This window comes from Helianthus annuus, chromosome 4 (assembly GCF_002127325.2).
Source record: "Helianthus annuus cultivar XRQ/B chromosome 4, HanXRQr2.0-SUNRISE, whole genome shotgun sequence".
NCBI lineage: Eukaryota > Viridiplantae > Streptophyta > Magnoliopsida > Asterales > Asteraceae > Helianthus > Helianthus annuus.
Window position 1 is genome coordinate 165,982,789 of NC_035436.2, and position 72,089 is coordinate 166,054,877.

The following is a 72,089-nucleotide window of genomic DNA, read 5'->3' on the forward strand; positions in this document are numbered from 1 at the left end:
TCAGAAATGACAGGAAGATCCTCGATCTTCGGCTTTGGTTCTTCAATTATCACCTGAGCCATGTAAATTACACAGCCTCTGTTCAAACACCTTGAAGCTTTCAGCATAGATACGTCTTCGGGCAATCCGTAATGCGTATCCCCTCGAATGGTAAGAGATTCACCACTCGGAGTCTTTAAAACTATTTGCCGCTTGCCGCAAATGATTTGGGCCTGGTTATGGGATAACCAGTCCATGCCTAGCACGATGTCAAAACCCGCAAGTTTGAAAGGAAGTAGAGATAAAGGAAAAGAATGGTTCCTAATGGATATTTCACATCCTTCTAGAACGGTAGAGACGGTTTCTATCGTTCCGTCTGCTAACTCTACTTCGTATTTCACGTCAAGGGTTTTGATTGGCATATTTAGTAGTTGGCAAAATTTCTGGTCTACAAAGGACTTGTCAGCGCCAGAATCGAACAGTACTCTTGCAAATATATTATTTACGAGAAAAGTACCTGTAAGCACATTGTCGTCCTTAACCGCTTCCTTTGCATCCAAGCGAAAAACTCTCGCATTTGATTTCTTAGTCTCTTCCGCCTTCTTGGCATACTTCGGGCAATTACTCTTTATGTGCCCCTTTTCGTTACAATTAAAGCAGGTTGCATCCTTTATCTTTTTGCACTCCACTGTCTTATGATCCTTAGACTTGCACAGCCCACAGGATGGAGTCTTTTGTTGCGACTGTGAACCAGACGCAAACCTACACTTCCCGGAGTGAGGTTTCTTGCAGACCTTGCAGTAAGGTCTTCCATCAGCTTGCCCTTCCTTCTTTGCCTCCGACCCTCTTTTGCTCTCACCGTTTCCACGGTGCTTTTTCCCAGACTTTCGTGAGGTATCATCCTCACGTTTCCGCTTTTCAGCCTCCTTGCTCCTTTGTGCCCTCAGACGGACAGCATCAAGTGTAAGAGACAAGGAGAGGTCAGTAACTGACCTGAAGGTCGTCGGCCTAGAGGCCTTCACACTGGCCTTAATCGCCGGTTCTAAGCCCCCAATGAAACGGGCAATCCTTCTAGGTTCTGGTGTCACAAGATATGGCACCAGGCGTGACATAGTGTTAAAACTTGTCAGATATGCTTGACAATCCAGGTTTGTCATCACTAGTGAGACAAAATCAGCCTCAATCTTCTCAACCTCGTGCTGAGGGCAGTAGTTTTCTTTTATGAGGGTAATAAACTCCCCCCATGACATTTTGTACAAGGCAGACTTACCTGAAGCCTGCACAGAGCTCTCCACCACGCCAGGGCCTCGCCCTTGAATGACTGGGACACAAACTTAACCACGTCCCTCTCAGCGCACCCGCTGATGTCCACAATCGTGTCCATCTCGTCCAGCCAGGTGATACAATCAACCGCACCTTTCTCCCCTGTAAATTCACGGGGCTTACATGATACAAAGTATTTGTAGGTGCAACCCTTAGCACTGGACGCATCAGTATATTCTCTATCGCGATGAACGCTGTGCTCAGTAGACGAATGCTTGTCGTCATCTTTCTTGGGTTCAGAGGGTGGTTTGGAGTGTGTCTTTGGTTTAGAGGGTGGTTTTGACACAGTTCTGCCTTGAGACTCAGTATTTTGACGATCAATAGCTGCCTGGACAGCATTGTTGATCAGAGCCTTTAGTTGTGCGCCTGTCAAATGTACTGACGCATTGTCATAGTCATCTTCATTTGTGTGGCTGTTCTCTCCATTGGGATCCGCCATTTGTAACTTGAATCTGTTACAGAAGATAACAAAATTTTAATTTAGGAGATTATTATATGATTGTCTTTTATGACAATTTGTCAACCATGGTACAGAGACCATACTTGGTTAACTTTTTATTTCATTAAATATTAGGATTTGAATATATCCTATTTCAACTATATAAATAGTATTGGCGGCATAAAGCCTAATCATGATGATGTTTTATACTATTAGCCGAGATTTCAGAGAATCAAAGGCATAGAGAATTGAACCGTAGTTCTTTTATCTCCTTCTGACAGAGAGTCATAGACTACCACTGCCTTTTGTCTTTATAAGACAATTATTATGGCCCATAGGCACTACACCTCTAATGGATGTTTTAATATGGTTGGCCCGTAGGCACTACATCACTAATGGATGTTTTAATAATATTGGCCCGTAGGTACTACATCACTAATGGATGTTTTAATAATACTGGCCCGTAGGCACTACATCACTAATGGATGTTTTAATAATACTGGCCCGTAGGCACTACATCACTAATGGATGTTTTAATAATTCTGGCCCGTAGGCACTGCATCACTAATGGATGTTTTGATAATACTGGCCCGTAGGCATTGCATCACTAATGGATGTCTTTATAATTCTGGCCCGTAGGCACTGCATCACTAATGGATGTTTTAATAATTCTGGCCCGTAGGCACTGCATCACTAATGGATGTTTTAATAGTTCTGGCCCGTAGGCACTGCATCACTAATGGATGTTTTAATAATATTGATCACCTTCATTGGTGATTTAACCCATGATTTATAAATCATTAGTTGGGTTTTGAAATCCTTAAAGGATTATTGTATAAGAATGACGTGCGTGATTATAACGAATCACATCTGCCATGAATGTTAACATGCGTACAGAGGTTAACAGGGAATCAGAATCTTTTCAGTTAGGTCGTACCATCTTGACTAGATCTTAAAAGACCCCAAGCTAGGTTTCACCTTTTAAGATTCTTTATTTAGGCAGATCAATATAAAAGGAATGGTTTTGATTTATTCTTATATATATTAAAACAAAACTCATAACATACATTCCAAAATCTCAAATACAATTACATATTGCCCTAAACGGGTCTTTCAAATAATACATACCTCCATAGAGGTTTTAAATAAGTGACAAGTCCACGCAGGGACTAATACAAGATAGGTGTCCATGCAAGGACTAAAGATAAGTCCACGTAGGGACTAAAATACGATAAGTTGTCCACGCAGGGACTTATTACAAAGTAGAAATTACAGTAGTTCTACTATTAAGGGCTAGTGGTCACGTTTCTTCTTTTTGCCCTTTAGTAGGTTCGCCAAGCCTTTGAGAAATCCTCGGTGGCTTTTCTTTTCTTCCTCGAACTCTCTCTCCACTCGATCTAGTCGATGGAGTATTTCTTCCTGTTCAGGAGGAGAAAATCGTGGTTGTGGCGCTTGATGCGGAACTGGAGGTCTGGGAGGTATTGGATACCCATGAGCTGAGTAATCCGGTGGTCCCATGTTTCCATGTGCTCCGTCAGGGTAGCGCGCATTATATCTAGCCGACACCACATATGGGTCGCGCTCATAGCCGTAGTTGTATTGTGCTTGTGATGGTTCAAACGGGTTGTAAGCCGTTGGACCTGTGTAAGCTGGTATGGGTTGGTCATACCCAAATGGTGGCGAATTTCGTGCAGTAGGTGCGGAGTTCGCCTCCTGTATAGGACTTGAAGGTCCTTCTTCTTGTAGCGGCGGATAGTGGCTACTACTTGAATGTCGAGGAGTGCTGAAGTGGATACCCCCTCCTCCTCGTGTAGACATACGAGCATTTGTCCTCCTACGCCTCGGCGGATCAGGTATTACTGGTTGTGCCGGTGGCGGAGGTGGTGGCGTAACTGCCTCAAAGCGTGAATCCTCAGATGGATCCTGTGGATGTCTCGGTTGCGATGTCTGATGAGATGGTGTGTTATACCACTCATGTCGGTCAAACAAGGCCATAAAGCTGTCTGGGCCTTGATACTGCGGACCATGATATGAAGATCCATCAGATACTTCTATCGGATGCGTGGGCGTACCACGAGCTGGTTCAGTTGGATCCTCATCTTCCTCCATGGGATCTTCAGAAAAATGGTCTTGTGGCCCTAGTGGAACAAAACCTGAAGGTTCCTGTATGTAGTCAGCCGGATTAAACTGACTTATGTAGTATGGACTAGGGTCGTCGTAGTTCCGGTGTGAAACCGAACGTTGCAGAGGTATGAAGGAAGGTTGTGGGTTGTTGGGATTATTTTCTGAATCTGGCCCAAAGGAGTGCCGGTAGGATGGCGTCGAGCTGTGCGAAGTGGAATGCCTCGCGGGTTCGTAAAGATCTCTTCGTCGTTGTGGCTCTTCGCTCCGTGTCATCGAAGGATGTCTTGTACCAGATGGTCCAGCTTCTTGATCGTGATGTGTCACGATTTCTCCTCGGCCTCTACGTCCCCTTCCTCTTCCTCGGAATATAACAGGTGGCATCTTCCTGCTCCAAAACTTATTAAAAATCAATCGAAAAATAAAGACAAAAAGGAGTAAAAATCCGAATTTGTCCTAAGTTATTGTCTAGACTCAAGTATGTGCAATTATGTCACTGAGGTTAAACACATATAGGATAGTGTTTAATTCACTCAATGTTGGCTCTGATACCAACCTGTCACACCCCGGTTTCCACGTGTCTCACCGGTGGGCCCGGTGGGGATTACCGTGACGATGTTGGCAACAATATAGTCAAACCACATAATTATATAATGCACAGCGGAAGCATAAGATAAATGTATAAATTTCAACCTCTGGTGGTAATATCAATGTATTACAGAAGTTGAATATCCACAGTGGATCGTAAATAAAAGTAAAGTATTGTTCCATTAGATACTGCAATCAAGCTTGCGAGGCTTATCCCGACGCTAGGGAGCTAATACCAGCCAATTACGTTTAGGTACCTGCACTTAATCTTTTTGGGGAAAATACGTCAGTTTACACTGGTAAATACATTCAACTGACACATTTGAAAATGTTTATTAAAATTGATTTGAATGCACAAGGCACAAACTCTTTTATAACTTGGGAAAATTCATAATGATCTTGTGAACGTTTTACATGTTCTTTTATGCGTTCAGTAGCCCGGGTCGTGCCGGGTTAAAGATTTATAGACACACCACGTTTGCGTAAAACCGTAGTACAAAAACCAACGGCTACGTCTTTTAATTTTAATGTCGACACTTTATACCGGGTGTACGCCTACACCGGGATGTCGATGGTCGTGGCCATTTCGTAAAATGATGCCAAGGATATCCGGGACAACGGTCATTAAACCCCCCAAAGGCTTATAAGCAACAAAACTGTTTAAATGAGCCGATCATATTTAATCAATTAACCACCTAAGCGATGGAATTATATAATGCTCAATCAAGCGGTATTAATATACCGTAACCCAAGCCCATATAGGGGAAATAAGTCAAAAGTATTTACCTTTGCAAGTATAAATCCTTAATTTAGATCAAGTCACCGATAGCTTTTACTGGGGCTCCTAATCTGGAACGAAGGTTTTAATTAACCTCTTAGAATCCTAACGGTCCTTGTATTAGCCGTAGCTTAAACCGGTTGATTCCGATATATAGATATGGTTAATTCGCACGGAAAGGCGAAAACCGAGAATGGAGTATGATTTGGACCCAACAAGTTCAGAGACTTGTTTTTATATGGGTTTATAGTTCATACTCTGGATTTTGGGGTTCAAATAATATAATTTGACCCATATCGGCTATTGCACGAAAACTAGTTCCATGAGCCGTACCGTGTGCGCAAATAGGCGATACGGTTAACCATAAGAGTCGTACGCTTATTTCCTAAGTCAATATGCCTTAAAAGTATTTTGGTATCAGTAGGATACCTTCCGTAATGCCCGTAACGAGTTTAAGTTTATATTATGCCCCGTAGGGGCTTTTCGGTCATTTTAAAGACTTTAAAAAAGGCTTTTCGAGTTCTACAGGAAATCTGAGTTTCCCGCACAGCTTATAAAGCTTAAAATACTTTATTTATTATTTAAAACCAGTAGCAACTGGAATCGGGTCAAAAGACCTTGTAGAACTCCCGTTTTGGCCAAAAAGGGCATATTCGGTATTTACCGAACCGTAGCCATAACCGCAGGTTATGAGCAAGGTAAAAATTATTAAAAATCTTTAAAATTCCCAAAATATTATTTTACCACAGTGGGTAAGAGTTTTGGTGACGAAAACTTGGGTTAGATGGGCGTTATGCTAATTGCGCCGTTAATTACAAAACTTTCTTAAAAGTGCGCCTTTTAGCATAACTCTCATTCTAGGCCTCGGATTGACGTGAAACTTTAAGGACATGCTTATAATTTAACAAGCAAGATTTTGGTCCGTTCACGTGTCCGAAATACTCGTTTTAATTTTTAAAAGGCCGTTACGGTCAACTTTTAGGCGAATGACGGAATTGCGTAAAAGACTCGGATAACTCATGAACCGACCACAGAGGCTTTTACCAACATGTGACCTGGTCCTAAGAGAGTCCTAAGGTATATTTATACCTCACTAAAACGGGTCAGAACCGAAGTCAAAGCAAAAGTCAAACTTATGCGACTTTCGGCTCCGAACCGGTTCAATATAGTAAATGATCGATTCAAACGAGCGCAAACAAGTTTATATACTTAATATCATGTTTTATGATTATCAAAACAGGTTCCATAACATATACATTACAGATTATGCATAAATCGCTAAAATAGCTTTCTGTTGACTTTTTAACCGCACGTTTGACTTGACATTTGACATAGTTAGAGTGGTGATCAGGGGGAACCATTTTAGAGGTTTATTACCCACGTAAATACCAACTCATAACCACTTTTGATTCGTCATAAGACTGAACCATTACTGATTTATTGTAAAGTCAAACCGTAGTTACGACGGTTTGGTTCTTAGCCATTTACTAAGGAAATGTGACACCACAAAGGGTTAGATCACTTACAGAAGTTGTGTTCTTGCTTATGAGCAGAGAAAGATGCTTGAGAGCTCTTGAAATGATCAGAGGTGTGTGTTTTGTTGTTGTGAATGTTGTGAGCACAATGGTGCTATTTATAGCCAAGAACAAGACCTAAAATCATTACACAACATGCTACTACTGATCATGATGATGGGTAGGTGTCCCCTGAGTGATATGGGTCAATTGTAGGGTGCTCATGCCTCATTGATTGAGGTTTGGTCGTTCAAAAGCTCCAAAAGCCAAGTAGTTACCACAATTCTGCATCTGGGCACTTTACGCGGCCCGCATGGGAGTTCCCATGCATTTTAATGCGGGTCGCCTAAGTTTGATAAATCAGATGCGTAATTGAGGTGGCTTGCGGCCCGCCTCAACTTAAACATAACCTTCACGCGGGTCGCGAGAGGTTAAGATTTCAGGATTTTTAAATCTTTTGTTATGATTACAGAATCTGGCCATTAATAACGAAATCTTTCGTAATGATTTACCTGACCTTTCGGTTTCGAAGGGGTAACTTTGCGGTTTGGCCCTCGGTTATTTACCGATAGGGGCCTCGTGTTATTTACCCGCATTATTAAGTCCCCGGTTTATTTATTAATTATATTTGAAAGCCTTAACTTTCACTGTTGACGCTTTTAACCCTTCTTCTACGAATTCGATCGTAACTTTCTCGTTTCATATCGAAACTTCGCGAAATTTATATATATTATTTTAGTGAGGGTATAATACCGTTACAAAGTCTTTGGAACGTTAAAGGGTCACTCATAGGTATTATTAAACATGTTGACACAGTTAACCCCTGTAGTTTGTAATCTCTCACTTTCTTCCGCGTTTTGTTTTTGTACGATCTATAATTTATTCGTTTGAAGGTTTAAGCATTATTTAGGGATACTATACAGTATATTTACCCTTGTTGACATTTTATAACCCTCGAATTTATATACTTTCAAGGTTTGTCAAAATTAGTCCTTTATTTATTATAGATGCCACGTGTAAACAAATGACACGTGTTAACACATCATTGGACACAAAAATTCGAGGTGTTACATCCTCACCCCCTTAAAATAAATCTCGACCCGAGATTTACTCAAATAAATAGGGGTATTTTTCTTTCATTGTAGCTTCGACTTCCCACGTATATTCAGGACCTCTACGAGCATCCCATTTGACTTTTACAATCGGTACGTGCTTTCTGCGAAGCTTCTTCACCTGTCGATCTTCAATCGACAAAGGTTTTTCTATAAATTTTAAGCTCTCATCTATGTGCACATCTGTGTGTGGAATCACCAACGACTCGTCGGCGAAGCACTTTTTGAGATTGCAGATGTGGAACACATTGTGAATTCCATTGAGCTCTTCAGGCAAGTTCAGCTTATAGGCGACTGATCCGACCCGTTCAATGACCTCAAAAGGTCCTATGTATCTCGGACTCAGTTTGCCTTTCTTGCCGAAACGCATCACCCCCTCCCAGGGTGATACCTTAAGTAATACCTTTTCACCCACTTCGAAGTGAAAATCCTTACGCTTTGGATCAGCGTAGCTCTTCTGCCTATCGCGGGCAGCCTTGAGACGTTCCCGGATCTGGACAATCTTGTCCGTCGTCTGGAAAACAATCTCTGGTCCCGATAATTGGACCTCTCCTACTTCCGCCCAACAAACAGGCGATCTGCATTTCCTACCATATAATGCCTCAAAAGGCGCAGCCTTTATGCTGGTGTGGTAGCTATTATTGTAGGAGAATTCGATCAGGGGTAGGTTTTTATCCCAGTTACCACCTAAATCGATCGCACATGCACGAAGCATGTCTTCTAGCGTTTGGATAGTACGCTCACTTTGACCGTCCGTCTGTGGATGGTAAGCCGTACTAAAGTTTAAACGCGTGCCCAAAGATTGCTGGAAACTTTCCAGAAGTGAGATGTGTATCTAGTATCCCTGTCGGAGATAATAGACACAGGTATGCCGTGTAAGGCTACAATCTTATCAACATAAAGTTGGGCTAACATATCGGAGCTATACGTCTCCTTGATGGGTAGAAAATGAGCTGATTTAGTCAGCCTATCGACTATGACCCATATTGTATCGTTTCCTTTCCTGGTTTTGGGTAACTTGGTTATGAAATCCATAGTTACGCATTCCCACTTCCACTCGGGAAGTTCAGGCTGTTGTAGCAAGCCAGACGGCTTTTGGTGCTCGGCTTTGACTTGAGCACAAGTCAAGCACTTTGCTACATGGGCGGCTACAGACTTTTTCAAGCCTATCCACCAATAATTTGCCTTTAAGTCTTGGTACATTTTATCAGCACCAGGATGGACTGAGTATTTGGAACTATGGGCTTCCTGGAGAACAACATCACGTAGTCCTCGTAAACTGGAACCCATATACGTCCATTCAGTCTTAGGATTCCATCCTTGCTAAGAGTCAACTGCTCCTCAGTTACTCCCAGTTTTTCATTAGGATAATTAGCTTCCAACACAGCCTCTCGCTGTGCAGCCAAAATCCTTTCCATCAAATTATTCTTAACCTCAATGCTCTTGGCATTGATTCGAATGGGTTTTACCCTTTCTTTCCTGCTCAAGGCATCGGCGACTACATTCGCCTTGCCGGGATGGTACCTGATTTCACAGTCATAATCATTCAGGGTTTCCATCCAACGGCGTTGTCTCATGTTCAACTCCTTCTGGTTGAACAAGTGCTGAAGGCTTTTGTGATCTGAATAAATCGCAAATTTAATGCCATAAAGGTAGTGCCTCCACAACTTAAGTGCAAATACAACGGCACCCAACTCCAAATCATGGGTGGTGTAATTCTTTTCATGCACCTTTAATTGCCTTGAAGCATAGGCAATCACTTTGCCCTTTTGCATAAGCACACACCCCATGCCTGTGTGTGATGCATCGCAGTAAACTACGAATTCATCTGTACCCTCAGGTAAGGTTAACACAGGTGCGTTGCTCAGCTTCTGCTTCAGTATTTCAAAGGACTCTTGCTGCTTTGGGCCCCAAATGTACTTTTCTTTCTTCTTGGTCAAAGAAGTCAAGGGCGCAGCAATCCTCGAAAAATTTTCAATAAATCTTCGGTAGTATCCTGCTAACCCCAGGAAAATACGAATTTCGGTAGGCGTCTTTGGCTCTTGCCAGTTCATGACTGCCTCTACCTTAGCGGGATCCACTTGGATACCACGCTCACTCACAACGTGTCCTAAAAATTGAACTTCTCGTAGCCAGAATTCACATTTCGAGAATTTGGCGTAGAGTTTCTCACGCTGAAGTAATTCGAGAATGCAACGGAGGTGCTTCTCGTGGTCAGCTTGATTCTTGGAATATATAAGGATATCGTCGATGAAGACTATGACGAATTTGTCCAAGTACGGCTTGCAAACGCGATTCATGAGATCCATGAACGCAGCCGGTGCATTTGTGAGCCCAAAAGGCATCACTAGGAACTCGTAATGACCATAGCGAGTCCTAAATGCAGTCTTGTGTACATCTTCATCTCTGACCCTTAGTTGATGATAACCCGACCTTAAGTCGATCTTGGAGAAGTAGCTTGCTCCTTGCAGCTGGTCGAACAGATCATCAATCCTTGGTAAAGGATATCTATTCTTTATGGTAACTTTATTCAGCTCTCTATAGTCGATGTACAACCGCATTGATCCGTCCTTCTTCTTTACAAATAGGACAGGAGCTCCCCAGGGAGATGAACTAGGTCTGATAAAACCTTTCGCCAGCAGTTCATCCAACTGGGTCCTCAGTTCCTTCATTTCCGTCGGCGCTAATCTGTAAGGTGCTCTGGCTATCGGAGCTGCTCCAGGAATGATGTCTATTCTGAACTCCACTTGTCTATCTGGTGGCAAACCAGGTAGTTCTTCAGGAAAAACCTCGGGGTATTCAGAAATGACAGGAAGATCCTCGATCTTCGGCTTTGGTTCTTCAATTATCACCTGAGCCATGTAAATTACACAGCCTCTGTTCAAACACCTTGAAGCTTTCAGCATAGATACGTCTTCGGGCAATCCGTAATGCGTATCCCCTCGAATGGTAAGAGATTCACCACTCGGAGTCTTTAAAACTATTTGCCGCTTGCCGCAAATGATTTGGGCCTGGTTATGGGATAACCAGTCCATGCCTAGCACGATGTCAAAACCCGCAAGTTTGAAAGGAAGTAGAGATAAAGGAAAAGAATGGTTCCTAATGGATATTTCACATCCTTCTAGAACGGTAGAGACGGTTTCTATCGTTCCGTCTGCTAACTCTACTTCGTATTTCACGTCAAGGGTTTTGATTGGCATATTTAGTAGTTGGCAAAATTTCTGGTCTACAAAGGACTTGTCAGCGCCAGAATCGAACAGTACTCTTGCAAATATATTATTTACGAGAAAAGTACCTGTAAGCACATTGTCGTCCTTAACCGCTTCCTTTGCATCCAAGCGAAAAACTCTCGCATTTGATTTCTTAGTCTCTTCCGCCTTCTTGGCATACTTCGGGCAATTACTCTTTATGTGCCCCTTTTCGTTACAATTAAAGCAGGTTGCATCCTTTATCTTTTTGCACTCCACTGTCTTATGATCCTTAGACTTGCACAGCCCACAGGATGGAGTCTTTTGTTGCGACTGTGAACCAGACGCAAACCTACACTTCCCGGAGTGAGGTTTCTTGCAGACCTTGCAGTAAGGTCTTCCATCAGCTTGCCCTTCCTTCTTTGCCTCCGACCCTCTTTTGCTCTCACCGTTTCCACGGTGCTTTTTCCCAGACTTTCGTGAGGTATCATCCTCACGTTTCCGCTTTTCAGCCTCCTTGCTCCTTTGTGCCCTCAGACGGACAGCATCAAGTGTAAGAGACAAGGAGAGGTCAGTAACTGACCTGAAGGTCGTCGGCCTAGAGGCCTTCACACTGGCCTTAATCGCCGGTTCTAAGCCCCCAATGAAACGGGCAATCCTTCTAGGTTCTGGTGTCACAAGATATGGCACCAGGCGTGACATAGTGTTAAAACTTGTCAGATATGCTTGACAATCCAGGTTTGTCATCACTAGTGAGACAAAATCAGCCTCAATCTTCTCAACCTCGTGCTGAGGGCAGTAGTTTTCTTTTATGAGGGTAATAAACTCCCCCCATGACATTTTGTACAAGGCAGACTTACCTGAAGCCTGCACAGAGCTCTCCACCACGCCAGGGCCTCGCCCTTGAATGACTGGGACACAAACTTAACCACGTCCCTCTCAGCGCACCCGCTGATGTCCACAATCGTGTCCATCTCGTCCAGCCAGGTGATACAATCAACCGCACCTTTCTCCCCTGTAAATTCACGGGGCTTACATGATACAAAGTATTTGTAGGTGCAACCCTTAGCACTGGACGCATCAGTATATTCTCTATCGCGATGAACGCTGTGCTCAGTAGACGAATGCTTGTCGTCATCTTTCTTGGGTTCAGAGGGTGGTTTGGAGTGTGTCTTTGGTTTAGAGGGTGGTTTTGACACAGTTCTGCCTTGAGACTCAGTATTTTGACGATCAATAGCTGCCTGGACAGCATTGTTGATCAGAGCCTTTAGTTGTGCGCCTGTCAAATGTACTGACGCATTGTCATAGTCATCTTCATTTGTGTGGCTGTTCTCTCCATTGGGATCCGCCATTTGTAACTTGAATCTGTTACAGAAGATAACAAAATTTTAATTTAGGAGATTATTATATGATTGTCTTTTATGACAATTTGTCAACCATGGTACAGAGACCATACTTGGTTAACTTTTTATTTCATTAAATATTAGGATTTGAATATATCCTATTTCAACTATATAAATAGTATTGGCGGCATAAAGCCTAATCATGATGATGTTTTATACTATTAGCCGAGATTTCAGAGAATCAAAGGCATAGAGAATTGAACCGTAGTTCTTTTATCTCCTTCTGACAGAGAGTCATAGACTACCACTGCCTTTTGTCTTTATAAGACAATTATTATGGCCCATAGGCACTACACCTCTAATGGATGTTTTAATATGGTTGGCCCGTAGGCACTACATCACTAATGGATGTTTTAATAATATTGGCCCGTAGGTACTACATCACTAATGGATGTTTTAATAATACTGGCCCGTAGGCACTACATCACTAATGGATGTTTTAATAATACTGGCCCGTAGGCACTACATCACTAATGGATGTTTTAATAATTCTGGCCCGTAGGCACTGCATCACTAATGGATGTTTTGATAATACTGGCCCGTAGGCATTGCATCACTAATGGATGTCTTTATAATTCTGGCCCGTAGGCACTGCATCACTAATGGATGTTTTAATAATTCTGGCCCGTAGGCACTGCATCACTAATGGATGTTTTAATAGTTCTGGCCCGTAGGCACTGCATCACTAATGGATGTTTTAATAATATTGATCACCTTCATTGGTGATTTAACCCATGATTTATAAATCATTAGTTGGGTTTTGAAATCCTTAAAGGATTATTGTATAAGAATGACGTGCGTGATTATAACGAATCACATCTGCCATGAATGTTAACATGCGTACAGAGGTTAACAGGGAATCAGAATCTTTTCAGTTAGGTCGTACCATCTTGACTAGATCTTAAAAGACCCCAAGCTAGGTTTCACCTTTTAAGATTCTTTATTTAGGCAGATCAATATAAAAGGAATGGTTTTGATTTATTCTTATATATATTAAAACAAAACTCATAACATACATTCCAAAATCTCAAATACAATTACATATTGCCCTAAACGGGTCTTTCAAATAATACATACCTCCATAGAGGTTTTAAATAAGTGACAAGTCCACGCAGGGACTAATACAAGATAGGTGTCCATGCAAGGACTAAAGATAAGTCCACGTAGGGACTAAAATACGATAAGTTGTCCACGCAGGGACTTATTACAAAGTAGAAATTACAGTAGTTCTACTATTAAGGGCTAGTGGTCACGTTTCTTCTTTTTGCCCTTTAGTAGGTTCGCCAAGCCTTTGAGAAATCCTCGGTGGCTTTTCTTTTCTTCCTCGAACTCTCTCTCCACTCGATCTAGTCGATGGAGTATTTCTTCCTGTTCAGGAGGAGAAAATCGTGGTTGTGGCGCTTGATGCGGAACTGGAGGTCTGGGAGGTATTGGATACCCATGAGCTGAGTAATCCGGTGGTCCCATGTTTCCATGTGCTCCGTCAGGGTAGCGCGCATTATATCTAGCCGACACCACATATGGGTCGCGCTCATAGCCGTAGTTGTATTGTGCTTGTGATGGTTCAAACGGGTTGTAAGCCGTTGGACCTGTGTAAGCTGGTATGGGTTGGTCATACCCAAATGGTGGCGAATTTCGTGCAGTAGGTGCGGAGTTCGCCTCCTGTATAGGACTTGAAGGTCCTTCTTCTTGTAGCGGCGGATAGTGGCTACTACTTGAATGTCGAGGAGTGCTGAAGTGGATACCCCCTCCTCCTCGTGTAGACATACGAGCATTTGTCCTCCTACGCCTCGGCGGATCAGGTATTACTGGTTGTGCCGGTGGCGGAGGTGGTGGCGTAACTGCCTCAAAGCGTGAATCCTCAGATGGATCCTGTGGATGTCTCGGTTGCGATGTCTGATGAGATGGTGTGTTATACCACTCATGTCGGTCAAACAAGGCCATAAAGCTGTCTGGGCCTTGATACTGCGGACCATGATATGAAGATCCATCAGATACTTCTATCGGATGCGTGGGCGTACCACGAGCTGGTTCAGTTGGATCCTCATCTTCCTCCATGGGATCTTCAGAAAAATGGTCTTGTGGCCCTAGTGGAACAAAACCTGAAGGTTCCTGTATGTAGTCAGCCGGATTAAACTGACTTATGTAGTATGGACTAGGGTCGTCGTAGTTCCGGTGTGAAACCGAACGTTGCAGAGGTATGAAGGAAGGTTGTGGGTTGTTGGGATTATTTTCTGAATCTGGCCCAAAGGAGTGCCGGTAGGATGGCGTCGAGCTGTGCGAAGTGGAATGCCTCGCGGGTTCGTAAAGATCTCTTCGTCGTTGTGGCTCTTCGCTCCGTGTCATCGAAGGATGTCTTGTACCAGATGGTCCAGCTTCTTGATCGTGATGTGTCACGATTTCTCCTCGGCCTCTACGTCCCCTTCCTCTTCCTCGGAATATAACAGGTGGCATCTTCCTGCTCCAAAACTTATTAAAAATCAATCGAAAAATAAAGACAAAAAGGAGTAAAAATCCGAATTTGTCCTAAGTTATTGTCTAGACTCAAGTATGTGCAATTATGTCACTGAGGTTAAACACATATAGGATAGTGTTTAATTCACTCAATGTTGGCTCTGATACCAACCTGTCACACCCCGGTTTCCACGTGTCTCACCGGTGGGCCCGGTGGGGGATTACCGTGACGATGTTGGCAACAATATAGTCAAACCACATAATTATATAATGCACAGCGGAAGCATAAGATAAATGTATAAATTTCAACCTCTGGTGGTAATATCAATGTATTACAGAAGTTGAATATCCACAGTGGATCGTAAATAAAAGTAAAGTATTGTTCCATTAGATACTGCAATCAAGCTTGCGAGGCTTATCCCGACGCTAGGGAGCTAATACCAGCCAATTACGTTTAGGTACCTGCACTTAATCTTTTTGGGGAAAATACGTCAGTTTACACTGGTAAATACATTCAACTGACACATTTGAAAATGTTTATTAAAATTGATTTGAATGCACAAGGCACAAACTCTTTTATAACTTGGGAAAATTCATAATGATCTTGTGAACGTTTTACATGTTCTTTTATGCGTTCAGTAGCCCGGGTCGTGCCGGGTTAAAGATTTATAGACACACCACGTTTGCGTAAAACCGTAGTACAAAAACCAACGGCTACGTCTTTTAATTTTAATGTCGACACTTTATACCGGGTGTACGCCTACACCGGGATGTCGATGGTCGTGGCCATTTCGTAAAATGATGCCAAGGATATCCGGGACAACGGTCATTAAACCCCCCAAAGGCTTATAAGCAACAAAACTGTTTAAATGAGCCGATCATATTTAATCAATTAACCACCTAAGCGATGGAATTGTATAATGCTCAATCAAGCGGTATTAATATACCGTAACCCAAGCCCATATAGGGGAAATAAGTCAAAAGTATTTACCTTTGCAAGTATAAATCCTTAATTTAGATCAAGTCACCGATAGCTTTTACTGGGGCTCCTAATCTGGAACGAAGGTTTTAATTAACCTCTTAGAATCCTAACGGTCCTTGTATTAGCCGTAGCTTAAACCGGTTGATTCCGATATATAGATATGGTTAATTCGCACGGAAAGGCGAAAACCGAGAATGGAGTATGATTTGGACCCAACAAGTTCAGAGACTTGTTTTTATATGGGTTTATAGTTCATACTCTGGATTTTGGGGTTCAAATAATATAATTTGACCCATATCGGCTATTGCACGAAAACTAGTTCCATGAGCCGTACCGTGTGCGCAAATAGGCGATACGGTTAACCATAAGAGTCGTACGCTTATTTCCTAAGTCAATATGCCTTAAAAGTATTTTGGTATCAGTAGGATACCTTCCGTAATGCCCGTAACGAGTTTAAGTTTATATTATGCCCCGTAGGGGCTTTTCGGTCATTTTAAAGACTTTAAAAAAAGGCTTTTCGAGTTCTACAGGAAATCTGAGTTTCCCGCACAGCTTATAAAGCTTAAAATACTTTATTTATTATTTAAAACCAGTAGCAACTGGAATCGGGTCAAAAGACCTTGTAGAACTCCCGTTTTGGCCAAAAAGGGCATATTCGGTATTTACCGAACCGTAGCCATAACCGCAGGTTATGAGCAAGGTAAAAATTATTAAAAATCTTTAAAATTCCCAAAATATTATTTTACCACAGTGGGTAAGAGTTTTGGTGACGAAAACTTGGGTTAGATGGGCGTTATGCTAATTGCGCCGTTAATTACAAAACTTTCTTAAAAGTGCGCCTTTTAGCATAACTCTCATTCTAGGCCTCGGATTGACGTGAAACTTTAAGGACATGCTTATAATTTAACAAGCAAGATTTTGGTCCGTTCACGTGTCCGAAATACTCGTTTTAATTTTTAAAAGGCCGTTACGGTCAACTTTTAGGCGAATGACGGAATTGCGTAAAAGACTCGGATAACTCATGAACCGACCACAGAGGCTTTTACCAACATGTGACCTGGTCCTAAGAGAGTCCTAAGGTATATTTATACCTCACTAAAACGGGTCAGAACCGAAGTCAAAGCAAAAGTCAAACTTATGCGACTTTCGGCTCCGAACCGGTTCAATATAGTAAATGATCGATTCAAACGAGCGCAAACAAGTTTATATACTTAATATCATGTTTTATGATTATCAAAACAGGTTCCATAACATATACATTACAGATTATGCATAAATCGCTAAAATAGCTTTCTGTTGACTTTTTAACCGCACGTTTGACTCGACATTTGACATAGTTAGAGTGGTGATCAGGGGGAACCATTTTAGAGGTTTATTACCCACGTAAATACCAACTCATAACCACTTTTGATTCGTCATAAGACTGAACCATTACTGATTTATTGTAAAGTCAAACCGTAGTTACGACGGTTTGGTTCTTAGCAATTTACTAAGGAAATGTGACACCACAAAGGGTTAGATCACTTACAGAAGTTGTGTTCTTGCTTATGGAGCAGAGAAAGATGCTTGAGAGCTCTTGAAATGATCAGAGGTGTGTGTTTTGTTGTTGTGAATGTTGTGAGCACAATGGTGCTATTTATAGCCAAGAACAAGACCTAAAATCATTACACAACATGCTACTACTGATCATGATGATGGGTAGGTGTCCCCTGAGTGATATGGGTTAATTGTAGGGTGCCCATGCCTCATTGATTGAGGTTTGGTCGTTCAAAAGCTCCAAAAGCCAAGTAGTTACCACAATTCTGCATCTGGGCACTTTACGCGGCCCGCATGGGAGTTCCCATGCATTTTAATGCGGGTCGCCTAAGTTTGATAAATCAGATGCGTAATTGAGGTGGCTCGCGGCCCGCCTCAACTTAAACATAACCTTCACGCGGGTCGCGAGAGGTTAAGATTTCAGGATTTTTAAATCTTTTGTTATGATTACAGAATCTGGCCATTAATAACGAAATCTTTCGTAATGATTTACCTGACCTTTCGGTTTCGAAGGGGTAACTTTGCGGTTTGGCCCTCGGTTATTTACCGATAGGGGCCTCGTGTTATTTACCCGCATTATTAAGTCCCCGGTTTATTTATTAATTATATTGGAAAGCCTTAACTTTCACTGTTGACGCTTTTAACCCTTCTTCTACGAATTCGATCGTAACTTTCTCGTTTCATATCGAAACTTCGCGAAATTTATATATATTATTTTAGTGAGGGTATAATACCGTTACAAAGTCTTTGGAACGTTAAAGGGTCACTCAGAGGTATTATTAAACATGTTGACACAGTTAACCCCTGTAGTTTGTAATCTCTCACTTTCTTCCGCGTTTTGTTTTTGTACGATCTATAATTTATTCGTTTGAAGGTTTAAGCATTATTTAGGGATACTATACAGTATATTTACCCTTGTTGACATTTTATAACCCTCGAATTTATATACTTTCAAGGTTTGTCAAAATTAGTCCTTTATTTATTATAGATGCCACGTGTAAACAAATGACACGTGTTAACACATCATTGGACACAAAAATTCGAGGTGTTACAAATTGATAGATATAAACAAATGTAAAAACCCTTAATGCTGTAAATTATGACAATATGTTTTCTTACAACTGAATGAACTCACAAGTATTTTTCACTGACCAAATGTTTTTAAAACGCGTTTTAGGTGACTTACTGTGAAGAAAGGAAATAGTGTCATGAAGAACTTCAGCTTAAATAAGTGGCTATGTAAACCTGAAATAAACGTGTTTTCTGTATCAAGCATTTCCTAGTGAAATTCCTTTACATAAATACGGGGTTTATCCCACAGATTATTGAAATGAAAACTTGGTGTTTTGAAAACTCTGATAAAATTTTCCTGACACCCGGTCCTGATGATTTTTCCGCTACAAAATAATAAAATTTTTGTGATATGTGTGTGTGTGTGGTGGAAATCATAAATTGTAGAACAAAACTGTACCTCTAATAAATTCTTGACCCATGATTCATTTATAAGAAGCGACAACATGGGTCCCAAAGTCGCATTTATGTCCTAATTTGTATCTATAATAGCTTTGGTTTGTTGAATCGAGTCTCACATGTCATGACAACTGCCTGTTCAAAGTAAAGACTTACCCGTTTAAAGTTGGCACAGTGACACACGTGTCTTGCGTAAAATGACTCAAATCAATGAAGTCAGAAGGTTGATTATTAACAGGGAACCGATAGCCTGAAGCATCGTCATCTATTGCATCATATCATCAGATGTTAACAGAAGACCGAAAAAAAACAGCTTTTGCAATGATATAAATTGTGCACCTATGGAAATCTTTTCGTCCTCAATTACCCCATCTGGATAATTTATATAAAAAAGGATTATATAAAGAATAGACAAACAAATGTGACTTAAGAGATATATTAATAGATGAGATGATATTCAAGTTTCAACCCATACCGGTTAGCAAGCTGGATCTACACATAACCAATATGATCTGATATAAATATTGGATTACCAGTCTAGAAAGCACTGTTGTGGTATCCACGTAAGGAAAAGTTGTGGCTGGAGTAGGGTCTATCAAATCATCAGGATCTAGGAGGCATGTAAATAGCTTGAACAAATGTAATTGAACTTTTCTTAGTGTGTAATACGTTCTTATATTAATGATTAGTACCACCGCCAACAGGGTTAGAGGAACAAATGATTATACACACCAAAATCAAATGCTATGCCAAAATCAATGTTGTCCAAATAACTTGAAAAAAATCAATGTCATACCAAAATCAGTGATGTCAATACTTTAATGACTTGTAACAGATGGCTAAGAATAGTTATTAAGGTTGTCATGGTTGCATAATAGGTTATTAGTAGCAAACAACACACTGGCCATCCTTGTTATGCAACATCGAACCTAATTTTTTTACCAAAGTTATCATAGCCAGAAAACAAACTCGGGTCGCAACGACCGAATATAACTTTCAGTTCCACAAACCCTTAATTCCATTAGGTAGGGTGTCATTCAAATGGGTTGATAATGGTTGCAACAGAGGTTGTAAAAACAAAGGCTAAGTCAGAACAAAGATCCGTGAAGGGTTTCACAACAGCAGCACAAACAAAGTTCTAATTATATTATAATCTAATAATACGCAAAGCACCAACGTCAATACAAGGGAGACAACAAGATAAGTGGACAACCAAGACCATTCATTCAGTTCTCCTATTAATATATAGTACATAGATGGTACGATGAGTTCTAGTGTTTCTAGAACAATGGCTATATATTCAAAACCATACATATGACACCCAGCAGGCAGGCATTATTCCTAACCATGTAATACTAATAGATTTAGAATTTAGAATGGCTATAAATCCACAAATTTAAAGCTAAAGAAGGCAACCTCAATTAACAGTAAGTTTGCAATTTGACAATCGCAAAACCGACAACCAAATATATATCAGCCAAACAAAGCAAATTCTTAAAATTTCCCTTAGGCTTAGGCTCTAAAAGGCAACAATACCACCATCGCTACAATGAAGGTTGCAAATAAGGGACGACCATCCTTTAACCCTGCCACGCCAAGGCGAGTGCGTCATCAACTTTAGAACTAGATATACTGCCACATTATAGCCTCACACTAAACATCCATACAAGAAATACTAAACAACGAAAAATCAATAGGAGATAGTACAATTTTACAACAGATCACCGGAGTAGATGCAATTAAGAACTCCTCGGAGTAAGGTCCAACCCGACGGCCACAACCAGATTATCACAACTTAGCGTTCGTGATTTTGGAAAAGACTTAACCTTGCGACCAAACCGGTGGTAGCTTGACCGGTGAACAACCTAACCGAAGGCGACCATCAAAACATCGCCAAAAAATTAGGGTTTCTGATTTATAAAAACCCCAAAATCAAAACAATGATTCATCAAAGACATGAATAAAACCTAAATCTAAGCATAAAATATACAAATACTAGATCAATTAAATAATAATTGATTAAACTAAGAAAAATTACGGACAGAAGAACTCATCCACATAAGCAAAAAAACAGCAGGGGAGAGTGGCTGAGAATAATCGCAAAAAGATGAAGATTGAGGATTTATAATTTGAATATACAGCTTGCAGGGGAAGGATTTCATAATTATGGAAATATCGATTATCTAAGAACATGTGAGACTATTTCATGATAATAGAAACATTGAAACTGATTGAGAGAAATTTGTGATTTCCTAAAATATAAAGTCGCGGTTTCAAGGAGAATGAGGAGCAAAAGAATTGAAATTCCACCTATTTTTGAATTATCTTGATTAACAGCCATGTCACATCATCAAGTGAAGTGGCAAACTTATTTTGCTTTAATATAGGAGATAGATTAATTAGATATAATAGAATATGTTAATTATTAATATTATAAATATATTAAAGAATAGAATGTTATGTAATATTAATTAGAATTTTTTACTATAGGTTAGATTAAATTAGATTAATATTATCTAATTATCCAGTAATCTATGACTTCTGATTCTACCAAACCACACTTTATGTAGTATGCCATTTATTTCTTCTACTCGTATATTTTAACCAACAACTTCTGGTTTTTAAAGTTTTCCACTACGCAATCTTGACTCTACTATGCTACGTCATATCGGTTTTGAAAAATGAGAAAGAGACTAAATGGAAAGAAGGAAAGTATGTGAAAAAAATGTATATTCAGCATTAAAAAAATAACATATTTACTAAATATCTCGTTGCGGCATGCTTATTTTTATCTATATGTCAATATAAGTTTTGTTTAAAATTGAGTTCTATATAGTAATGTATAAGTAATCGAAATACAAACATACGTGTCATCAAAACTGTCAAATAGTTTTTTTTTTTTTTTTTTTTTTGGTATAAAGTGTCAAAGCTTACCTTTTACGTCATTCTATTATAATAATACAATATAAATGTTGTTCAAAATCGAGTTGTAAATAGCACTACTAGAATACTGCTACTATTCCTACCAAAATTTCCTACATATTTCCTACGAACGAAAATGCTGACACTTTTCCCACGAAATTCTGACGAACAAGAAAGGGTCTTAGTTTTGTGACAAAAAAAAAAGCGACAAAAAAAGCCAGAAGTTGTTATGCGTAGGAAAAGTGTCAGAAATTTCCCACGGATTTCATACGGAATTCGTTTTCATTTTAACAATTAGTCGGAAATTCGTAGGAATTCGTATGCGTAAGAAATGTGTCGGAAATTTTCGACGGAATTCTGACGGAATTTATTTTTCTTTTAACGATTAGTAGGAAATGCGTAGAAATCCAATTTATCGTAAAAAATATTCATAATAAACAAAATTAATGATATTAAAATATAAATTTTATTATTTAATAAAAACTAGTATTAAGGGCCCCCGCGTTGCGGGGGCGCCGGGGAGGTGGGGGATACATCGTGCCAAGTAGCACTGATGCTACACAACTACCAGCGATCAACAACACCAGAAAAACTCGTTAAAATAAAATAAATAAAAAGAAAAAATAACACCAAACGAAAAGCATACGTAAAATCGTTGAACCACGTATGTCAGTTGCGACATGTTAATGCGAAAAAATAAGACTGAAATGTAAAAATAGAAAAGAATAACTATGTCGATCTAATACCACGCGCGTTGCGACGAACCTGTCAAACAGGGAAAATAGACGCGTTGTGAGGGTCCTGTCAAACAGGAAAAAATAGTCGAAAAAACTTTGAAACCCACACGTACGTTATGGCGTGTTTACTCGCAAAAGTATAACAAAACGTAAAACGAAAAATTGGAAAAGATGAAAAATACATGGATCAAAGTTGAAAATAAAAATGTGTTTGAGTTAAATTGCAAAAGATGAAAACTTTTTGGTTAAAAGTAAAAAAAAAAACAAAAAGGTTAAAATGCAAAACATAAAACCTTTGGGTTAGAAATGAAAAATCAACAATTTTTTTTGAAACACTCCCCATGCTTAAGTTACAAACCATAATGCACAAACATTTTCTTAATTTATAATATGGTAATATATGTTATTTCTAAATTGCTTCCGTAGGATACGTGTTGGAAATTCCGACAGACTACTCATGGAATGGATAATATTTTTTTTGTAATACACATATATGTTATTTTTAAAACACATTTAAAAATACTGACGCGATTCCTACGAAATTCGTTTTCATTTTAATCATTAGTAGGAAATACGTAGGAATCCAATTTATCATAAAAATATTTATAGTAAAAAAATTAACGATATTAAAATATAAAGTTTTATTATTTAATAAAAATATATGTTATTTCTAAATTAATTCCGTAGGAAGTGTGTTGGAAATTCCGATAGATTACTCACGGAATGGATAATTTTTTTTTTTTTGTAATACACATATATGTTATTTTTAAAACAAAATTATATATATATCTGTAGAAAATGTGTAGGAAAATACTAACGCAATTCCTACGAAATACTTTTCATGTTAACAATTCGTCATAAATCCGGTGACCGAACCGGAACTCAGTGCTGTAACACAGTCTATTAGGGCATGGATGACTTGTAAATCTTCATTACGATATAATAGCACCCAATACAATGTGCTGTAACCCTTCAACATCGAATGTTTCATAATAAAGGCATGAACGATCCATTAATATATATCGAGGCTTAACATAGTCTATTAGGGCATGTATGTAACAACCGGTAATTAACGGCTTCTAATTACGTGATTAACAAAATTTTAAGGCAATAATAAATAGTGTATAAGGCACAAATTAACTTAATTAGGCTCTTGGTATGCCTAGGAACGCCTATCTGACTTTACAGTGCGCGTATGGTGATTTTCGGGAAATCTGTTGAGCGTTAAACGATAACGAACTGACACATGACAAAATACTGATAACGCCGACAAATACGAATTTTATACGTATAAGTTATACTTATGAATGTGGTTTTGCGAAAAAATCATGCTTTCGAACGTCACAAAACGCAAACGTGAACGAGAAACGTGATTGCTGGAATGCACCGACAATGAAAAAGAAACATCGGACATGCGTATTACCTTCAAAACTGAAATATTATGAAATATTTAGTTTCATAATCGAATTTTAACATCCGCAGATGAGATCGGATCGAAAAACGAATTAAAAATGACAAACGAAACGTTTTGCGCGATTTTAACGCAACCGGCGAACGAACGCGACAAACTTCAATTTCCGACGTAATTTTTAGTGTTTCGAATCTAAAAATTTATTTTTCAACAACCTACGAAACTCGGGAGTGAAAACGGGCCATAGAAATGTCATTGGACCACACAAAGTGGGCCTAGGCCCACTTGAAACCCTTGATATAAATACCTCACTTAAATTTTTCAAAAACCCTAGCCCCCACTTTTCTTTTTAGCCCACACCCCCACTGGTTCCTCTCTTTCTCTCCACATCACCTACCACTCTCTCTCTCTCTCTCAAAATTCCGGTGACCGGAGATCGGAACTTCGGCCGTTTTCTCTGACCGTCGCACACCCCAACACCCTCCTTTCTTCTTCTCCGGTCTTCTTCACCCGCACCCCCTCATTCTCACCCTCGTTCTCGGGTCCGGCCAGCCACCAGCGGCGTTCCGATGATGATGATGATACACGGATGATGATGATGTTGATAGACTGGTAATGGGGATGACGACGTGAAGTTGACGATGACGGCGATGGTGTGCCAATGACGGCGGACACGCGGCTCCGGTAAATGACTCGACCTGAAATTTTGTGTTATGCAAGTTTACTCAGACATGAAATTCATAAGGTCATGTCTTGATTTAGATGCCATATTAAGTGTAGGCCATGCACTTGTGGGTTTACTTTGGCCTTTAGTAAAAGAAAAGCACGTTGGTACTAAGAAATGTGTTGGAAATTTTTGTCACACCCCGACCCGCAACGGAGATAGGTGATCAGGGCATGATTGGGTTGATCCAAAGCTTATGACTTGCTATTACTTGTTTTAAATAATCATTAATTCATAACAAATGTTTCATAAAACAAATAATTCAAATACATAATTACAAATACAAGATCATAACAAATAAACTACACTAATTCGTTTCTTGTTAACTAAGGCCCATCCTATGTCCAATCTTCTCTTCGTACTTGTTCACCTGTATCATGTGTAAAAATGGTTTTTGGGTCAACAAAAGTTAGTGAGTGAACCTTATTGTTATTGGAAAAATAATATGTTTAAGTTTGATTATTGTGAAAACGTGCGTTAACCAATGTAAGTAAATATGTTGTATGTGATATATCATAACTCATAACACAATCTCAAACAATAAACAAACCAACTGAAATGATTCAATAAATGCGTGCATGTTGCACGGTATTATGGTGTGCCAATGAATGAATGTATGTTGCACGGTATTATGGTGTGCTGCAAGGTCTAAGCTCAATCAAACGGAGCTGACCTCGTATGGTTGGCAACGTCAAGTTCCGCTCATAGGTAATGGGGAATAGACGAGCCTATGATGATGTGATATCCAAAATGTATGAAATGCACCAAGTGATAAACAACCACACAACACATAACACAACCTCAAACAATAAACAAACCAAATATAACGATTCATATGAATGTATGCATGTTGCACGGTATTGCGGTGTGTTGCAAGGTCTAAGCTCAATCAAACGGAGCTGACCTGGTATGGGTGGCAACGTCAAGTTCCGACCATAGGTAATGGGGAACCGCCGAGCCTATGATGATGTGATGTCCATAATGAATGAAATGCGCCAACATGATAAACAATCAAACAACACATAAATAGATACTCCGGCCGTTTTCTCTGACCCCCTCCTTTCTTCTTCTCCAGTCTTCTTCACCCGCACCCCCTCATTCTCACCCTTGTTCTCGGGTCCGGCCAGCCACCAGTGGCGTTCCGATGATGATGATGATACACAGATGATGATGTTGATAGACTGGTGATGGGGATGACGACGTGAAGTTGACGATGACGGCGATGGTGTGCCGACGACGATGGACACGCGGCTCCGGTAAGTGACTCGGCCTGAAATTTTGTGTTATGCAAGTTTACTCAGACATGAAATTCATATGGTCATGTCTTGATTTAGATGCCATATTAAATGTAGGCCATGCACTTGTGGGTTTACTTTGGGCTTTAGTAAAAGAAAAGCATGTTGGTACTAACAACCTAGTAAAATGCAGGTTGGAAAATGTCACAGGTTTTAAGTAAATGTTATTTTTGAGTCAAAAAATATTAACTTGCATACTAGGGGTGTTTGGGTTAGCTTATTTTGGAGCAACTTATGACTTATTGACTTATAAAAGTTAATAAGTTGTTTTTGTAGAGTTTGGATTAACTTATTTAAGAAGATTTGGTGTGTTGAGAAGTTATTTTTGAGAAGTTAGAATTTCTAACTTCTCACTTATGACTTATATAAGTTAATAAGTCCTTACTGAGAAGAAATCCCAAACACCCTATGTTACAGAATTTGTTGGATTTGGAAAATATGATTATAATAGGTCAATGGTATTAGTAAACTACTAAACTCACTGGCACCTTTGTTTAAGTATACGATGGAACTTTGGTATGTTGTATATAATGATATGTGAATATGCGATTATATAGTTGTTATATAGTAAGTTGAGTGAAATAGACGTTCGATATAATTTTACCAATTCGATGTTGACCGAGGGTTAATGCAGCAATGCACCGGTCACACATCTAGTATAATACGATATGTGAATATATGATTGTATAGTTGTTATATATTAAAGATGTTGTTGCCTATATTTATTTGCAATTAGTTTTCGTTGATGATATTTGTAATAACTTCTACTATTTACATATGTTTAGATATGGAACAACATGAGAAAGGCTACGGACAATGCCATACATATGTTGCTGAAGGAGTTGATGCTGATTCTTTTAAAGAGTTAGGTATTCCATTAGTTTAGCTTTATATATAGATTTTGAAATTGTATGTAGTTTGTAATTTAATGTAGCTTGTTATACATTTAGCAAATAATTGTAATTTGACTGGTTTATTTCCGAATTTAATGTGATTGGGTTAATTTGAAAAGGTTCGAATTGGTGTACATATACTGGCTTGATTTGTTCGGGTTTTGAATGGGCTCGAAAATGTCAAATTATATATTTTTTCCAGCTTACATTTTAAGACGGGGTTCATCATATAATATTTAATAATTTTCTAAATATGTATTTTGGATCAAAAGACGGGGTTTATCATCTTTTAAGACGGGGTCTACTTTAAACCCCGTCTAAAAACACCGTATTTTAAGACGTGGTATTTTAAGACGGGGTTAGAAACCCCGTCTTAAAGCTCAAATCACCCAGTCTAATGCTCTATTTTGTAGTAGTGTGTATCCGTAGGAAACATGTAGGAAAAAGAATAAACAGGTTTCGTCACATTCCATTGGAATTGTGTAGGGAACAAAGATAAATTCGTAGGAAATGTGTGGGAAAAATAATACATTATGTTGGAATTATGTTGGAAAAAAACTAATTTTGTAGAAATTGTGTAGGAATTAAGAACATATTTTGTTGGAACTGTGTAGGAAAAAAAATATTTCCGCATGAACTATGTAGGAAAAACGAATACATTCCGTTGGAATTGTGTAGGAAGAAAAAAACTTTCCGTAGGAATTGGGTAAGAAAATTAAAATATATAAAATATGTATAATAAAAATAAATATAATTGATTTAACCACAAAATTTTAAAAAAGTAATGTTTCGTGGGAAATGCGTAGGAAAATTAAGAATTTTACTTCCGTGAGAAATGTGTAGGAGAATTCTAACCAAACATTTGTATGGGAAATGAGTAGGAGAATTTGTAGGAAGTACGTCAGAAAAAAATTACCCACGAGCAGAATTCCCACAGCTCATTTTCATGGGAAATCCGTGGGTAAAACCTACGGATTTCCCACAGAAATTGACGTGAGAATAGCAGCAGTTTTCTAGTAGTGTAGTAATTGAAAAGTGATCGGAAAATACAAACATGCGTGTCATCGGTTTATGGTTTTATTTAAAATGGTGTAGTCTACTTTTTTTGTCATTCTATTATAATAATATATTATAACATGTGACAAAATTTCTATAAATTGTTACGATATATATTTATTTTAATCTAAGTTTCGATTAAAATTTTGTTCACCAACGAAAGCGTCCATCGGTAAATGTTGGCATTCTTGAAGGAAGAGTTAACCGACGTAGAACTCCTTTAAAACCATGAATCATCCATCGGTAATACATCATCACTTTCAAATAAATAAAACATCATTTTCAAATTATGAATTTATCGTTAATAAAATTTACAATCGCATAACTAAGTTACGGGATTTAACCTAATTTTTGAAAAAATGTGCACGTAATTAATTTATAGGGTGGAGATATAATAGGAAGTTTATTTCGCTAGGAAGGATAGGAAGTAATCATAACCGTCCAATTGCACAATATACGGTCAAGATCAAAATCAAATTAAAAACTGTCATTTAAACACGCTCTCCGGAGTTTCAGGGGTATTATCGTCAAATTTCAAAATAACCACCGTTGATTATACACAGAAACGCTTCGAAACAAAGTGCATTACGTTTTACACTTCCATTGAACGATCAAACACATACAGAAATTTGAGAAAATCATACTCCATTGAAGTTCATGGCGTCGTCGAGAGATAATTTGAAGGTTTACATTCGAGTTACTCAAAACAAATCAGTCTCTGAAAACCCTAAATCATCAAAGAAGCTAAAAACATCAACAGCTGAAGAGAACATTGATGAACAAGAAAATATTAGCCGAAAATCAACAATCAAACAACAAAGAACTAGAAAACGCAAAGATATTTCAGACAATGGTATATTTATCTATTTTTTGCTCTTTAACTGAATTCATGTTACGTTTTATGAAGTACAATAGACCTAATATATCATATCCGTTCCGAAAAATAGTTAATGAGTAATATTATCCCCTATCTTTACATTTTTGATACCACAGACTATATTGCGTTTTATGTTAAAACTATGATCTAAGATACTAATGCTTCTTACGGGATTTATATATTGTGAATTAATGCGTTTTACCTAAATAAATTTGCAGAAACAATGAGATTATTATTATGATAATTGTAATCGAATTTTACTACATTGCGTTTTATCTTTGAATTTGCTGAGATACATGTGTTGTTAACTATTGCGTTTTATATTAATATAAATAAAAAAACAAAATGAGATTATGTAATGTTAATTTGGTGTGTTAAATAATATGATGTAAAGTATTGCGTTTTATCTTAAACCTGTGAATTACTGCTTTTTATCTTTATAGTGTTAGCTAATGCGTTTTATCATTAATTTCTTAATTGACATTGTTGACTAATGCGTTTTACATTAATAAATCATAAAAAACAAAAATGAGATTATTTAATGTTAATTTGGTGTGTTAAATAATATGATGTAAAGTATTGCGTTTTATCTTAAACCTGTGTGAATCACTGCTTTTTATCTTTATGGTGTTAGCTAGAGAGTTTTATCATAAATTTGTTAATTGACATTGTTGACTAATGCGTTTTACATTAATAAATCATAAAAAACAAATGAGATTATGTAATGTTAATTTGGTTTGTTAAATAATATGATGTAAAGTATTGCGTTTTATCTTAAACCTGTGAATCACTGCTTTTAACTTTATGGTGTTAGCTAATGCGTTTTATCATAAATTTGTTAATTGACATTGTTTCATTATTCTATTTAAAGTTAAAAAACAAGAGGAAAAACAACAACAGGAAAAACAAAAAAGGCGAAGAAAGAAAGTGGTGATAGAATCATCAGAAGAAACAGTTTCTGATTCAATGAATGAAAAATCTAGTCGAGCAATTGTTCTGCATACTTCCAATCAACAACAAGTAAATTCAGGTAACATAAAACGCATTTAACATATTTCATGAAAAAAATATATGTTTTTAACACAATTCATTGTATCAGATGATGATTTTGTTGATCCACAACCAAGAGTTAACCTGACAAAAAATCAAAAGAAGGAAAAGGCAGAATCAAAACCAAAGAGATCACAGAGGAAAGATAAAACAAAAGAACAACCAGAACAACAACCATATTATGATTACGACGGAAAAAAAATTAACATTAGATGTGCAGTCAATAATCTAAAAGATTATATTGAAGGTTTGTCAAAAGAGCAAAGGAATGTTGTTAGAGAAATAGGGTTTGAGAGCATACTAAAATTCAAGCTGCATTCAGTTCCACGGAAATTCGGTTATTGGCTGGTAAAAAACTTTGATGCTGAAAATGATGAGATAAATATTGGAGATGAAAAGATTAAGATCACAGCTGAATTCATCCAAAAGGTATTTCAAATACCAAATGGAAAAACAGAGATTGTGGAAAAACTGAGACCAAAAGACACTGATCTTATAATTAAATTCTGACGCGGTCAATTCCCCAAAGATATTTTGCAAAGAATGTATGCGCACAACTTGATTACTTATTTAAAATCAAGAAATGAGCTTGGAAGATTGTTCAAACTGAATTTCTTGGTTATTTTTTTTACGATCATGGCGGAGGCAATGCAGAGTAGTAATGTTAATCAAAGATTCCTGCCATCAATGAAAAGTGACAAAAAAACCCAGAATTTTAATTGGTGTGAATATATGCTGACCGTTTTAAAGCGTACAAGAAGACAATGGCCTGGAAATGAGAAGCTCTTCAATGGACCTATTGCATTGTTAGCGGTATGAAATCTGATCTTTCATTATTGCTACATATTTGCTGAATGTTTGTTTAGGCTGCTTGTTTATATTATTTGTTTGTTTAAAACTAGACTTTATAAAACGCAATGTATATTTTAAAACGCAATTATCTTTCATTTTTGTTTATTTAAGTTATTTGTTTCTTTAAAACTCTTCTTTGCTTGAGTAAAACGCAATGTTTTTGTAAAACGCAATATATTTAAAGTTACAAAACAATAGTTTTTTAATTTGTTTACAATGATTTATATTTTAAAACGCAACAAATTATGAATTTATTATTTATCTAAAACGCAATGAATCATACAGATACTATATGCATACAAAAAACAAGGATTTGATGATACTGAAAACACTGAAGAGTTCTCACTTTATAAAACGCAATGTATATTTTAAAACGCAATTATCTTTCATTTTTGTTTATTTAAGTTATTTGTTTCTTTAAAACTCTTCTTTGCTTGAGTAAAACGCAATGTTTTTGTAAAACGCAATATATTTAAAGTTACAAAACAATAGTTTTTTAATTTGTTTACAATGATTTATATTTTAAAACGCAACAAATTATGAATTTATTATTTATCTAAAACGCAATGAATCATACAGATACTATATGCATACAAAAAACAAGGATTTGATGATACTGAAAACACTGAAGAGTTCTCACTTGATAAAATTGATTCTACAACATTACAAGAATTTGAAGATGAATTGGAAATTGCTGCACAAAATGACGGCAGATGTCTTGTAAATGATAAAGTTAAAAAAGTCAGAAAGACTAAACAAAAAAAGAAAGATGAAAAGAATGAATTTTATGTTTATCCAAGTGAATCCGAGAATGAAAACGAAGAAATTTTTGAAGATGAATCTGAAGAAAAACATGAAGACGATGCTGAAGAACAACCAATCTCCTTACTTAAAGCTGCAACAGACTGGATTGATCAAGAGAATCAAGAGAATGTTCAAAACAGCCAAATTATAACAAATGAAACTGAGAAAACAAATACAGAAAGTGGAGGATCATGGGGGCAATTCTTCATTAAACCATCAGTAGGAAATAAAGATAAAATGTGGGTAGACAGTCAAAGCCGACTGCGTAATTTCATACCATCACAAAATCAAAGTGAAGGTCTTTCTGACATTCATTCAACAAAAAGTGGCGATGAAAATATGAAGAACATTAAAGATAAAAAATCACATGAAGAATATCTTGTGACTGCTTTGGATCAACATTTTAAAGGAATTGAAGAAGTTTTCGAAAGCATTCAATCACGCATAGATGAGATTGTGGAGGAAAATCCAACGAGTGAAGCTCTTCATAACAAAGTTAACGAATGGGTGTCATTGATTGAAAAATTCCACCATCAAGCAAAAAAGCACCAGAAAGTTAATATTGATTCAACTATGATTGAAACACCATCAAGATTTCTAAATTTGAGCCAAAATGAAGACACTGAAAATCAAATCATTTCAAAACCATTGATTGTAAAACGCAATGATGATGATACAAAACACAATGAGGATAGCTCACCTCTAGTTCAATCATCCAATCCAGAAACAATCAGTGAGAATGAACCTGCATCTGTTCTGCAAACACACATTGAAAAACCTTCAATGGTACAATCATCATTTAGCGAAGAAACTCCATCATTAATGTTGGAGATTATCAAAAAGACAGATGAAGAAGAAAAAAAATCAAATCTAAAGAAATTTAATGATGATGAGGTACCATCCTTTGATTTGAAAATTTCTCAGTTGCCTTCAAATGTTGATGAAAATGAAGTTGAAGTTGATGCTACTGGACACGGTGAACAAACCGAAATTCAAGCGGAATCTGAAAAAAAACAATCGAACAAGATGTTCAAATTACTGGAATACAAACAATGTTTGATAGAATTGAAGAACAGGATACTGAAAAGGAAATCAGTGATCTACTTCAAAACACATCATTCCTACACCCACAAGAAGATCAGTATAAAACACCTGCAAAATCAGTTCATCAAGAACAACCAACAACTGATATAAGCAAAACAGAAGAAATAATCACAAAGATGGTACGACCAGATCGAGAGAAAAATGTTCCTGAAGTATTTTGTTCACCATATTATCTAAGACAAGTAGCAATGAAGGAATCAAGAACAGCACACGAAAACAACATATCGGGATATGCGTTCCATGCAAAAGGAGAAATGATGTAAAAATTCATTTATATACACTAAAACAAAAAAACAAAAATCAAAATATTATAATTTAATTATTATTATTATATTTTTTTTTGCAGGGATATTCTCTTTGAAATTAAAGAACATGCATTTCTATATAGATATGCTGCTGAAACAATGAGGCCAGGATTGGAAATCACCGGAGAAGTAATCAATTGTTGGTCTTATATTTTGAATGAAGAAGAAAAAAGAAGATCAAAAGACAACAAATCTCCACGATTTTTCTGTACTATTCGAATGCTGGTATGATATTTAAAACGCAATTTTTCTTATTCGTATAATGAAGAATTTTGAAGTTTGATTGAATTATGTTTTATAAAACGCAATAGAATTTTTATTTCTTTAATAAAACGCAATGATTTCTTTGTTTGAATGATGTTTTATAAAACGCAGCTGTATGTTTTATTAACTTCATAAAACACAGCTCTATGTTTATTTACCTTCATAAAACGCAATAATATGTTAATTTGTTCTATTTTATACAGGCTTTACCAAATTGTGACAAGGAAGAATCTGAAAATAAAGGAAAGATGATAAAAGCATTCACAATGAACATAGAAAAAATTCTTCAAGGTGCAAAGCTAAAAAGCATAAAGGATTTTAAAATTATCCTTGTCCCGATTCTCCATATACAGCATTTCTTTGTTATATCTTTCAATCTTGAAGAGAAACAAATATTCATCATTGACAACAGTGCGAAAGAAGAAACAAATGAATCTAAATATGGAAATGTCCCTGAAAATACAGTAAGTATTCTTAATTATCCTTTTAAAACACAAATATAAACCACCTAATCTTTTTGTTTTGTTTTTTGTTTTTTTTTTTCTATAGAGGGATGCTTTGGCAGCTTACCTTAAATCTGTTGGACATGAAAAAGCAGATGATATAAAGGGAATAATCCCTGTTAGAATGCAGATGAAATGGAGGACACAACATAATGGCATTGATTGTGGTATATTCACAATGCGTCATATGGAATGTTATAAAGGAGAACCAGTCGAAAAATGGGATTGTGGGTTTAACGTGGAATATGAAGTACCTGCAAATATCAAGAAGGTTAAAAACAAAAAACCAGTCAACAAGCAGACCGCACAACTTGAAGATTTAAGAAGAAAGTTCATCGCAAAGATATTATTGCACGAAATCAACGAACAAAGAGATTATGTTATTGAAGACTCAAAGACGTTTCGAGACCTCAGTGCGAAACTTAAAAAACAATCTTATGAAACTAGTTTAGATAGGATTAAAGACAGGCTTGCTCTTGCTGGTTTACTTTGATTTTGAAATGATACTTATTATAAAACGCAATGTTTTTTCATTTATCTTGGTTTTTATATAAATCATTATTTTCTTGATCATGCTAGTTACTTTGAGTTAAAAATGCTACTTACTATAAAACGCAATGTTTTTTATTTTAAAATATCAGTTATTTTTTTGTTATCTTAAAACGCAATATGTATCATTTAAAAATATTAAATCATTATTTTGTAAACAATTTATACAATTATATAAAATTTATAAAACGCAACATTTTAATATATGCTATTGTCTTTTTAAATTATTACAATGTATTAAAATGCTAAAAACTATAAAACGCAATATTTTTTCTAATTATTCTTTTCCAAACATATAACGCAATATATTTATAACGCATTGATTTTTTTTTTTAAATTTATAAAATACAAAAAACAAATAAAATAAACTGATATCTTAATGACAAGAAATGATTAGACCAAAAGCCTTAAAAAGCCTTTTAGATTCCTGATATAAATACTGTATATATGATGGAAATATCAATTAAAAGAAAAAAATAAAAAATAATCATTATTATTATTAAGACAAATTGATTCAAATTCCTCTACCAGTAGATTATATAAGAACAGAAACCCTAAACTATTTTCACATTTCTCTCATCATACACCAAAAAACACCAAAATACCCAACACACACAAACCCTAAAATGGATAATCAACAACTATCAGTTTGGTGGGTTAAAAGAGGCAATTTCTTTCTTCAATTCCTTGATGGAAAAAAAATAAAATACCATTCCGTTGCTTCTGTCCTTCAAAACTGCAATGAAAATGTTTTGAAAAGGATGAACGAAATAGGTATACCACCTTCTTGTTACACAGATCAAACAGCCGCACTGTTCAGAATTCTACACAAAAGATATGGTAATCCGAATCAAACAGAAACTGAAGATGCCCAGGTTACATCTTGGGAGTTCATTGAAGAAACTTTCAAAGTTTCAGTGACTTGGGACGATGGTGAGGTGCAGATGTATGACCCAAAGGACATATCTACCAGTGAGGATATAAGTTTTTTGAAGCAGTTATCCGAAATACCAATCATCAACAACTCTGCTAGCAAATTTGCAGAGAAGCTTCAAAACGCAGTACTCTCACAGGTTGAACTTTGGGTTGAATCTGAAAGTGATGAAGAAATCCCTGATGGAAGCTTAGGGTTTTCATCCGATGAAGAAACAAACTTTGATCCATGAAGCTGATCATGCTAGTTATTTTTGTTATTTTTGTTGCTTGAAAAAATCATCTTTGTTTAGAACTATCATTATCTATATAACGCAATGTTTATTATATCTACTTGAATTTCTTGTTTAATTTTATGTTTAATATGTGTTACAATAAAACGCAATAATAAAAAAAAACATATTAAAGTATATTGTTCTATCTATAAAACGGAATAACAATATACTGTTATCATAAAACGCAACTTTCCAAAAAAAGCTGTCATGTGATTTTGAAATCCCTTTTGGAATCTTAGTGTTGTCATCATTTCGTGTTTAATTTGTTCTATGATCTATGTTACAATAAAACGCATTAATCAAAAAATACAATTTAAATTATATTGTTTATGTATAAAACGCAATTACAATATATTGTTGGTATGATAAAACGCAATTAACCAAAACATACTGATAAATATGATGGATATTATAAAACTCAGTAATAAAATGAGATGAAACATATACATCATAAAACGCAATGACAAATTTTTTTTTACTTATTGATATCTGATTTTGTCAGAATTTCTATACATAATTACATTGCATTGCTAGAACCTATAGCATTAGAAGAAACCTTATCTTTACATGTGCGACTGTTATGTCCTTTTTCACCACATACACGGCACGATTTCTGGATCTTTGATGATTTCTGAATTGCAATCTCACGATTTGACTTGATCCTTTTTTGTACACCGCATCCTTTGGTCCTTGTTTTGATCGGCACACGAATAATAGAATCTGATTTTTCTATGTTCCCTCCAATTTCAGCAAATCTTTCTTTGCGACTAGGAGGCGGCGCAGCAACCATAACCTCATCCGCTTTATCAATATAACTTTTAATATGATCCCTGTAACGACACAACTCATCTATATCGCCAACCAGCCTATTAACCACATACTCATTTGCAACAACGATTTCTCTATAAACTTTATCAATTTCACTATTCCTACCAATTTCATCAAACCGAATATTTGAATGATTTGATCCAACAGAAACAACATCTCTCATCCATCTTCTATGAACATATCTTCTAGGAAACTCATTTATATCATCATACCGTAAAACGTAAAATATATGCCGGCATAATATACCAAATTGTTCAAACCGTTTGCAAGAACAACTTATTGTTAATCCATCTTCTTGTTTGCTGTATTGCACCTGTAAATAAGATTAAAAAGCTATATAAAATTAGTGAAATTAAATATAAAACGCAATGAATCTTAATTATAATACAGATAAAACTATATTTTCATATAATGATAAAACGCAATGAATGATGGAATAATAAAACGCAATAGATATTTAAAAATATATAAATTTAAAAAATACCTTCAAAAAAGATGTGCATGGCTGTCTGAAATCCTTTATTTCAAAATATTGAACATCACCCACAATATCAAGAGACTTTGACATACACTTTGTAATGGCAGCATCAATTTCAATCTGAATATCCTTAAAAATTGTTTTGGTGTATATTTCTGATGCTTGTTTCTCCAATACAAAGTCACTCCAGGGCTTAGACTCAATATACCTTGTATCATGATCATTCCTCCTATGCTCATGCCTTTGAATATCCATTGCAGTCTCAAAATGAGTGAAAAATTCAACAAGTGTACATCTTGGATTGCAAATCTGACCAAAGAAGTAATTCTCGCTTTCACATCTCGAAGTAGTACGCATAAGACCAGCCAAATCCTCTCCATGGTAATAAGCAGGAATCCAGTCAAATCGAAGATCGTACATATCTTTTAACCACTCATGATTTTCCAATCCAAAAGTAGACATTATTGAATGCCACTCAGTTTCAAAATCTTCTGGACTAATAGTATCATTCCAAACAACATGAGTCATTCTTGTATTAAAATCAGTGTTTGCAGACAAAACAGGACCAACCTGAATAAAAAAGTAATAATATTATAAAACATAAAACGCAATAATTTAAAAACAATATATTGAAAATGATAAACATAATGAATTGATGGTAAAACGCAATTGTTTTGTAATTCTATTGATAAAAATATTTGGTGATCTTATTGTATAATACATAAAACGCAATAATAAAACAATTAAAATTTCAGTTTGTTATATCATAAAACGCAGTTAATACCTTTGTCTTCAATTTCTCCCATATGTGCCACATACATAACCTATGCCTACTTCTTGAAAGTACATCCTTAATAGCTCTCTTCATTGCAGCATCTTGATCAGTAACAACAACTTTAGGCTCACTTCCAAAAGCATTAACAAAACACCTTAAAAGCCATCTATAAGAATCTGCAGTCTCCGAACCAAGTAATGCACCACCAAATGTGACATTCCTATAATGATTATCAATACCAGTAAATGGAACAAAAACCAAATCATACCTGCATAAAAAACAAATTAAAAAAGCATTAGAAATTAGAACAGAATGTATAACGCAATAGAATATATAACGCAATAAATGAAAAAAAACTTACTTGTTTGATTTATAAGTAGCATCAAAACCAAATATGTCACCAAAAACTGTATAATTTTTTTTTTTGATTGCTCATCAGCCCAGAAAAGCCCTTTCAATCTTCTATCTTCACCAATAACATAATCACATGTGAAACCCGGACAGCATTCTTTCTTCCTAATAAGACGCCTAACTACCATTTCTGCATCATACTCTCCGATATAAAGATTCAAATCCCTTCTATAATTCTTACAATCAACTTTACTAGCACCAACTTCACCAAAACCACCATACATTGTTTTCATAATATTGAATGCTTTAACAGGTCCAATATTGATTGCTGACAATCCAGATATAAAACTTTCTTTCACATAATCGATACTTCGTGCAGCCGGCAAGAAATGAATATCTTCATCTTCCACAAAGATATGATTATGTTCTTCTTCAAAGTAGTAGATTTTATACATATTATTGTTCTCTAATATTAATTTCACATGAGCATTGCATCCAACTCTTTTTGAACCTCTATTACGTCTAACAATCTTTTTACTATTCTCAACTGAACCAGAATCTATTTCTTTGCTAACATGAAATCCTTCTTTTGAACAGACAATATATCTTATTTTCACTAAACCATCACCATTTGTCCAAGAGGTATTTTTTTCTTGCAGAAAAACCTGCAGCAAGTGCATATCTCTGATAAAACGCAAAAGCCTCATCAAATGACTTAAAAAACATTCCAACAGCAGGTGTAATGGATCCACTGACTTTAGGTTTGAAAAACTTTCTTCCACTGTTTATGCATACACGTTCCTCCCACTTGGAAATGTTATCTGAAACAATTAAAAAAAACTTTAAAACGCAATTCATCTTACATAATAATGTTTTTATTGATAAACCAAAAAATATATTAATAAAAATTTAAAATTCAAACATTTAAAGTTTATATATAGACTAATATGGATAAAAAGCATAAAAAGCAACAGCTTCAGTAAAACGCATCATATGATCTGAAACACTTAACAAATAATCATAAAACGCAATACATCCTATATAATAATGTGTTTAATATTAAATCATAAAAATAAGTTAAAAATAATATATGAAATACAAACCTTTAAGGTTTGTATATGAACTATTATCTAAAAAATCATAAAACGCAATACATTCAGTAAAACGCATAAAATGATGAATAAACAAAACATTGTACAACAATAACAGTTATAGACAGTTAAAGCTTTATATAACATAAAAATAAAAGTTTTATATTCATACAATTTAATTAATATCATAAAACGCAACTCTTCACTAAAACGCAATAAATGATGAAGAAAAAAAACAAACAAATTATGTTTAATTATACAACAATAACTATTAAACTTATGAAAAATCAAATATTACTTACAGAACCACGAATTATAAAACGTAAAACAAAGAAATTCAGAAAAAATAACAAAATTTTACTCCGAATTGAAGCTAAACATACCAGCAGAGTTTGAAGAAGACATTGAAGTTATCGAATTGACGAACGATACAAGATTAATGTTTGAAAAGAGATGAATTTGCAATCGACGGTGATTTAGGGTTACAGAACCTTCAATTATGTTATGAGAGTGATGAACTAAGAAAAGAAGTAACAGAATCTGTAATTGAATTAGAACGAAGATATGATAATGTAAAAAGACGAAAATGCCACCGCGTACAAAAATTTAAAAAAATATGATGAACGGCTAAGATTACTTCCTATACTTCCTAGCCAAAATAAACTTCCTATTTGATCTTTACCCTTAATTTATATTATACCTTTATTTTTATTAATAATTACAACTGTTTATAAAGTAGAGCCTTATCTTTAGTGAATTGAACTCCAAACAAATGTGATCAACGATTCTAACCGGCTGCAATAAACTTCGTTCAAGACCAATTCTCAAATCCCCGCCACTTAAGAAGCTTACTGCATATGCACGGAATAATTAATAAGTCATTCAAATAGGAGCATGTACGTTCCCGGTCAGATATCATGTGAGCTGCAATAATTTGTTAATTAACAGTTGCAAGAACTAATGCTACACCTTCTGTAACGGTGTCAACATGTCCAGGTCCGAATGCAACGGACATGAAGAGATTGTCCAACGGTGGCGTCTGGATTAATGAAAGTCTGGAAATGCAGACAAGCTTGCGGACCTTTGATGAGTGTTTGCGCAGCTTTCACTATAAGGCCATCCGTAGTCATAAGGCCCTTTTGGGGGCGTTATGCGACATGTGGCATGTCAAGTCACCAAGGGGCTTTATGAGGCGTTATGCAAGTTGAGGCCGTAGTCAAAAAGCCCTTTGTCATCATTACTCAATTAAATTAATTTTCATTTTTAATTAATTTATATGTTTTATAAAATTAAAAGTCATTGCATTAAATAAAAAACAATACATTAAAATAAAAAAAAACGTTAAAGAAAAAAAAAACGTTACACCTAAAAAATATATTTATTCTTCGGCATTTACTGATACGTTGGCATTTACTGACGACATGTCGTCGGCATATAGCCGTCCTGACAACATGTCGTCACAATCCCACACGTCCTCATAGCTCCTTCCCTAAAAGCGTTCCATGATGTCGCAAAAATATTGTCGCAAATGGTCCCCCTATTCGGACGACGTGTCACCGGGTAAGGGTACCGAAAACTAATTTCCAAGATTAAAGAAATTAAAAAAAAAATAAATATTACCCGATCCTGATTACATGTCGTCAAAAAGTGAAAAACAATGAGCTTTTTTTTATTAAAATTTAAGAAAAATCATCCTTTAGCGACGACATCTCAGCGCTAAAGGTGTTTAATAATTAAATAAATAAACTTTAAACATTTTCCGACAACATTCCCGTCGCTAAAAGGTTTTTGGTTTTTCTAATTTTTTTTATAATCTTACAAAATAATTATATAACAGAAGAGTAAATTAAGAACTAGTTATAATCACAAACCCGCAAATTACATAATTTAATTAATGGTAATACAAACTGTCAAATTATCATAACAAACTGATAATTATCTTTATCTTTGTTTTCACCTTCGTTTTGACCTTGCAACTTGTATTTGTTGGATTTTATTTGATTCTTGCATCAGTTTCTGTTTTCATTCATCAAGTGGCTCGTTTCTTGCATTTGTTCATTTGTGCTTGTGAGAGTGTGTTAGACACTTCCAGCACGGCTTAGACACTTTTGACACTTCCTCATCAATTAGGGTGATGCAAATATTGCCATCCTTTTTGATGTGGCGCCCATATTTTCATCGGGATAGATCGGGGCAATCTCGACGGTGAAAGCATTGTAATAAAATAAATGGAAACCGACAACTTGTCGTGGGATACATATTTGATGTGGCGCCCATATTTTCATTGTTCCCGCTTAACCTATTACGAACCTATTGCGATGACCCGTCGTGGTGATGGTTGATTAAAAACAAAAATTTTCAATGACCCTTATACCGACGACATGTCGTCGCTGCAGAAAAGCTATGCCGATCACTTCATCTCCTCGTATCAGACGGGAATTCTTGTAGTGTAATTTGTTGTTATGGGAAAATGAGTATTTTATAAAAGGGTTTGCAATATGAGGTAACGGGAAGAGATGGAGGTTTGCAGGGATTTGATGTTGTGGGTGTTGTTACACTCTATTTGTGAAATATTAAACATATGTAATGGCTGTTTAAATCTAAAGATTTACCGCTGATAATGGTGTTTGAATCAATTAGCTATAGTTGAATAATTCTGCTTTGAATTACTGTACATATGTACACTTAATTATATATATTCGTATATGTTATATTTGTATGTATCATGTAACTGGCAGCTTTAGAACTATTTTTAAGATTATGTTAAGATTAATTCGAAGGTTATGTTGGGACGGATTTGGAAGTTGTGTCGTCAAACGGTTTTTAGCGCCAAATAACTTCCAGACGTTCTCATAACTGTCTTGTAGGGTATGTGTGTATATATATATGTATTCACCGAACATTTTTCCTGTACCAAGATATCAAACAACTATCGCAGCATCATTACAATTCTGCATATTTAATTGTGTTCGGGTTTATTGATTGATATCCAACATGAACATGAGGTTAATTACTTTAGGCAAAAACCGAACAGGTTATAATCCCTGAACCGAATTGCATACAATAATTCGGTTAATCAGTTTTTCATTTCACATAATCCCGAGTTATTTTTCTTGTGTCAAACTGAGGACCATATGTATTTTGTTGGCCTTGACCATAATGTATTAGACTAGCGGGAGTGGGGTGTTTTTTGGGCGGGGGATGCCAGGCAACGCCGGCTAACCCATACCGTGCCAGCGTTGGCTACGGCGTTGTCCCACTAGCGTGGCTTTAAAGCCTGGCGTGAGGCGGGGGGGGGGGGGGGGGAGCTGACTTGGCTGGCTAGTATTGGTTGGTGGCATATGACCGTTGGGCTAGCCGTTGGCCAACGACTATTTAAAAAAAATCTTTTATTTATAATCTATATATATCAAACAATACTTATCATTTTTACTATAAAAAATTCAAAAACCACTACCAACCTCCAAAAAAATATATACAATGGATTCTTCAAGTTCAAGCGATTCGTATGATAAATTTGTTTTGTCATCCTCATCCGACGATGGAGCGGAAATATTATTATCAACAGTGGTGACGGTCGGGAAAGCTATTATTGAAGTTCAGATGAAGGGACTTCACAAACCCCAACCCAAACGGAGGAAGTACATAGTTCATGAACGTGAAACCGCAAACAATTTGCTGGTAAACGAATAACAAAAAAAAAATTTGATACACATGGCACCCCCACGCCGCTAATCCACGCCTCTTCCACACCCCACTTTTTTGGGTGTGGACTGATGGAGCTCACAAGTGCCACGTGTCGAACAATGCCCCTAACCCAACCCAACCCAACCCAAACCTTTTCCATACCCCATAGTCTTAAACATGCTTTAAGAAAAAAATAACGCCCTTTATAATTCGCGATGGTTGTATGTTTATTTTTATTTTTGAAAAGTAATTAAACTTTATTAAAACGAACACAACGACCACCCTAAAACAGGGCAGCCAAACAAACAAATTACATAATTACAAATTTATACCAGTTTTCTCAAATGATCGGTTTGAATTTAGATCTATTATTCAATCATAATGTATGTGTATGTGTATTTCTATCCATATAACACATACATGACTTGTTTAGTGTACTACCAACTTCCAAGCTAACCATGCTTAGAATTCATCAAAATGGATCATATCACCATCATTGAACCAAGATACCCAAATCAGATCGACAGGTATTGGATATGTTAATAATCATTGGTCTGTGTTGCATAGGAAACAATGCTGCCTATTTTATATTCTATGTTTACCTATTCAAACGGCAATAATTGTGGCATAGAAATAGATGGCATTCCTAAATTATTATTTTTTATAACGGTTACTTGTGCTAGTTGTTAAGGTAGTTAATATCATAATTTGAAAATATCAAACTCAAAACCAGATGCCATTTAGCCAACATGTAACCTAACTATAATTTAAATATTCTTAACCTCATGCAGTTAACCTCTATCCGCAAAACAATATGTCAATTACTCAAATTACTGCAAGAATGTCCCCTGGGTCAAAATTCTAGTGGTTAAGCACTGTATTTCACAATCATAAGTTTGAGACTTTAAACCTTGCAAAATGTAAGTATTGATGTATTTATTTTAGAAAATACAGAAATAGTTGTTAAAATAAATTAAAATCATTGCATGAATCTTTTTTATTAAATAAAAAGTTCATCAAAGGGTTCTTAATTATTACTTCATGAATATTATGAGCTATTATGTAGAAATAAGCTGAACCATGTAGAAAATTAGGCTAAATTTGACGAAATATAACTCATTCATGCTAACCGGGTCACATATATTTATGAGTGATATGATCATAAAACAAAACTATATTAGACCATTGGGTGTGGGGATCGGCAGAGGGCCGTCCCCCCCCCCCCCCCCTTAGCCTCGTCAAACACCGCCCCCTTGGGGCCCGGCACGGCAAAAACGTCGGAATTGTAACGTTGGAGACGGGCCAAGCTTTTTGAATGGGTGGGCCCTCAACCGTAACTTGCAACCATTTAAAAAATAAAAAAAAAAAAATTTCACCCAACCACTATAAATTAAACCCCTTTTCACCCCACTTTTTTTTACCAAACTACTCCCACTTTTCTCCCATTTTTATAAAAAAAAAAACCTCTCCCAACCTTAAAAAAATTTATGGATCCCTACAACCCAAATAATCCCAACTCAAGTTCACACACGTTTTTGTCATCCGGCTACACACCCGTAATGGACAACGCTTTTGCGGGTTACCAACAAATGCCAAACGCTTTCAACCAATACCCGTTCAACCCAATGCAAATGCAACAACCCAACATGCCGTTCAACCCATATCAAATGCAACAACCCAACATGCCACAAGCACCTCAAACACAAATCGAGGAACAAGATGATGAGATAGAGGTTGTGCCAGAAACGCAACCTGAACCTTCAAAAAAGAAAAATCAAAAGGGAAAGGGAAAGGGTAAAAAGGAAGACGCACCGGCCAAACAAATGCAACAATGGACAAAAATTGAGGAAGAGGCGTTGGCGAAAGCATATATTAATTCTTCAACGTCTCCTGTAATCGGTAAAATATTATTATTGTTATTTTATTATCGTTATTAAATATTATTTGTACATTATATTATTGTTGTTGTTATTAAAAATTTATTTGTACACTATATTTTTCTTACAAAATATTATTATTATTGTTACTAACTTGTAGGTAACAATCAACTAAGCGATTCGTTTTGGCAAGAAGCCCTTGATATATTCCACGGGCTTATGGAACAAGGCGAGTACAGAACCATTGATTCTATCAGCTCGAAGTGGCGCAAGATGAATACGTTGATCCAACGCTTTTGTGGGTTTTATAACACAACTCTCGCCAACAAACCGAGTGGGGGAACCACGAAAATGTTTTCAATGAAGCGGTGCGTTTATACGAAAATGAGAGCAAAGCTCCTTTCCCACATGTTCGTGCTTGGCTAGTTGTAAAGGATCAACCAAAATGGAAGGGATGTCAAAATGAGGTTGCACACGCGAAACGAGCAACGAAACGGTCTAAAACTTCCGAGTCAAGAAGTTATAGCGTTGGAGGTTCAACCGGTGGTTCACAAATAAATATCAACGACGAGCCCGACTATGAGGAGGAGCCGATTGAAGATGGAGAACGTCCCCCAGGAAGGGACAAAAGTAAAAAAATAGCGGCTGAAAAAAGGAAACAAGCCGCATCAGGAAGTGGTGGTGGTTCGAGGTTGGAAGGTGTTATGGCCGAGTTGAAATCATTCAAGGAAATCTTTAACGACACGCAAATCGAAAAGGTAAAGATGAAAAAAAAAACTAGTCGAGGAGAAGCTAAAGAAGCAACAAGAAGCGCACGAGTTGGAGGAATGGAAAATAATGACGGCCGACCTTAGCTGCTGTCTACCGGAAGACCGTCCTATTTTACAAATGATGAAGGACAAAATTAGGAAAAAATGGAGTAGTGGAGTGTAGTTTTTTTTTTAAATGTAACTTTAGGTTTTTTTAAGTGTGTTTTTTTTTTAATTTAAATGTAACTCTAGGTTTTTTTTAGGTGTGTTTTTTTTTTATTTAAATGTAACTTTAGGTTGTTGTTTTTTTAGGTTTTATTTAAATGTAATTTTTTTTTACTTTTATTTACTTTGTTTTCATTAATTATTTAAATCAAATAAATAATCATAAAAAAATTGGAGGAGGAACATCCCCACACCCTTGGATACTCTCCAAGGGAAGGGTCCTTCTCCAATATCTAGGTGACGCTTGTGTGGTGGATAGTTCTTTGGAGACTATCCTTCCCATACCCAATAGTATTAGGGATGCCATCATGTACTTTTTGTGTATAATAGTTTCATTCAACCAAAAACATTAATTCTATGTCCACTACTCAAACTTAGGCATTCCACGTTTGAGCAAATGAAGAACTAAAATAACGTGTTTAAGACAAAAGACAAATACTGGTGGGAATTAGTTATATAGAAACTTGTTTAATTTACCAAGTATCACAGAAAGTCTTGAGATTGTCGTTTTCATCTGGAACTTAAATGGAATGTTTCAACTTTAAATTCTTCTTAACTATATTGAATTAGTCGCCATATACAAACAACAAGAATGACGAATGTTTAACAATATAAGTCAACTCTTTGTCGTGTTATATCATGTTCATTCATCGGGTAGAACACCTTTTAGGACTCGGTCTTGCATCAAGCCCATAATTAAATATATATAGATCTATCTCTTACATTATAATATATTTTTCACTATTACACTCGATGCATCCACTTGTTAGTGTATTGAGTTATTCATCTTATGATTTTCTCATGATTTTCAGTATGGACCCAAAAGAATATGTGCGTAATTCAATTAAACCTAGAGAAATATCAGTTTGGTTGGATTTAAAACCCATGTAATAAAATTGGTTTTCTGTTTGATGTTCAAACTAAAACTTTTTTTAAAATGCACAAAAAACCAAATTCGTGTCTTATATGAAATATGTAGAGAGTGTACAAAATCTTGAATGACCAATGGAAATTTACCGCAAATCCTTACAAGGTTGATTCATTATGAAGACCGATGTTACTATTTCCACAAGTATAGTTGTTTATGATAAACGTTGAACAATAATGAACGCTTATATTTGTCGACTTAGGGTTAGCGACATCTTTGTAACATTCCAGGTAGCTTCCTAAACAACTAAGTGGAAGCAGTGAAAAGTATACTCAGCCTGATGGTAATCTTATAATCGTTTAAAATAATAAATACCAAAAGCACACACGGCCAAAAAAACAATGTAGACTCACCCAATTGTCAAATTAACGGATAGACGGAACCTGTAACAATGAATAATGAAAATAGAATACTGGGAGAATTCGTAGAATAATCAAAATAGAATACTCAAGAATTCGTAAATATTACGATATAAATGAATCATGATGGATATCAAAACATAATACTCAAATGAATAAGAGTAAATTTCAAAGTTCGTCCTTTATGTATGTCATATATTACAAAGTATGTTCTTTATCTTTAATAACCTCAGAAAACATCCTTAATGTTTGAAAAACCAATCAGGTTATGTCCTTTACCCTAAACCTTGTTTGTTTTCTCAGTTAAGTCAGGTCACGTGAGAAACACATGAGGGCATTAATGTCATTCTACCTACCTACCAATTACAAAAAATACCCTTAAAACAACCCTACCCTCACTCACCCCACCCCTTTCTTCTCCACTATGTTTCTCCCTGTAGAGTCTGTACACCATTATCAACATTCAACAACAAATTCATTTTCATTTCAACCAATTTCATCAATGATGGCGGCTCATCTATGGCCCCTCCTCCGCCGCGGTTCACCGACTCCACTCTACCACCACCAGCCACCACGTACAGCATCACACCGACTCCAATTACTATGCCCTGTTATAAAAAGAAAAATGATAAGAGAGTTTGTGGTCACACAAGTCAGTGTAGATGGGTTTGGCAACAAGGTTACTGCAAAACTCATACCCGAAACTGGAACCCGGAACAAACATAACTCGAATCAAAACTCATACCCGAACCAAAACTCATACCCGAAACTGGAACCACTTACTTGAACTCGAGCTGTGACTAACCCCCATGTTCCACTGTCGCCGTCGCCATCACCATTGAAACCCTCACCTCCGCCGCCGTCCACGGCGGCACTGTCACCGGAGATCGACGCCGGCAAAAGGAAGTCTGTCTTCTTCCCCTCGCTGCTCACTCTCTATCTCGATCAGTCTTTCTCCCTCGTCTCTCTGCTTCCGAAACCGCCGCTTACCACCACCGAACCGCTGTTCTCCTCCCCCCCCCCACTGACGTCTCGCTCTCTCTCTCTCTCTCTCTCTCTTTCCGTACCGTCGCCGCCATATGCCACCACCATCTGGTGGTGGCTGTCGTCAATCGGAAATCGGAGGGGGGTGCCGCCCCCGGATTGGGGAACCGAGGAGGGGAGTGGAGATCGAGAGGTGGGGGTGTTTGGCAGTGGATTTGTGTGAGTGTGTGATTTCTCTGTGTTTGATTTGGGCTATGATTGTGTGTGTATGTTGTTTATAAGTTGCAGACTATGAAGAAGATGGATGGGTGATGTAGAGAAATGAAATTGTGAAAGGGCTTGGTAGGTAGGTAGAATGACATTAATGCCCTTATGTGCTTCTCACGTGACCTGACTTAACTGAGAAAACAAACAAGGTTTAGGGTAAAGGACATAACCTGATTGGTTTTTCAAATATTAAGGATGTTTTCTGAGGTTATTAAAGATAAAGGAAATACTTTGTAATATATGACATACATAAAGGACGAACTTTGAAATTTACTCAATGAATAATGAGGATAAACGATACGAAACAAACATAATATATAATATGTTGTATCATAATTCAGAATAAGGAAACACGTTATAAAGATGACTACAAATCCTTAATTTACATCACATGCATAACAAAGTTACAATCCAAATTCTGGTCCACATCGATACATGACAAAGTTTAATTACAGTCGAGCTCAAGTTTGAAAAGTTTCTCATGTTTCAAGCTCGAGATTTGATTATGTAACTCCTAACGATTTTGAGCGATTTCAAGGTTATACGAGCTCAAACTGGAATGGCTCGTTTATATCCAAATTAAACCTACTTTTTATGGATGTCTTTGTTTTGTGTCATAAAGCTGCAATAAACCGAAGATGGAGAAACTGATTCCGTGGATGACTTATTCAACAAAAGGATGTGGACTTTTTAAAACGAATATAAAAATGATTTTCCCCAACGTTACTTACGTGGAATTCTATGACGGATATGTTGTGGTATAAAATAATATCATGTTGCTTTTGATGGACTATCTCTTGGAGTCCCATTGGTTTATGTGACAACCACAAATCACTTTTTTGTATTATTATATATATATATATATATATATATATATATATATAGGGAGCCGCTAGAATGAGAACCACCTCGAGTTGTAAGAACCGCGAGAACTACACCCCACGGAGCGCCGTTCGTCATGATTTTTTTTTTACAAGTAGATGTGTATATTATAAACACAGCCGTAAAAAATCATGGCGAACGGCGCTCCGTGGGATGTAGTTTTTTACACCACAAGTTTGGTGAAAAAAAAAAAAGAAAAAAGAAAAAAAATTAAAAAACATCAAACTTGTGGTGTAAAAAACTACACCCCACGGAGCGCCGTTCGCCATGATTTTTTACGGCTGTGTTTATAATACACACATCTACTTGTAAAAAAAAATCATGGCGAACGGCGCTCCGTGGGGTGTAGTTCTCGCGGTTCTTACAACTCGGGGTGGTTCTCATTCTAGCAGCCCCCTATATATATATATATATATATATATATATATATATATATATATATATATAGGGTAAGGTTCATGTGAGAACTATCTTTATTGTGAAAACCGCAAGAACCAATGTGAACACAACCTAAAATAGCAAAAAAAACCTAAAAAATACTTACCCCCACCGCCCCCCTCCCCAAAACCTAAACCCCTCACACCCCCCCCCCCCCCCCGCCCCCCCCCCCCCCCGTCGAAAAAAAACCTAACCCCCCACACCCCAAGCTAATGCTAAAAACTAAAACCCCTAAAAAAAAACCTACCCCCCCCTCCCAAAAAAAACCTAAACCCTCCTCCCCGACCTCCCAAAACCTAACCCCCCACCCCCCCAAGCTAAAATGCTAAAAACTAAACCCCGCAAAAAACCTTAAAAAATCAAAAAATCTAAAAAAATAAAAAAAAAAAACACACATATTTTTTTGGCTACTAATAGTAGCGATTTTTTAGTAAAAAATATTAAAAAAAAATTGTGTGTGTTTTTAGGTATTTTTGTTTGTGTACACATTGTTTTTCGCGGTTCTCAAAATAAAGGGTGGTTCCTAACGGATCCTTGTCCTATATATATATATATATATATATATATATATATATATATATATATATACATGGTTGCAAAAGTCGCTAGGCGCTCCCTAGTCGGTAGACTGGGGAGTTGAGAGTACTCGGCCTAGGCGGAGAGTACTCGGGGAGTACTCGGACATGTAAAATTACAAAGAAATTACTTTTTGGAGATTAAATATATGTCAAATAACATAAATGTACTAATATTTATAACAAAATATGTGAAAATGATATTCATTCTTTAATATAATAGGCATAGAAATTATGTTTTATTATTATTTAAGTCAAACTAGGCCCGAGTTGACCTACTAGATCCAATTCTGGCCGAGTTTGACCGCGTTTGACCGACTCCGAGTAATTAGGCGGAGTCGAAGAAAGTCGCCTCGGCAGCCTACCTTGTAGCGACTACTCGGGGAGTACTCGGCCTTGGAAACCTTGTTTTACAACCATGTATATATATATAGTGGAGAGTTCAAATGAGAAGAAATTACAAATTAAGAATAAAAAAAATAAAGGATACAAAGGTAATTTCAACAAATTATTTAATGAGTCTATTATTTATTTTTACTATTCAAATTAATGAACTTTAATCATTTAATGAGTCTATCTTATAAAATAGTTGTGCATCTTACACAATAAAACAATCGTGCACATGATCTTACATATTCAACGTTTCTTACACTATTAAAACAATGTTTTGGTGTAGGGTACAGAATATGTAGGACTCCAACACTTTTAAATAATTTTACGACTCATAATAAAATATGTGTAGGACATAATACCTTTGAATAATTTTGTCACTCCTAATAAAATTAGTGTAGGATCCAACACATGAATGGTGGTGAAGAAGATAATTATGGTGACATTAATGAGACTTTTGTAACTCTATAAAATATTTATTAGTATTTTACATCAAATTGTCTATACTACCCTTAGTAATTAAAGCATTAATGCAAAGTGGATAAAAATAATATCTTAATTCTCAACCATTGATCAAAAAAATATAAGGACTAGATTAATTTATTTTTCTTCTTTTAAGAATATTCTTCTCAAATGAACCTCCCCCTATATATATATATATATATATATATATAGGGTTCTTACGGAAAGTGTGTTTTTCCTAGAAAGTATAGGAAGCGATCTGGGCCATCCAATGGGTGTGTTTAATAGTTAAGATGAAGTCAATGGCAATCTTGTAATTTTTTAGTTTATTTAATTCATTGTTTTAAAAGACTAGGGGCAATTTTGTCAATATATCGTGTTTTAAATAAATTAGATAACCGTCAGTCAAACCCAGTCCCTAATTTCACGCTATTTTCCCTCTCTCTATCCAAACCCATCTTCGAAACCCCAATCCCTACCAAAAATACCTACAATCATGGAAGAAGATAACTTTAGAAAGGATGGAGAGCACCAGATCAAATTAAAACACTTCTCCATCTCCACCATCTCCGAGTTCATCATCACCATTCAAATATTGTTCGTATCATCTCCATTTTCTTGACGATGTGTTTTAACAACAAGCAAATTAATACAGTTGTGTTTTAGCAGCAAGAAGATTCATACAGTTGCGTTTTAGCATTCAGGTTCATACAGTTGTGTTTTAACAGCAAGCAGATTCATACAGTTGTGTTTTAGCATTCAGATTCATACAGTTGTGTTTTAACAGTAAACAGATTCATACAGTTGTGTTTTAACAGCAAGCAGATTCATACAGTTGTGTTTTAGCATTCAGATTCATACAGTTGTGTTTTAACAACAAGCAGATTCATACAGTTGTGTTTTAGCATTCAGATTCATACAGTTGTGTTTTAACAGCAAGCAGATTCATACAGTTGTTTTTTAACAGCAAGCAGATTCATACTATTGTGTTTTAGCATTCAGATTCATATAGTTGTGTTTTAAGAGCAAGCAGATTCATACGCTGTGTTTTACCATCCATGCTGGTGATGCTGGAAGATTTCTTGACGCTGTGTTTTAAAAGCAAGCATATTACAAAACAGTAATCTGCCAATTACAAAACCACCTTTATATTATGGGATCTATGAAAAAATTGACTTTAGCCCTGTAAACTGTTAAAACACAGCACCAAGAACATGCTGATAATTTCCAGTAATCTTCTGAACAATGGAATATGCGATTGGTTTAGATTTCGAAAACAAATTATTCAGAAAATCATGGAGAAAAACAGTTACAAAATATGGACATGGATAGTTAGTTAATGAAGATAAATTTCAAAAATAAAAATAGAATGTGAAAGTATACAATTGCCCTTCTAGTTAAAAATCTTCAATGCCACATGTCGCATTCTGATTGCTTCCTAGACTTTTTAGGAAAAACCCACTTTCTACCCAACTCCTACTCATATATATATATATATATACATATATATATATACATATATATATATATACATATATATATATATATAGGGAGCCGCTAAAATGAAAACCACCTCCAGTTGTAAGAACCGCGAGAACCACTCTCAACCAATTAGATTATGCCAACAATAAGGTTATTTTGGTCTTTTACCCAAAATGTCAAATCCTCTTATCTCTCTTCATTTATAGTTCTTTCTCTCTCCTCTTTCATTATATATGTCAGTTTCATCTTCCCTTCTATTCCATTTCTCTCTCTTTTTATTTCACCTGCAACAAAAAAGACTCTCACCTTTCTCTTAAAATCAAGATATGAAACCAGTGTGGTTTCAAAGGATCGAGAAAGAGGTTACGAAAACCCCTGGGTTTCTGATCACCGGTGACGGCGGACCTCCGACCGGTCACCCACAACCACACCCCTATCTCCTGTGACGGCGGCGCCCCCTCGTTTCTCCGGCGACGGTGATGCCAAACGTCCCCTCATGCCCACCCTTCTCCGCAACCCACAACCGCCCTCAAATCTCTCAGATCCATCTTCATCTCTCGATGGCTTTTTTTTTGCGGCGGTGTGTCGGTGACGGTGGATGAAGGCGGAGGTGTGGGTCACCCACACCTGTGACGGCGATGATGGGTAGATAGGCGGTGGGTGTTTCCGGCGGCGGTCACTACATCTCAAGTGGGTTTTACTTTTCTTGAGTTCTTGATCTTTTTTGGATTAGGGTTTTTGTGGGGGTGATGTTGGTAAAGATTTGAATGAAGATATTACTGGAGGCATTTTGATAAGTCTGTGAATGGTATTTCTTTTGGGTTTTTTGTTGCTACTTCCATTTACTAGTTCATCAGATTCTTTTGTTCGAGCAAGTTGCATATTCGGTGGATTTTATCTGTTGATTTTTGATATGTGGGTTTGATCTGTTGATTTTTGATATGTGGGTTTGATATATGGGTCACGAACAAGAATCTGTTAAACTTTTTGGTGATTTTGCTTTTCTAGTCATTTTTGATGAACTATGCTTTTCTAGTGATTTTTATGAACTTTGTGGTCATGAACAAGAATCTGATGAATTTTTGCTTTCTAGTTATTTTTGAGGGTGTTTGTTTAGGGGTGGTGGCTACTGGTCGGACTTATTGGGTTGTTTGGGTGGTGGCTACTGGTCGGACTTATTGTGTTGTTTCTGTTGGAGCTATGGTATGTACAGCTTGTTTTGTTTTGATTATGTTTTTGTTGGGTTTTTCTTTGATTGTTTCAGTTGGATCGATGTCGGTGGTACCTGTACAGTTGTTTGTTTTGATTATGTTCACATGATGGGTCTGTACAGCGGTTGCCGATAGTGCCCGGTGGTGCCCCGTGGTGTCCGCTGGTGCCAGGGGTGCCCCGTTGTGCCGACTGAAACTTTTTTTCGCCGACATTTGATATTGACGATCGTTCTTGGCAGTGATGATGCAAAAAAAACGTATTTTTTTTATGACGATGGCACGGCAAGGATGGTGGAGGGTAGGTTTTTGAACCCACAACCCCACCTTGCAGCCTTTTAATTTATCGGAAAAAATCTGAGCCAAACCCTTTTTTTTCGAGATACACTTTTGTTTTTTTGGTGTTGTTGGTTTTTTATATTCTTTTCCCTCGTCGATGACGATAAAAATATATCCGAGACACCTACCGACTTTGCGATTTATGGGTGCGTTCGTCTTTGCGTAAACAAGTTTTCGTGTAAAAAAGTTTTTGTGGAAAAAAAGTTCAACCGTAAACTTTTACGTAAAACGTAAAAAGTTTACCGTAAAAGTTTTTGGTGAGGCTTTGATGGCGGCGGTAGTTCAGGTGGTGGTGGGTTTGTGGGGGTGGTGGGTTTCAAGTCGGCGATGGGCGGTGGCGGAGTTGTGGTGGTGGTGGGTTTCTAGTCGGCGATGAGCGGTGTTGTGGTGGTGGTGGGTTTTGACGTCAACGGCAGTGAGGGGGTGAGCAATGACATTGATGGTGATGACGACAGCCGGTAACCCCTCAGATCAAGACTCATGGGTTTGGTGGTGGTGGAGAGGGTTTGAGCAATGACGTTGATGGTGATGACGGCAGCCGGCCGGAGCCGGAGCTGCACCGGCGACGACTGCAGTAGAGGTGAGTGTGTTTGGTTCAAGTTTGGCTTAGATTTCGTGCTCAGATTCTGATGTGGTTTGAGTTTTGGTTCGGGTTAGGTTTGGGTTCACTTCAGATTTTGTCGGGTTTTCGGCTCGGTTTCGGGTCTCGGTCAAAGTTGGTCAGCCGCGGTTCGGGTGTGGTTCGACGGGTCAGATTGAATGTAAGTTTAAATCTTTTTTTTATTTCTCTGTTAATATAGTATTAAGTTACTTCAATTAGTTCTTACTTCTTACAGTTCTTTGCAATACTTTTCTTATTTGATCCTGATTATATGCATGTGTGTGTGTGTGAATGTGTAACATATTGTACAATCAAGAATCTTATTCTTTCTTTTTTGTTTGCAGTTTCCTTTCAGCTTTATGACCTCAAGCAGCAAGGTTTCATAGAGAGGCAAGAGGTGAAATTTTTTTAGTAGACGAAAACACTGCGTTTTAGCGATTTTTATTACAAGAACCTGGAATTTGGTTAATGTTTAACATCTAAAATACTCTTCTCTGGAATTTGATTAGAAATTTGTTATGTTTTGACATTTTGACAAAAACTATGTATATTGATAATTGTGATTGGTTTATTGTTGTATTTAAAAAAAAATCGACACCTAGTTGTCGGGATTGTCCAAAAACAGAGTAAACTCTGCCCCGATTTTCGAAAAATCCGTTATACGTAAACTTAAAACGTAAAACGTAAAAATTTTAACGTAAAACGTAAAACTATAAAAATTTTACGTAAAACGTAAACTATAAAAATTTTACGCAAAACGTAAACTTTTATCTAAAAACTTTTTAATGTAAAACGTAAACTTAAATCGTAAAACGTAAACTTTTTAACGTAAAACATAAAACGTAAACGTTTTAACGTAAAACGTAAAACGTAAAACGTAAACGTTTTAACGTAAAACGTAAACTTTTTGACATAAAACGTAAAACGTAAACAGTAAACTTTTAAAAGTAAAACGTAAAATCTAACCTTTTTAACGTAAAACGTAAAACGAAAACTTTTATTTAAAAACCTTTTAACGTAAAATGTAAAAAAAAATGATGTACCTTGTAGAACGTAAAACGTAAACTTTAAACGTAAAACGTAAAACGTAAAACGTAAACCGTAAACTTCTATGTAAAACGTAAAACGACGCGCGACAACGAGGCGTAAAAACGTAAAAAAACGCCGCGTTAAAACGTAAAAAAAACGGTGATTTTCTGTTGCGTTCGGTTTTGCGTAAAAACGTTTTTGTAAAAAAAAAATTAAACCGTAAACTTGTTAACGTAAACCGTAAACTTTTTATCGTTAAACGTAAAAACGTGAAGCGTAAAAAGTGTTACGTAAATTTTTTCGTAAGTTTTACGTAAAACGTAAAACGTAAAAATTTTTCGTAAGTTTTACGTAAACTTTTTCGTAAGTTTTTCGTAAATTTTTTTGGTAAGTTTTACGTAAACTTTTTCGTAAGTTTTTCGTAAAACGTAAAAAGTTTTACGTAAATTGTAAAAAGTTTTACGTAAAACGTGAAAAGTTTAACGTAAAACGTAAAAAGTTTTACGTAAAACGTAAAAACTTTTACGTAAAACGTAAAAAGTTTAAATTTTTAACGCAAAATGTAAAAAGTTTTACGTAAAACGTAAAAAGTTTTACGTAAAACGTAAAACATAAAACGTAAAAAGTTTTTCGTAAAACGTAAAAAGTTTTACGTAAAACGTAAAAAGTTTTACGTAAAACGTAAAAAGTGTACAAAAAGGGGCGCGTTAAAAAAAGTGAAAAAAACGGCGCGTTTAAAACGGCGTGTAAAAAAACGACGCATTAAAAAACGTGGAGAAACGGCGCGTTTAAAAAAACGACGCTTGAAAAAACGGCGCGTTAAAAAAGTTCGGAAAAACGGCGCGTTAAAAAACTTCAAAAAAACGGCGCATTAAAAAACTTCGGAAAACGGCGCGTTAAAACGGCGTGTAAAAAGCGTGAAAAAAATTTGGCGCGTTAAAAAACGTGGAAAAACGGCGAGTTTAAAAAAACGACGCTTGAAAAAAACGGTGGGTTAAAAAACTTCGGAAAAACGGCGCGTAAAAAACGTGTAAAAAACCGCGTGTTAAGAACACGCCGATTGAGAAAAACGACGACTTAAAAAAACGGCGCGTTAAAACGGCGCGTAAAAAACGGCGTTAAAAAACGCCGCGTTAAAAAAACGCCGATTGAGAAAAACGACGCCTTTAAAAAACGGCGCGTTAAAACGGCGCGTGAAAAACGGCGCGTGAAAAACGACGCGTGAAAAACGGCGCGTAAAAAACGGCGTTAAAATATGGCGCGTTAAAAAACGGCGCGTTAAAAAATCGATGCGTTAAAAACGGCGCGTTTAAAAAAACGCCGATTGAGAACGGCGCGTTAAAAGACGGCGCGTTAAAAACGGCACGTTAAAAAACGGCGTTAAAAAACGGCGCGTTAAAAAAACGGCGCGTTATAAACGGCGCGTTAAAAAACGGCGTTAAAAAACGGCGCGTTAAAAAACGGCGCGTTAAAAACGGCGAATTAGAAACGGCGTGTTAAAAAAACGCCGATTGAGAAAAACGACGCCTTAAAAAACCGGCGCGTGAAAAACGGCGCGTAAAAAACGGCGCGTAAAAAACGACGTTAAAAACGGCGCGTTAAGAAACGGCGTTAAAAAAAGCGTTAAAACGGCGCGTCACGCTTGAAAAACGACGCGTCAAAAAAACGGCGCGTTAAAAAACGGCGTTAAAAACGGCGCGTCAAAAAAGCGTAAAAAGTTTAACGTAAAACTTAAATTGTAAAAAGTATAAAAATCTTTTTAAAAAAATCTGAATTTAAAAATGTTTTTAATAAAGAAATTATGTTTAAAAAATAAAACTAATAAAAAGTAATTAATGAATAGGACAAAAAAGGTAATTTAAAATTAATATATATAAAAAGACAAAATAGAGTTATTTTACTTAAATACCCTTTTGTATTATAATATTAAAGACATAATAAGACAAAAAGCTTTTAATATTAATATTAACTACTTTTAATGACATCCATCCATCTAGTTGATCTAAGGGCCATAAAGTGGTTCTCATGGTTTTTACAACTAGAGGTGGTTTTCATTTTAGCGATCCCCTATATATATATATATATATATATATATATATATATATATATATATATATATATATATATATATATATATATATATATATATATATATATATATATATATATATATATATATATATATATATATGAAAAGAATCTACTAAGAAGTGGATTTTGCTTAAGTAGCCTAAGAAGCATTGTGATGATGACATGTGACACTCCTTATAAGTAGGAATGAAGGACATTTTGCACTAAAACATTTTAGTCCTTATAAATAGAAGTGTGAAAATGACATGTGACACCTTTTTTGTTTTCTAAAAAATACATCAAAAAATCCAGTACAAAAAAATATATCACAAAAAATCCAGTACAAAAAATATAGCACAAAAAAATAAAGTACAAAAAATAAAGCACAAAAAAATTGAGGAAAAAATTTTAAAGACAAAAAATTCAACATAAAAAATTTAGTACAAAAATATAGTAAAAAAATCTAGCACAAAAAATGTTATATAAGATAGAAATACAACATATTTTTCTAGGTTTTTTTAGCCGTCATATTTTATGTAGCAATATTGTACTCAAATTAAAGATAAAAAGACGCTTGATTTTATGGAGAAATTTTTATGTAAATTAACGTCGTATAAAAAAGTTATGAACGCTAAAAAAATGAGGGTGGAATATGCATGTGCCTTGTCTGTGGAGATAGAAAGTCAACAAATAGGATTTTTTCCCAAGATACCTTTGCATTCCTCTTTTTTCCTACTTTTTCATCTTAACCATTAATTAGAAAAATAAATGGTTAAGATTTCTTCTCATCCTACTTAGGCAAAATAAACTTTTTATTTGATCTTACCCCTATATGTGTGTGTGTGTATATATATATATATGGGGCTGCTAGAATGAAAACCAACTCGAGTTGTAAGAACCGCGAGAACTACACCCCACGGGTGGGCGTTTACCACGATTTTTTTTACAACTAGATGTGTAAATTATAAACACAGCCGTAAAAAAAAAATTTAAACGCCGCAGCCGGGGGGGGGTAGTTTTTTACACCACAAGTTTGGTGTTTTTAATTTTTTTTCTTTTTTCTTTTTTTTTCACCAAACTTGTGGTGTAAAAAACTACCCCCCCGGCCGCGGCGTTTAAATTTTTTTTTACGGCTGTGTTTATAATTTACACATCTAGTTGTAAAAAAAAAATCGTGGTGAATGCCCACCCGTGGGGTGTAGTTCTCGCGGTTCTTACAACTCGAGGTGGTTCTCATTCTAGCGGCTCCCTATATATATATATATATATATATATATATATATATATATATATATAGGGGGCCGCTAGAATGAGAACCACCTCGAGTTGTAAGAACCGCGAGAACAACACCGTACGGGGCGAGGCGGACCAAATTTTTTTTTTCAAAAACGTAGATGCATGTATTATAAACACATTCGTAAAAAAAAAAATTAAAAAAAAAATGCCGTGCGTGTAGGTTTTTACACCACAAGTTTGTGGTTTACGAGTTCCGTAAATTTACGGAACTCGTAAACCACAAACTTGTGGTGTAAAAAACTACACGCACGGCATTTTTAAATTTTTTTTACGAATGTGTTTATAATACATGCATCTACGTTTTTGAAAAAAAAATTTGGTCCACCTCACCCCGGATCAAGTAGTTCTCGCGGTTCTTACAACTCGATGTGGTTCTCATTCTAGCGGCCCCCTATATATATATATATATATATATATATATATATATATATATATATATATATATATATATATATAGGGTAGGGATATGGTAAAAAGTGTCTAAAATGTGAGAAGGGTAAGAAGTGTTTTAAACCATTGGATATTTGATCTAATGGTTGAGATCAATAGGGTATAAAATGTAAATTGTGTTTTAATTAGAAGGACCTTATGTAAAATTAAAGGGCAATAGTGTTTTTTCCAATGTTTCAAATATGGTAACCGCCATCAATCTCCTAAAAACTAGCTATTCAAATTTAATTGCTAAATTATCTCGATCCTAAATTCTAAAAATAGAAAAATATGTAACTGCTGCAAAGAAACGTATAACACTATACATCCATCATATAACACTATACATCTATCATATAACACTATATAACAATATATAACACTATATATCCATCATAGGCATGCTACCAGAAAAATATAACACTATATAACACTATGCATCCATCATATAACACTATATAACACCATGTAACACTATATAATACTATATAAAAAATATATAACACTATACAGTTCTAAATGGTGGTTGCACTACAGAATTAATAATTGATGGTGTTATATAGTGTTTTTTGATGGTTGCGCTACAGAGTTATATAACACTACAGTACTATATAACACCAAAAACCATATTATAACACCATATAACACCAAGTAACACTATATAACACTATATAAAAAATATATAACACTATGCAGTTCTGAATGGTTGTTGCACTACAAAATTATATAACACTACACAGATTCGTAGATTAAATCCTAAAATCGAATTCCTATAATAAAGGGTGGAAGTTATTTTGGGCAGTTATCTTTAAATCAATTAATTGAAAGAAAATAGAAAATTACTAATTCACCCTTTTGAATTAATTTAGATATAGGACACTTGTCATCACCACATTATTTCTTACCCTTCTCACACTTTGGACACTTTTTATAGGATCCTTTACCTATATATATATATATATATATAGGGGATCGCTAAAATGAAAACCACCTCTAGTTGTAAGAACCATAGGAACCACTTTCTAGCCTTTAGATCAAAAAGATGAATGGATGAGATTAAAAGTAAGAAAAATTAATATTAAATACATTTTGTCTTATTATGTCTTTAATTTTTTAATCTAAAAGGGTAGTTTAGTAAAATAACACTTTTTTGTCTTTTTCTCGTTATTATTTTTTAATTACTTTTTTGTTTTATTATATTACTATTAAGTTTTATTATATTACTTTTTATTTTTTTAAAAGATTTTTTTTATTAAAAACAATTTAAATTCAGATTTTTTGACAAAAACAATTAGTTTTGCGCGCCGGTTTTTTACACTCCTTTTTTACGTCCGGCTTTTTTACGCATCGTTTTTTCACGCCGTTCTTTACGCTCGGCTTATTCAAGTGGCGTTTTTTTAAAAGCGCCGTTTTTTACATCCCGTTTCAAGCGGCGTTTTATTTTTTCACGCCGTTTTTACGCTCGGCTTTTTCAAGCGGCGTTTTTTTTGAAAGCGCCGTTTTTAACATCTCGTTTTAACGCGTTAAAAACGGCCCGTTTTTAAAAGCGTCGTTTTTACATCCCGGTTTTTTAAAAGCGCCGTTTTTTACATTCCGTTTTTTCAGGCCGTTTTTTACGCTCGGTCAAGCGGCGTTTTTTTAAAGCGCCGTTTTTGACGTTTTACGTAAATTTTTTTTACGTTTTACCTAAAAAAATTTACGTTTTACGAAAAACTTTTTACGTTTTACGTTAAACTTTTTACATTTTACGATTTACGTTAAACTTTTTACATTTTACGATTTACGTTAGACTTTTTACGTTTTACGTAAAACTTTTTACGTTTTTTTGTTTTACGTTTTACGTTATTACGTTAAAAAAGTTTTCGTTTTTACGTTTGCGTTAAACTTTTTACGTTTTACGTTAAAAAGTTTACGTTTTAAGTTAAAAAGTTTACGGTTTAACATATTTTTTTAATAAAAACTTTTTTACACAAACACGTTTTAGTAAAACAAATACGTTTTACCTAAACTTTTTACGTTTTACGTTAAAAAGTTTACGGTTTACGTCAAAAAGTTTACGGTTTAATTTTTTTTTTTTACAAAAACTTTTTTAAACGCAAAAACGAATGCACCCAGAAATCGCAAACTCGTTGAAGCATCTCAGATATATTGTTATCATCATCGACACCTAAAAAAATAAAAAAAAGCCAACAAACAAAAATCAAAAGAACGAGTGGATTCTAGAAAAAAAACGAAGTTTTGGCTCAGATTTTCCGATAATCAGAGGCTGCAAAGTGGGGTTGCAGGTTTAAAACCCTACCCTCCGCCATCCTTTCCGCGCCATCGTCATTTTTTTTTTTTTGTATCATCACAGCCGATTTAAACCCAGATTCAACAAAATTAAAAACCCAGATTCAACATTGAAACCCAGATTCAAACCCATGAACATCATCGTAAAAACAAACCATCAAGAAAAGTCAAAACCCCATAGATTCAAACCCAGATTCAAACCCAGAAAAGTCAATATCAACAGATCTAAACCAAAAAATATCAAAGAAATACCAACAACAAGAAATACCAACAGATCAATACCAACAAGGTGTGGCTGACCCACCACCACCGTCGCCGTCACAGGGTGTGGGTGACCCACCACCACCGTCGCCCTCACAGGGTGTGGCTGACCTACCACCACCGCCTTCATCCACCGCCGCCGACCAACCACCGGCCACTAAGCCACTAACCCACCACCACCGTCGCCGGCAGAGAGACAAAGAGATGGGTGCGGTGGTTGGATGAGAGATGGTGGTTGGATGAGAGATGGTGCTTGTATGAGAGATGGTTGGGTTTTTTAAAATATGGCATGGAACATTAAAAGATTCAAGAAGGTCTTCATCTTCAAAGAGAGAGAAAAATGAGTGATGATTCAAGAATGTTTGCAACTTCAAATAGAGAGAGAAAATATGAGAGATGGTGTTTTAATTTCAAGATATCAATGAGAGAGAAACGATGAGAGATGAGTTTATAAAAAGGTGGAGAGAGAGTACTGACAACAATAAATGAGGAGAGGGGTGGAAAATGACATTTGAGGTAAATGACCATAATACCCTTTGGGTTGTCATATTCTGATTGATTGAGAGTGGTTCTCGCGGTTCTTACAACTGGAGGTAGTTCTCATTTTAGCGGCTCCCTATATATATATATATATATATATATATATATATATATATATATATATATATATATATATATATATATATATATATATATATATATATATATATTCGTAAAAAAATTTAAAAAAAAATGCCGTGCGTGTAGTTTTTTACACCACAAGTTTGTGGTTTACGAGTTCCGTAAGTAAATTTACGGAACTCGTAAACCACAAACTTGTGGTGTAAAAAACTACACGCACGGCATTTTTTAAAATTTTTTTTTTACGAATGTGTTTATAATACATGCATGTAACGCTCCGCGTTTTCATGACTTTTCTAATTTAGAAATCAAGTCTTAAAAATCTGTTTTTTTTTAGAAGCTTGCCTCTTGCAAAATTATAATCCGTCGTATCATCGGAAATCTCTTATCTCTACTTTAATTCGTTATAAATATGGTTAACTTTTCATCGTTAATTAATTAAAATAATTAATTTTACAATTTAAAAGGTTTATTTTTTTATAATAAACTAGTTAGCCTCGTTAAACTTTAAAGTTAGAAAATGATACAAACTAACCCGGTTTAATTTAATTGTAAAGATTAGTTTTTTTTTATTATATACGTATAACCTAGTTAGTTAACTTAGCTAATTTATTTAAACCCTTCAAAGGTTAGGGGTTAGAATGGTCCTTCCTAAAACTAAAAAATGCAACAAACCCTAATCTCTTTTATAAGCAGCCGTTCCCTCTCATCTTTCTCTTGTTTTTGCACACTATACACACACACAAGCTCCTGTACGCTCATCTCCTCCAAATAAACCTCATGACAACCTGCAACTGGATCCCCCTCCCTTTCTGGCGATGGCAGACGGCGGTCCTGCCGGTCATCTGGGTCTCCGACGTCGGTCAGCGACAACAAACCCACCCCCTGATTTGACCTCTCTCTCGCTCACCTCCATCCCCCCTGTTAATCGAAGGGCCGACCACCGCCTTTGGTGGCGACGCTCATCGACAACAGTAACGGGGCGACGACATAACCATCGGACGGCGAGAACGGCGGTGGTGATGGGGTTGTTCTCCATGGCGGCGGCGATGGGGTTGTCCTTCGTGGCAGCTCGATTCAATTTCTGACGAGCGGTTCCGGTTCAGGTTAGTTTTGAGTTCAAGTTCTGTTTTGCTTTTATTCGATTCAAATTTCGATTCAGTTGGTCCAGCTTCGGTTCAGGTTCCGGCCGACGTCAATCAACTCCGGCCGACAACAGTTAGGTTGTTTTCATTTCGGGTTTTAAACTCAGTTCTAGTTTGGGTGTTTGCTTAGTATAAATTTTGATTCGAGTTCCATTGATTTTGTCGTATCAGGTGGCTCGTTTCTGTTCACTTCAGCTTTGGAGCTCGGGTCGTGATTCAGGCTTGTTTCGAGTTCGATCAAGACAGCCAACGGGTTCGGTCCTGTTTCGGGTCTTGATTCGAGTATTGTTTCAGCTTTCTGCTCGGGTCAAACCTGGTCAAACGCTCAACACGGGTCACTCGGACAGTTTTTGACTCGGTATGATAACGCGTATGTTAATTGCTTTGTTTCGTTTTTTTTGTAACGTTTTAAGTTGCGGAACCGAATTTTACATGATTTGTAAACATAATAAAAGCGTATATATATATATATATATATTTATATTGTTACTTATTGTTTATTGAATTTTGAACATATAAATCGACAACCTTAGTTGTCGGGATCGTCCAAAAACAGAGGAAACTCTGCCCGTTTTTCGTAAAAATCTATAACACGATACCCGTTTGTGTTCTAAAATCGTCACTTATCAAAGTTCAAATAATTCTTATAACAATAATTATAAATGTATACTTATTTTGACAACTTTTGAGATTTTAATTTTTTAAAATCCATTTCCTTTCCCTTAGTTTCAAAATAAAACCTTTATAAATGTTATTCTTTTAAAACTTCTTTTAAAACCATTTTAATCTCTAAATCCATTATTAGTTAATCGAGTTTTTATCTAAAATTCTTTTCTTGTAAGAATCCTTATAAACCGTAAATTTATAAAATAAATATTTTTTTTTAATAATAAACTCCCAGAATATTAAACAATTCATCATAATCCCTTTTATAATATTAAAGGTTAATATTTAGATAAATTATCTAAATAAATTAATTTATTTAACTATTAAATCATAATAAGTTCGTGATATTGTAAATATCTAGGCTAAACACTCTCGTTCGTTCTCTTGAATTGTTCCAAACCTTACTCGTGCGTTATTTCACTAGGAGTCGCAATCATAACCACTTATAATCTCGAAACTTCGGTGTTCCATCCTTTTCATCTCATTCACTCGTCAACACTTGGATAATCGGAAGACTTAGCAATTATGTGAGTATACTCGTACTTTTCCCCTTTTTACTTTTACCACTTTTGGGGCGTAACATGTTTACCTATTGAAACTTACACATGAACTTTTGTCTAAACACATGAACATTCCTATAACATGCTTGTATATGTGATGACTTGATACTTTAAATTTGGGTGATTCTTATGTGTTGAACTTATCATTAACTTCATACGAGCCAAACCTTGACATATGTAGCGCTATAGGATTAACGACCCGCCTCTACTGAAACTTTGGTTATGTCATGAGCAAGTTGCGTTTTCTTGGTTTGATATGTTAGACACATGCCATATTTAAATGTTTATCTTGAATCACATGCTTGCTATGAGGAATTGTTTAAAACTTATCTTTTGTTATGTACGTACCAAACTTGTATACTCGCCTTTGCTTTTGCATTGACTTTATTTTAACATGTTACAGGTGGATGTCGACGATGCATGGAATTTAGTAGAATGCTTAGATACACACTTAAAAAGAATTGTATTCATATTGTATTATTTTATTATTCATGTTGTTGTATTTGTTTCAAAAGCCTTGTAATTGATCCTTTAGAAATGGAATGAAATGATTATTTAAATACTTGTCACAATTATTAGCGTTATGATGTCTCGAGCAATCTTCACACTTCGTCTCATCCCGATGTTTCCGCCATTGGTTGGGGTGTGACAGATTGGTATCAGAGCCATAACTATAGGGAATTAGGAAAAGTAGGAATGCTTTAACCTAGTCTATAGTTTTAGAGCTTTATTCTCGTGTATCGCTTGAAACTACTTGCATGCTACTTTACTCGCTTCTCATTTATTCGCCTTGACTTTTAAACATATAAGTCGCTTGTGTGTTAATACTTGAATTGCTATTCTTATATGTCGATACTCGTTTACTATGTGTCGATGATTTATTGGTCTATTCTTTGTGTGTTATTCTCAACATGCCTTTTATGTGCTTATACTTGTTCGTTATTTCCTTTAACATATGCCATTTTACAAGGCATTCTACTCGATTTTTTTTCTTAAACTCGAAAACACTCGTATTATACGAACGAGACGAGTTTACCAAAATAGGCGTGAAACCCACAATTTGGTAAGCGACTCTCACCCCGCTTGATTCTATTTTTTTTCGCACGAAATTCACCATTAAGTTAGGAGTGAAATCCACAAACTTGTGGTGTAAAAAACTAAACACACGGCATTTTTTTTAAAAATTTTTTTACGAATGTGTTTATAATACATGCATCTACGTTTTTGAAAAAAAAAAAATTTGGTCCACCTCGCGCCGTACGGTGTGGTTCTCGCGGTTCTTACAACTCGAGGTGGTTCTCATTCTAGCGGTCCCCTATATATATATATATATATATATATATATATATATATATATATATATATATATATGTAACGATCATTACAGAACACTAATTATTGCGAGAACAAAAAGAGCAACTCTAAATCACTAGATTTTGGGATTTATGGTTCATATTTCTTAAATTTTATGTTTCTTACATTCATATGTGTATTATACATACATAAAAAAATCATATATTTTTCCCTACACATGGTCTACATACATGTAGGTAATTTAGCCTACACATAACCTACATGTGTGTAGGTTATTTAGAAACATTAAGATTTTTCATATTTTGTTTTAAATTCTAGTGTGAGAAACAATTAATCCTACATTTATAACATTTTCATTTACTTTTTAGGCTTTTAGGATTGAAAAAATGAGCGATTCACTTTGTTCTGTGTGTTCTTGCAATATTTAGTGTTCTGCATAGAACCTTCCCCTATATATATATATATATATATATATATATATATATATATATAGAGGCACTCTGACCCCCTCCCTGGAAATAATTGCAATTTGCACCCCCCAACGTTGATGTTATGTCGCATAATTTGTCACGGTCCCCTTCTCGGTGTTACCCGGTCCAGGCTGAAACATGTTTAAAAAGATTTTATCAGCGGGGAAATACTGGCGAGTCACTCAGGTTATATAAAACGACAACTTAGTTATGAATTACAGCATAAGAGCGATTACAATGGCTTCTATCTTATTTTTATCTGGCGCCGTGTCACACCCTGGTGACGATGGTCATACCACTATTGGGTCTTTTCACCCAAGTAGTGATGATTATCACTAATAGGTTGTGAACCTAACCATGAGAAATTAGTAATATGTACAATATCCCACTTGCCAGTGATTCAAGATAACCACATCTTAATCCCTGTAATTATAACTTTGAAAATAATTGGAGTATTGTAAAACATTGTTAATAAAAAGAGAATGACTCACATTGCAGGTTTAGTTGGGCAGAGTTTAGCCTACTGATTTAGCCTTGTAACCTAGTTTAAATAACAATGCACACGAAACTAGCTAAGTAACTTAATACAACATTTAGGATAAGCTCACGAAATCAAAACCCTCACGACGAATGACAAAGTATAGCCCGAATTTAGGCAGCACTTAAACATCCATTGGATCGGTTTCAATTGATCGGACATTGTATCGTAGCAGTGATCGAGTTAATACCCTGTATTCGTAGCAGCGTTTCTCTACGTGAAAGTGTGATTTTGAGCAGTAGACTTCGCTTTTTAACAAAATTTTCGTACACCGATGAACTGCTCATGCACCAGTAATTTATAGCAACTTTTTGGGTTTTACGCGGCCCGCGTAAACGCTTATAAGAACTTACGCTGCCCGCGAGGGCCACCTAGTCTACAACTAGGGCTAGCGTGTCACCGGTAGGTCCACCACGTGTGCGACACGTGGCCTGGCACGCTTATCCGGTCAACTTTAAGTTGACACGGCCTGCGTAAGCCTAAGCTTACGTTTTACGCGGCCCGCGTGAAACTCAAAATTCTTGTTTTCTTGGTTTTTCATGCACATTAGGGTTTCTGGGGTCCGGGTATTCACTTACGAGTCGTTTTGGGACATTTTTGCAGGTCCTTACATCCTCCCCACCTTATTTAAAATCTCGTCCTCGAGATTTACTGAAATAAGTGAGGATATTTTCGCTTCATTTCCGATTCCAGCTCCCAGGTGTACTCAGGTCCTCTTTTTGAATCCCACTTGACCTTGACCAGTACTAGTCTTTTGTGCTTGAGAAACTTGACCTTTCTGTCTTCTATCTGAAGTGGTTTCTCTACGAATTTTAACTTTTCATTTACCTCTATATCTTGAAGAGGTACGACTAGGGATTCGTCAGATAAACATTTCTTGAGGTTGGATACATGAAATACGTCATGTACCCCAACTAACTCTTCTGGTAGTTGTAAGCGATATGCAACTAGTCCTATTCTTTGAGTTAATGGGAATCGTCCTATGTACCTTGGACTTAGTTTTCCTTTCTTACCAAAACGGACTACCCCTTTCCAAGGAGAAACTTTTAAAAGTACCTTGTCTCCGACTTGAAATTCCAACGGCTTGCGCCGATTGTCTGCATAAGTCCTTTGATGATCTCGAGCTGTTTTCAGTCTTTCCTTGATTTGAGTTATTTTGTCGGTGGTTTCCCAACAAACTGGAGTTCTATACTTTCATCCATACAGTGCTTCGAACGGGGCAACTTCAATGCTTGCATGATAACTATTATTATAGGAGAATTCAATTAAGGGTATGTGGTCATCCCAGTTTCCACCAAAATCTATTACACATGCCCTGAGCATGTCTTCCAGGGTTTGGATCTTCCTTTCACTTTGTCCGTCTGTTTGGGGATGGTATGCAGTGCTTAAGTTTAGCCTAGTCCCCATGGCTTCTTGGAAACTTGTCCAAAAATGTGAAGTAAAACGACAATCTCTATCTGATACAATAGAGAGTGGAACTCCATGTAAGGATACTACTTCGTCTACGTATAATTTGGCTAATCTTTCCATGCTGAAAGTTTCCTTCATGGGTAGAAAATGAGCTGATTTGGTTAATCGATCCACAATTACCCAAATCGCGTCATTACCTTTCCTAGTTTTAGGTAACTTAGTAACAAAATCCATTGTTATTAGTCCCATTTCCATACAGGCATTTCTAGCTGTTGGAGTAACCCTGAAGGTTTCTGGTGTTCTGCTTTAACTTGCGAACAAGTCAGACACTTAGATACATATCTAGCTATGTCCTATTTCATTCCTATCCACCAAAAATTATTTCTTAAATCTTGGTACATCTTATTGTTTCCAGGGTGCATGGTATACCTAGATTTTATGAGCTTCTTCTAAAATTTTATTTCTTAAATCTTCTTGCTTAGGTACCCAAATTCTTTTCTTATGGAATCTCCAAATTCCATCGGTTCCTTGCTCTAATTCCTTTATCCTTCCTTTCATTCCTTCAGTTTCATCCCGATTACTGTTTCTTGAACATTCCTCAATTGTTCCATTAAATCTACTTGAAGATTAATTCTAAGAGCACAAACTCACTTTTGCTTTTCATGATACTTACGGCTTAGGGCATCTGCAACTACGTTTGCTTTTCCTTCGTGATATTGAATATCACAGTCGTAGTCACTTAGAATTTCCATCCATCTCCTTTGTCTCATGTTTAATTCTTTTTGCCCAAATATATATCTTAAACTCTTATGATCCGTATAGACAGTAAACTTACTTCCATACAGATAATGTCTCCAAATTTTAAGGGCAAAAATTATCGATCCTAACTCTAAGTCATGTGTCGTATAGTTTTCCTCGTGCCTTTTCAATTGTCTTGAGGCATACGCAATTACTTTCTTGCGTTGCATTAACACACATCCTAATCCTAACTTAGAAGCATCACAGTAAACTTCAAAATCTTCTGTCCCTTCTGGTAAGGCAAGAATTGTGGCATTTGTTAGCCTTTGTTTCAAAATCTTAAAAGCCTCTTCTTGCCTAGGTCCCCATTCAAACTTTACTCGTTACAGGTTAGCTTAGTTATTGGCACAACTGTCTTAGAAAAATCCTTAATAAATCGCCTATAGTATCCGGCTAACCCTAGAAAACTTCTAACTTCCAGAGCTGATTGCGGAACCTTCCATTTGGTGATTGCTTCTATTTTGGAGGGATCTACGTGAATACCTTTGTGATTCACCATATGTCCTAAAAATTGCACCTCCTGTAGCCAAAATTCACACTTTGAGAATTTAGCGTAAAGCTTTTCTTTTCTTAACAAGGTTAAGAGTGCATGTAAATGTTCACAATGCTCGTCCTGACTTTTGGAATAAATAAGTATGTCGTCAATGAAGACAATTACAAATTTATCCAAATACGGTTTACAGATCCTATTCATCATATCCATAAATGTTGCAGGAGCATTTGTTAGTCCAAATGGCATAACTGTAAACTCATAGTGACCATACGTAGTTCTGAAAGCGGTTTTAGGGATGTCTTCTTCTTGTACCTTCAACTGATGGTATCCGGAGCGTAAATCTATCTTAGAAAAATAGCTCCCTGAAGTTGATCAAAAAGATCATCAATCGTAGGTAATGGGTATCGATTCTTAATTTTAACTTTATTCAATTCCCTGTAATCGATACACATTCGCATCGAACCATCTTTCTTTTTCACAAACAACACTGGAGCTCCCTAAGGGGATGAACTAGGTTGTATAAATCCTTTGCTTAATAATTCATCTAGCTACTTTTTCAATTCTAACATTTCGGTGGGGGCTAACCAATAAGGTGCCTTGGCTATCGGTGTAGTTCCAGGAATTAGATGAATTCTAAATTCTACTTCCCTATCCGGAGGTAATCCTGGTAGCTCTTCCGGAAATACATCCGGGTATTCTGATACTACAGAAATTTCTTTAAGTTCCTTACCCTTAGTGCTAATGATTACTGAAATCATATACACTATTCCTTGCTTTCGTTTATAACTAGCAACTTTCATTACAGAAATGAACTTTGTAGACTTACGTGGCTTATCTCCCGCAACCACGATGATTTCTCCTGATGGTGCATGAATTTCTATGAAATCTTATCACATAGGATTCGAGCATGGTTGGTTACCAACCAATCCATTCCTAACACTACATCGAATCCGGCTAAATTCATAGGTAACTGGTTTGCAGAAAATTTATGACCTGGAAGTTCTATATTTTCTTTTTGCAAAACCGTATCTATGTTAACAGAGTTCCCGTCTGCTGTTTCTACCGAATAAATTTGCTTAAGTCTGGTTAAAGGTAGATTAAGAGCTTGGCAGAACGAAGTATTTATAAAACTTTGGTTTGCACCAGAGTCAAATAATACTTTCGCATAAACGTTGTGAACTAAGAACGTACCCGCTATCACATCAGGAATCAGATCTGCTTCCTGTGTAGTCAACTGGAAGGCTCTTGCATTCTTTTTGGTAGTTCCTTCTGCAGGTGTAGCCTTGTTGTCAGCTGGTTTAACCAGTTTAGGGCAGTCTGGCCTAAAATGTCCAGCTTCTCCACAATTGAAGCAAATTGTCGATTTCTTTCTTCTGCAATCTTCTTCTTGGTGCCCCGGGATTTTGCAGAAATTACAGTATCCTTTATATTTTCCAAAGTGCTTCCTTTTACAGGTACTGCAAAATGGAACAGTGGAGGATTGCCCAGTTCCTCTTTTCTTGAAGTTGTTACTATCATTACCCCCTCGGAATCCTTGGGTAATCTTCTAGGCCAATTCCTTCTTTCTATTTTCTTCTCGCGTGCGCACCAGTCCATCGGTTAAGGTGTTGGCTAACTCCACCGCATCGTCAATCGTGCGGGGTCTTGTAGCTTTGACAATATCACGAATCTCGCTAATCAGACCCCAAATGTAGCAAGAAATAAGTACCGGCTCTGGCGATGCTAGAGTTGGCACAATTCTGGCATACTCGAAAAATTTCGAAGTATACCCTCGACAGTCAACATCCACCATTCGGTGGCTCAAAAACTTGTTTGCCATTTGTTCTTTTTCATATTCGGGGCAGAATTTCCTTTCCACCAATTGTCTAAATTCTTTCCAATTCATGGCATAAGCCATGTCACTTCCCTTGGCTTGCAATACCGTATTTCACCATTCTAATGCCTCTTCCTTGAAAAGGTGAGAAGCATACATAACTTTGTCTTCCTTTGTGCATTTACTTATTTTAATTACTGCTTCAGTTTTCTCTAACCAACGTAGTGCGGCTGTCGCCCCTTCATTGCTTGCAAATTCGGCTGGTTTACAGGCAAGAAATTCCTTGTAAGTGCAACCAAATGTTGCAACTTTCATCTTCTTGAGTACTGGTGCTTGAACCACAATATTCTCATTAATGCCACCTCCGTTAACACCATTACTGAAATTATCGTCACGCGTGCGTTTACTGGGGTTGGCTTGTGAAGGCTCAACATGACTTTTAACAGCAGCGACGATTGCCGGGATAACGT

The 72,089-nt window shown here is 36.2% G+C and overlaps 2 protein-coding genes and 1 long non-coding RNA gene across 3 annotated transcripts; 2 read left to right on the forward strand and 1 right to left on the reverse strand.

The window, feature by feature from the left end:
• The first annotated feature begins 28,582 nt into the window (after positions 1–28,582).
• On the forward strand, positions 28,583–30,362 carry LOC110933881 (probable E3 ubiquitin-protein ligase bre1). Its single transcript, XM_022177084.1, has 3 exons — positions 28,583–28,778; positions 29,674–29,832; positions 29,902–30,362. Exons 1-3 carry the CDS (start codon positions 28,583–28,585, stop codon positions 30,360–30,362), a joined length of 816 nt encoding a protein of 271 aa, XP_022032776.1.
• Positions 30,363–35,892: 5,530 nt separating this feature from the next.
• On the reverse strand, positions 35,893–39,369 carry LOC110933882 (protein FAR1-RELATED SEQUENCE 5-like). Its single transcript, XM_022177085.2, has 7 exons — positions 39,348–39,369; positions 38,539–38,694; positions 37,995–38,456; positions 37,884–37,953; positions 37,532–37,790; positions 36,754–37,317; positions 35,893–36,582 (listed from the first exon to the last, which is right to left on the reverse strand). Exons 1-7 carry the CDS (start codon positions 39,367–39,369, stop codon positions 35,959–35,961), a joined length of 2,157 nt encoding a protein of 718 aa, XP_022032777.1. The 3' UTR covers positions 35,893–35,958.
• Positions 39,370–54,371: 15,002 nt separating this feature from the next.
• Positions 54,372–54,944, forward strand: LOC110935046. Its single transcript, XR_002588826.2, has 2 exons — positions 54,372–54,577; positions 54,762–54,944. It is a non-coding gene; the product is annotated as an uncharacterized LOC110935046 (long non-coding RNA).
• Positions 54,945–72,089: the final 17,145 nt, after the last annotated feature.

Excerpts from the sequence above, each read along its gene's own strand:
- LOC110933881 (XM_022177084.1), top strand. The coding sequence starts at position 28,583 with ATGGCGTCGTCGAGAGATAATTTGAAGGTTTACATTCGAGTTACTCAA. Across the intron at positions 28,779-29,673 it reads CAAAGATATTTCAGACAATG|TTAAAAAACAAGAGGAAAAA; the intron begins GTATATTTATCT and ends TTCTATTTAAAG. Across the intron at positions 29,833-29,901 it reads TCAACAACAAGTAAATTCAG|ATGATGATTTTGTTGATCCA; the intron begins GTAACATAAAAC and ends TCATTGTATCAG.
- LOC110933882 (XM_022177085.2), bottom strand. The coding sequence starts at position 39,369 with ATGTCTTCTTCAAACTCTGCTG. Across the intron at positions 37,791-37,883 it reads GCTACTTATAAATCAAACAA|GTATGATTTGGTTTTTGTTC; the intron begins GTAAGTTTTTTT and ends TTTTTTATGCAG. Across the intron at positions 36,583-36,753 it reads CATGCACATCTTTTTTGAAG|GTGCAATACAGCAAACAAGA; the intron begins GTATTTTTTAAA and ends TCTTATTTACAG.